We start from the raw sequence: 72089 nt of genomic DNA on the forward strand, positions 1-72089 counted from the left end.
GCATGGTTTTTAAAAAAACTCTCCTGGGAATTTTGTCCTTCAAAATTAGACCAATTAAATCAGATTGCTGCAAGCATCTATTCGGATGAAGGAGATCTCTGTGAATAACCCTGTGCCTATTCATCTTAATTTGTTCTTGTCCTTGCCAAGTGAAGGTGTACTTTGTTCTTCAGAGATGGCAATCTAGGTTTTCCAAGTAGTCAAAGTTACTTGCTGATTCCTTGCATTTTACTAGGAACCTCGGATGGTAATTTACTATTAAGAGACCAACTAATGGCTTCAAAGATTCCCAAGACTATAATGTATGGTGCATTGTTTATATCTAATGATAGCCTTAACCCCCCTGTAACCTCTCGAAATGGAGTTACTCAAGAAGCCAGTACAAATGTGGTGACCAGAAGAGTGCTAAATAAAAAGCTGCTCTCAACTTTTTATTGGTCAGTCTACTGACATTTGATTTATCTTATTGTATCTGAGTAATCACTTTTTAAATTAAAATTAATCAAACATACCCTTGAGATGCTCTTTTCTGACCTGGCCTAGGCTAACTAAAGAGTAAATTTAAAAGGGGGTCTGGTATTTTGAAATGTTTAATTTTAGGGCACATGGGTACTTTGCTTTTTGGAGAGAATGGGGCCCTCATGGTAGACTCTTTCTGTTTTGTTTTGACAGATGTGTTCTTTGTCTGTCTCTTGCACTAACATATGACTCCCATGAAAAGGAAGTTGGTCTCTTTCACCACTGTCTCCTAACTCTGCTGAGGCATAGTGTAGTCTGCCAGTTAGCAGATGTCATCTAAGAATTTGCTGAAGAAGTGGGCTCTGTCTTACACAGAAGGCAATGTGTAAGTGTTGCCTGTGTTCTGATGGAGAAGTCTAGCTGGCGTCTTGGTTGGGGGTCTGCATGTGTTACTATGGTAGAGACCAGGTAGGATGATCACACGTTCACAGTCAGGGCAGATGCCTGTCTAGGGCTGTCTGAATTAGGAGCTTGGAACCCCAGCTTTGCCACACAGTGTAGCTTCAATAACTAGCCTGGGTCTCCACACATTGCGCCTGTGCAGGCATTTCAAAAAAAACTGCTTAGGGGATGGCTTTCAAAAAGCCTGGCCTTCTCTGCCGGCTGCCATCAGATTTGCATGTGTGTGAATAGGACCACAGTGATGTTTAACAGCACTACACACTAGGATTACACTTGTATTTTCCGCTCTGAATATGTATGACCTGCCTCCCTGACTTAATTACAAGTTTCTGAAGGCAGGCTCCCAGTGCATTTGGGACTATTATTTGCCTGGTGAAGGAATGAAAATGGCTCCCAGGAGACTAAACACGTGGAAATAAAGGGGAGCCAAAGCAGATTAAATACTTTCTGCCTTTTTCTATGCTCTTGAAGCTCCTAAAAATGATTTATTAAAAATTTGATGGTTCATGCATAATGATTTTTTTTAACCATATAAACCAGGCACACTAATAATCACAATACCCAGAAACTGAAGCAGGAGGATCATGAGTTCAAGGCCAGGGCAAGCTGCACAGTGAATTTCAGGCTGGCTTGAGCAACATAGTAAGACTCTGTCTCAAAGCACTTAAAAAAAAAAAAAAAAGAGGGAACAAAAGGAGTGAAGGAGCAAGAAGGGAAGGAGGAGTGAGTAGTGAGCAGCTCTTAAGTCACTGAATCCATTCCTTATAAGCAGTATTCAGGTTGTGGGACATTTGCTACTCCCCTGTGGCACAAAGCCATGTGTAGAGCGAGATCGTCACCATTGCTTTACAGCATGACGAAAATAGAGCGCTCTGCACAGAGGACTCACCAGAGAAGTCATCATTTCCATTTGGAAATGCCCAGTGGTCATCTCCTCAAGATTCCCAGAAGGGGAGATGAGCCCTCGGGGTGAATGATGGTGACACTTGGCTGAAGCCTGTGCCTCCCTGTGTCCTGCAGCACCCTCGCTGCTGATGTCTGCAGACTGTCAGTCCTGCCCACCTCCTTCTCTTCAGACAAGCATCATCCTCACCCAGGAAGTACTTCTTACTGGTTAGCTACAGAGCAGAATGAATTCGTCAGTAAAACATTAGAAAGCTTGCGTAAGTTAGATAATGTCTGCCAGCCACAGACACCACCAAAGTATCCAAAAACTGTAATAGACACCGTTCTTCCGGTTTGTCACCACCTCCTATCACGGTGCAGTTTGATGTTTTATAAGTTCAAATCTATCTAAGCAAAGAAAGAGGTTTAGTTCCAGGTAAGCTTTGTAGAAGAATCAGGCCTGGTAGGGTAGGCCTATAATCCCAGCTTCATAGAAGGCTGAGGCAGGAGGATCTCAAGTTCAAGGCCGGGTGAGCTACTTAGAGAGCCTTCAGAACAAAGACTCAGAGGACATCTGTGGGTACATTTCCGCACATGGCTTGCGGTTGGGTGGCAGAATCAGAGGATCAAAAGAATAGAGAGCCGATGCTCTGAAGACGTAGTAGGAAGCTTTCCCATTTGTCTTAAAGACGTCTCAGAGGTGGATGTTGTGCTGCCGTGCCTGCCTGGCCTCTTCTGAAAGTTCAGCACTGTTCCATCTTCTCCATCTTGTTACCCTTGGGAAACATAATGCTGCCGTATACTTACATATAGGAGACCCAAACACATCTCCAGAGAGAGGGGTGGGCGGAAGAGGGAGAGGGAGAGGGATGGGTGTGATACTCGAATGTGTGTGTGTGTGTGTGTGTGTGTGTGTGTGTGTGTGTGTGTTAGGATGCAGTGTGAGGTGGGGGAGTGTTCTTGCAGGCAGATGAAGCCTTCCTGTGAGGTCAAAGGTGAGTGTGAGAGTTAGTCTTTCTGAAGCATTGGGCCTGAACCAGAGCCACCCGGAGCCATCTTACAGGCCTTGCCTGGGCTCTTCGAACCATCCACACACCCCCCCCCCGCCCCCCAGACTGCAGTAGATAATCCTTCAGAGGTACAGGAGCTATTGTCACCTGACTTCCAAACAGTGGCAGCATCTCTCATTTGCAAGGTGCTTCGTCTGTTTCCCATCTAGTCCTCGCTCCACCGCATCAAAGCTGCTACTTTTACCTTCCCCAGAAAAATGCACCAGCTCAGTTAATCATGTTTCATACAACGTCTTGATCACAACCACCTTTGTAGAAACCTCAGCTCCATGTCCACTAATAACGGAGTTCTAAATCCAGGTACTGGCGAGTCAGTAGATGAGAAGTCTTCAGTGAAGACCTGCTTCAGGTTGGTAGGAGTTGAAGCTTGATCTGAAGCTGGGCCTGCTTGCTTCTCTGGATGATTTGACATTAGTGTCTAACACTACAGTTGAACAATAGTCACCAGAATGCTAATGACTTATCCCCTCTTCTTAGGCTGTCCTTATTTTATAGCTGGAGAGTTTAATTATAGATGCTAAGTGTCTAACTCAATTTCACCATTGCCACATCATTGCTCTTCATTTGTGTATGTATGTTCATATGTGTGTGTCCATATGTGTGTATAAGGGTGCATACTAGTGCATGTGTGTGGAGGTCAAATGCCAATGTTAGGTATTTTCCTTTATCACATTTTACTTTTTTTTTTTTAAATGGGATCTCTCACTCCCAAGAGTGGGAGTAGGGGCTATCTCTGATCCTTCTTGCCTGAGCTTGGGACCTTTTTCTCCTTGCTGGGTTGCCATGTCCAGCTTCAATACGAAGGTTGGCATCTAGTCTTATTGTTTATTGTTAGGCCATGTTCAGTGGATATCCCTGTGAGGCTGGTTCTTTGTCCTCCTCATTCTCTTCCTCCTCCTTTTCTTTTTGAAGGGAAACAAAGGAAGAGGAGGAAGAGGAGGAGATCTGGGGGAGGGGGAGGTGGGAGGGAGGCTGGGAGAAGAGGAAATCGCAGTTGGGATGTCATAATATGAGAGAAGAACAAAAGAAAAAAATATGGACCATGAAAAAAGAAAGAAAGAAGAAATGGGATTCTTCACTGAACAGAGCTCACGAATTACCAAGCCCCAGAGATCTGCAGGTCTCTGCCTCCCCTGCACTGGGTCTAGGCTTCCTCTGTGTATTCTGGGATCAAATTCAGCTCCTTATGCTTTTGAGGCAAGCATTTTTGCCAACCGAGCTATCTCTGAGCCAGGTTTTTCTTTTGTTTTGTTTTTGTTTGATTCTTTATTAAGCTCCTTCCTCTTTACCTTGCCTGACTCAGCAGCACCTCTAAACTTAAGCAACTTTATAGGCTCAGTCCTCTGCCTCCCTGTCAACCTCTGTCTCCCTGTCACCCTCTGTCTCCTTCAGCTTTTGCTATGAATAGACTCTTGATAAGGGTCATTATACTGCTTGAGGCTACATATCTACATGTATTCGTGTAAGGATCAGGAAGCATCTTTATTTTCCATGTTCTAGGCGTCTAATTCTGTCTGGGTCTTGTGTGTATACCAGATAAGCACCACTGAACTACATCCCAGCCCTTAATTTTATTTTTTGTTTGTTTTGTTTTGTTTTGTTGTTTGTTTTTTTAAAGACAGTCTTAATATATAGCTCAGGCTGGATGCCCACCGCTGCTGGATTTCCCTGCCTCAAGCTTCTGAGTGCTGGAATTACAGGCATGCACCATCAGCAGCTAGAAACATGTTTCTTTTTTAGGGCCAGAAGGTAAATACTTCCATGTTTGTGGGACAAAAGATCTGTCACATTGGTAACTTCTCAGAGCTTCAGCAGTGGCACAGACGCAGCCTCAGATAATGCTAGGCTATGACCCTGCCTGTTCTCCAGTACAGGCTGATTTATAGACATTAGAAACTGAGTTTCATACTAAGAGTTATTATTTTTCTTTGATTCTTTCTCAGTCTTTTAACTAACAATCATTCTTAGCTCATAGACTACACAAAAACAGGCTAGGGACTGGTTTATTTGCTAATCCTGAGCAGAGATTAGTACCTTATAAACAAGCGATAGCTTTCATTTTTTTCTTCAGTTTCCTGGGAGCTAAAAGCTCTACCTCACACCCCAAATCCCAGTACCAATAAAAACACCTCATCTATGTAGATTTCATAGTCAATCTAGAAAAAACTGCTTCCTTCAAACTTGGCCATGGACTGCTTCAGCTAAGTGCACTCCGGTGTATACGAGAGTTAAGATTTTCATATCTTCTTTTGCTCTGCAATCTTTGGCTTCATAAAATTTTCACAGGAATGACCTATGAGATGTTTCTCTCCAGGTTAATACTGAGTGCCCTGGGCACTGAGTGCTGGACCCTCTGTGCTCCCCTTGGCTCTGGGACACGATTAGCTCTATCTTCTTCCCATCCCAGCTGATTTCCTTCAGACTCTACCTCCTGGTTGAGGCACTGGGTGTCTAGTTGCTTCTGTGAGTTGAATCTGTGATTCAGAATCAGGATAGAGGCTATGGACAACTTCCCTCTCCAGAGAAATCTGAAGCTGATGGGATGAATTGGGGGATAAGCTGACAGACAAGGGAGAAAGTGCTCAGGTCCTCCTAGACAGAGGCCTCCTCAGCACCATGGGCCTGAAAACACTGTGTACTAGGATGTGCAAAAAGGGTGCCCTGAAGAGGCAGGTGTTTGGGGCTTTCCCCTGAGCCTTTCTGGGGTTTCACTAAATTGACTGAGGCCCCCCACTGACTCTGGTTCATTCTGTCTTCAGGCATCCAGCTCCCTGATTCTTCCCAGTTCTGCCAACATGAGCATTTCTGGGGTTCCTGTCCCTAACGCCTGTCTCCACTCCCACTACAGTCATCCATTTGAAGTAGTGATCCTTTTTTCCAAGACCAAAGCTGGGTTCCTGGGGAGGAGACAAATGCAGATGAAGCCAGAAGGTGGCATGTTTCTGTACCAAATCAGTAATATGCATCTATGATACATGTGCAAATGCATTACATGATTAAGACTCTACACATTTCTTTTTGTTTAAATGTGTGAAAAAGCAGGTTCACAAAATGCAGGTTAGTGTGCAGATTTGGATAGGCCTGCTAAGGGCACAGTCCTTCAGGGCGCACTATAGGCTCTGGAATCGTATCCTGTCCTTTCATAGTCTCTCATGAGGGATAAGTCCTGTAAGTAGAAGACGTCTTTGGGAATGAGGTCTAATGGTATTTTTGCATGAAAATGTCATAAAGAAACCCATTACTTTTATGCTAAGGAGACACTAATAAAGAACATTCTCTCCTTGAAGGCGTGTTCACCAACATCATGATGACAGGGCAGGGTGAACTGAGCGCCCAAGGACAGAGGGAAGGCCAAGCTTCAAGTGTGAACTTAACACGAGCCTTGTTTCTTTTACAGTGAGGATAAAGGGAAGTGAAGACAAGATGTCTACCATTTATTTTCTCTTAGTAAGACTGTTCACCTGCAAAAATTCTATCAGAAGCCGGGTGTGTCCCCTGCTTTATCAGTAGAACTGCTGAAGGGGGAGTGACTTAGGTAAGCAAACAGAATTCATGATAATACAGGGAAGTCGATGTCCTGGGAAGGATTTTATATTCCACCAGGAATTATTTTAATTATTCTTCTTTGAAAACTGAACTTCTTCCCAGACATTAAAAAAAAAAAAAAAAAAACCGATGTCAAAAGAGCCTCTGCTATTCCGCTGGAGGCAGCTGCAGATGTTGGAGAAAAAGAATTAAGGAATCCAGACTCCTCTACAAGTTCAAGTGCCACTGAGGGCACGTTTGATCTCCTTCTCTTTCCTGTTTTCTTTGTGAGTTTAAAGGGACAGCTCAAGTTTCCCTTTGTGCTTAGAGGTGCGGGGACTATCGATGGAAGGAGTCCCATCCTGTGAATGTACCATAACCTTCTCAGGCCTGAGTAAGTGTGTGCGCGCTTCCTGCTCCATCGTAACCAGTGTTTGGTGAGTTGGCTCCCAGAAGCCCAGTGCTCTGCAGTGGACTGGGGTAAGGAAGGAAAGTGGCTGGTGCCTGTGTTTATATAATTTTGAATTTCTGTCAGGCTTGCTCTATAGTCCCTGAACTTTTCCCTGAATAGTTATATGGTTTGTCTTGGTGCTTGTAAATATTAAATAATTGGTTCTTCAAAGAAAAGAGTATTGGCTTATGACATTTACTGATTTTTTTTGGTAGTACAAACACAGTCCTTAGTATCTATAAATTCCATTTCCCCATATTTAACCAATTCCAGACAACAAAACACCTGGAGAAAATAACTGTACTTGTGGTTCAAAGAGAGATTTTTATTGTCAATATCTTTTTTATTTATTCTTTGAATGCTTCATATGATATATTTTGATCACACACATCTCCTTTCCCAACTCTTTGCAGAGACTCTTCCACAACTCTATCACTCAACCCCATATTCTATCTCACTTAAAACACACACACACACACACACACACACACACACACACACACACACACACACACACACACACAGAGAGAGAGAGAGAGAGACAGACAGACAGACAGGCAGACAGACAGACAGACAGACAGAGACAGAGAGACAGAGTCCAATTTGTGCTGAGCATGGCGGATGCCCTGCAGCCGTGTGGTTGATACCCTTTGATCATTTGGTCCATTGAGGAAAACAGACTCTCCTTCTCCAGCAGCCATCAGCTGTCAATAACTCTGTGACTAGGGGTGGGACTTCATGCTCACCTTCCCTCCTCCGTGCTGGTATTTTGTCTGGATACTGCAGATCTTGTGCACGCTGCTGTCACAGTCTCTGAGTTCTTATGTGTGTCTGCCCTGCTGTATCCAGAAACATGGCCTCCATGAGGTCAGCACCTCTGGCTCTTACAAGCGTTCCGTCTCCCTCTTCCACGCAGATCCCCGATATGATACAGGGATTCCCATTAAGGGAGGAGAATTTCAAAGTCTCTTTCTCTGCATATACTGACGAGGGGCAAGTCACTATGTTACTTCCCATCTATCTCCTGCAAGAAGCTTCTGTAATGAGGGTGGGCAGTGTCCTGATCCATGGGTCATTGGGAGCCATTTTACTACAGTGTCCATGTAGCAGAATAATAGTGGTAGGTTCTTCCCCAGGGCCCATGGCACTCTCAGTGTCTTAGTTAGGGTTTTACTACTGTGAGCAGACACCATTACCAAGGCAACTCCTATAAGGAACAACATTAGTTGGGCTGGCTTATACAGGTTCAGAGTTTCAGTTCATTGTCATCAAGGTGGGAACATGGTAGTATCTAGGCAGGAATGGTGCAGGAGGAGCTGAGAGTTCTACATCTTTATTTGAAGGCAGCTAGCAGAATATGACTTTCAGGAAACTAGGATGAGTGTCTTAAAGACCACACCTCAACAGTGACACACTTATTCCAACAAGGACACACTTACTCTAACAGGACCATATCTTTTAGCAGTGCCACTCCCTGGGCCAAGCATATACAAACCACCACAGTCAGTGTGGTCAAGAATCTGGCACTACATAGGCCATGGGCCCTAGAGAGAATTTGAAGTGTGACAGGAGATATGTGTAAGTTATATGTAAACACTATACCATTTTATATAAGGGACTTATCATCTATAGAGTTGGGTGTTTGTGGTGTGTGTGTGTGTGTGTGTGTGTCTCTGTGTGTGTGTCTGTGTGTGTGTGTCTGTGTGTGTGTGTCTGTGCATGGGTGCTCAGGAATCAATATTCCATAAATACTGAAGGGCAGTATTTATTGTTGTGGGATATTTGATCAGACTGTGAACCCTGAGATTATGTTAGTCACTGGGAAAAAAAAAAAAAAAAAAAAAAAAACTGTTTTTAGTTGTGATGTGGCTCAGCCTCAGCACACTTAATCCAAGAGGTTTCTGCTTGAATATTGCAAACAGGATTAAATAATGTTAACTATAGGTCAAGATGTGGAGCAAGCAACCAGTTGATAGGAAATGAACATATGATTATTAAGAAAAGCCCATAGAGAGTAAGAAGGAATCAGGAAGCCTGATAGAGAGACACAGGATATAAAAGGGAGAGGCATTAAGTTGGAAGGAGGTTGGTTGTGAGAGGGGGGAGGGGGTGTGGGGGAGTTTGGGGGGGCTTCCTGGTGACAGCAGGAAGCTGAGGAGGAAGGTCAGCTTGGTGCTTTCCCTGCCTCTGAGCCAGCAGGCTTTCACCCCAGCCTTCACTGGTAAAATTGAATGACTGAAATTTTGTTTAAAAGCAACATGGAATGGACTAAATTTTTTTATGGCTAACTTTGAGCCAGCACCCTGGGATGACTACATGGAAAACCGACCCCTGTTTGTAGAGACGCCTCAGGGCTTGACGTACAATTTTCTTCTTGTTTGTTTGTTTTACGATGTTGTGAAAACACCATTATTCAATAGAAATCAAACTTCAAATTTTGATCCCTTCCTGGGACAGGAGAAATTAATTATACAAGTAATTCTCTGGGCAGCAATAGTGGGTCCCAGTCAGACGGACAGTCACAAAGGGAATAGTGCACCATGGCTGAACTGTTGTCTTCAGTAGGGTAGGTGTAAGGAATGCGTTTTCAACCTACTGTGGGTTGACCAGAACAATCCCACCCGAAGTCCAGGAGATCTGACTGTGTTCCTTCTGCTATGAGAGGCCCAGCCAGAAGGCTGACTGAACCCCAGCTCTCCTGCTAAACCCTGGAGACCGTGCTTTCTGTGGAGAGGTTCAGCCTCTCTCTGCGGCTGTGTTAGTCTTCCCGGGCTGTTCCACAGGTTCAGTTGTCCACTCTGTTTACAACTGCTTCAGGGCGCTCAGTTCTTCCTATACTTTGTGTTCTATTCGGTGTCTTTACCTGTTCTCCTCTTTATTGTTAATTTCAGAGTCAGAGTCACATCTTCCCCAAAACACAGACAGACAGCTCAGACCAGAAGAGGACTTGCTTTTTCACTGGAAATCCTTTGAGGGTCAAAAGTAACAATGTATTTTATGGTTTTGTTTTTGTTACAAAAGTTTAATATGCTCTTTATGTTACATTAGTAAGTATAACTTAAAAAGAAGAAAAAAAACCCCATAAACCAAAGTATTTAGTCATAAGACAGAGAGACACGTGCACACACACACACACACACACACACACACACACACACACACTCACTCACTTTCTGGCTCTGTATAGTTGGAACTTGTTTCTCCTTGAGAATCTCATGCTTTACTGCTGAAAGCCTTGAGGGCTGAGGCTGTGGGACTGGCCTTTGCCCAGCTGTGACCCAGCTAGCACTTCAAGCTTTCTCCCCCTCATTTGGAGGGGTGCCTTGAAACTATTCAACTGTCTGTAGGCAAACTGCTGCCCAGAATGGAGGGAAAACCCTACCAAATCCAAGCACTTGAAATCCAGCCATCTGAGGCTCATATAAGTCCAAATTCCAAGGCAAAGAGAAGCATCTTCCGTTGACACTGAGTGTGGTTTATAGACCAATTTTTCTATATCATCATCATCATCATCATCATCATTATCGTCATCATCATTATCAACAAGAACAACAAAAATAAATGTTCTTTTGAATGTGGATTTCTTTTTTTTTTTTTTTGATTGTTTGTTTAGAGTTTTTTGCTTGCTTGCTTTTTTTTTGTTCTGTTTTGTTTGTTTGTTTTATTGAGACAGGGTTTCTCTGTGTGACAGTCTTAGCTGTCCTAGAACTCTCTTTGTAAACCGGGGTGGCCTTGAATGTACAAACATCCAATTGCATCTGAATCTTGAGTGCTGGGATTAAAGGCATGTGCCACCACTGCAGGGCTTGGTGAACTGAAGAGAAGTTACCAGCTGTCCAAAAATAAGTGATCTCTCCTCCCTAACCAAGCGTACACATCTTCTTCTTGCCTTGCTTATGGCAAATATGAGAAATAGCACATCAAAGTAGACATCAAAGGCCTGTTTCTGAGATGTTTGGGGACAATCCAGCCAGAACTCATCCTGATTTCAGAGTGATCCCTTGGTATCTGCAGGGGATTAGTTCTCTCTCTGTGGATGCTCAAGTTCCTTTAATCAAATGGCATGTCATTTGCATGTGACTCATCCACACCCTCCTCTATACCCTAAGTCCTCTCCAGATTACTGGTACCCAAAACAGTGTACTTGCTATTTAAATGATGCCCTGGGCCTGGGGATCTAGCTCAGTGGTGTACTATCTAACATGAACAAGTTTGAGAATTGGATTCACAGCACTTGGTGTAAAACAGAAGCCCTTTTTATTCAGAGGGGGAAAAAAAACTGAGGTCACAGTGATATTTCTAATATAAACATGACACCTTGGGACTTTTACTCAATTACTTTGATTTTTACATGTATTGCAATTGCCTCCCTATTACTAACACAGATGTTTTAAGCATCTTTTATCTTTGGAACAACAGCCAGGTTTCAGCAGATACTTAAAGAAGTCTGAAGAGTAAAAGCAGAAACAAAAGAACAAAGGAAAACATTATTACATAAAAAAAACACCATAATTAACAGCCCTGGATTCTTAAGAGATGATGCTGTCTCTATAGGACTCCTGCAAAGATATCTTACCCTGAGTTCTAGTCAGGTTTCTGTGCTGGGATAAACATGGCCAAAAGCATCTTGTGGGGGGAGGTGGTTCAATTCATCTTACAGCTTACAGTTTAGCATGAAGCAAATCAGGGCAGGAACCGAAGGCAGGGCAGAAGCAGAGGCCATGGAGGAGTGTTGCTTACTGGCTTGCTCCTCAGAATGTTCTCAACCTGCTTCTTACATAACCCAGAATCATCTGCTGGTGGGGTGTCACCACTTACAATGGACCCCCCCCAACAACTATTAATCAAAAGAAAAAAAAATGTTTCACAGACTCTCCTACTGTTTAATCTTAAAGAGAAAAATTCTCTATCGAGGTCCCTTCTTCCCAAACGACCCTAATTTGTGTCAAATTGACAAAAACAAAACCAGGCGGCACAAAACCAAACCTAACCGACATGCCTGTGTTCAGAACTCTCATTGCAGGTGACACAGATTCTGGAATTTTAAAACTACAAAAGTGTGACCTGCAAAAATTAGCAAATACTTAATACTCTACCAGCAAACAGGCAAACCAAGCTTTTAAATGTTGAGAAAGTCCTTGTTTCTCATCAAATGTATATGTTTCCCAACTGTGTCTATTTTGAAAGCAAAACTAAAAAAAATCTATAAACAACAACTTAGGAACAAAGAATACACCCTGACCAGAGACTGTGGTCTCTAAGTCCATTTCTCAAATAAAAGGAATGAGGGTTCTTTGCAAAAATACCACAAGAACACAACAAACCAGTCTGAAATTCGGGAGATTCAGATGGACTTTGACCGGATTCCTTCTTCCAGTGAAGAGCCTGGTAAAAGGTCAAAAGCTAATGTCTATACATGGACCTCACATGAATCTTAAACAACCCTCTTCTAAAGGGTGCATGTTAGACAAGAAGAGGAAGTGGAGGTTTGGGGGGATGGTCAGCCTGACATTCTGGGTTCCATCCCCATGACCCCATGACCCCATGACCCCATGACTTCATGACCTCATAACCCCATGACCCCATGATCCCATGACTTCATGACCCCATAACCCCATGACTCCAGAAGATATAGTTTAAAAGAGAGTGGGATGCTGGTTATTTTATGACACACATACAAAAAAATCATTATTGTTACAGATGTAGCAATATTGCTATGTTAAAAAATTTTTTATGTGCTATCAGTGAATTTCAAATCACTCACAGATGACCTTTGTAACATTTGGGACCCACTTAGTATACTCAGAGAAACACTGGACAGGGGCAGAACAAATTTGGCAGAACGCTTGTAGAAGAAATGAGTTAGGCCCTGCCAGCTCATTATGATATCTCCTCATGTCTCCGTGCTAATCTTTGTAAACTTAGACTGTCAAAATTTAAAGGTCTACTGGAAAAGAAAAGAAGACTGACTTATAAATACTAAAGAAGACCCAAACAGAATGAGGAGCTTTTAGTGTAAGAATGATTTAAAAACAATAAACCAAATTAATTAGAGATGTACAGTAGTACATCAAAAGAGATGCAGCTCAAATCCCATGATGCTCCAGGGTCCAGGAACGAGCAAAGAGCGCTTAAAACCTCCCCAGGACATAGATGGGTCCTTCAGTGAGCTGCAGCTCCTGTTGAGGTCAGAGGTTGGCGTTCCCAGGCTGCTGCTTGAAGGCGCATGCGTCAGCTGCTTGTGCAGCCTCTTCATTCACACAGCGATTTGGACACGGACTCAACAGTGGAGACATTCTCCGCGTATTTCAGCAAATGCTGCTGCTCATGATAGTCATGGGACTGGGGCAGCTGCTGGTAACTGTCACTAAGGATCCTAGGAATGGCTCCTACCAGAAGCTCGAGTGGCTTTGGATTTATTCTTCTGCCGTGTCGCGGGAGGGTCTCTTCCTTTAGCCTGTCTGCCCTGCAGCTCCTAAATCATTTGCCCCACCCTAGCCCAGGATTCCACTCTATTTAGAGAGCTCCCGGTGTTTCCTGGTAGCTGGTGATTAATTTTTCTCCCTTGAATTTTCTTTGTGGCTAGATCTCTGTCTCCTATAACCCCCCCCCCCCATTCCCGCTCCAGGAGGACAAAAGGTGCTCATTAGTTTTCTGGCTGGAGCCTGAGCTGGACCATTCATTGCACCCCACACAGGCCAAGACCCCAGGGCTCCTCCAGCTCCCTTACATTTCCCTAAGTATTCTGAGATTAAATGCTAAAGGCAGGATACTTTTTGTTTTCTGGCTGAAGTAATATTTTATGGGATTTGTCTGTTGTCTGAGATTTCTGGTCATAGTCATGAAATCTGGCCTCCGTCCCTGATCAAACCCTTGTGTTTATGGTATGACCTAAGTCACCTGCTCATTTTCAGAACTGGAACAAGTTCTAAGTCAGGAATTCCATCTTCTCAATCCTGTCCCCAAACCACAGCCAGGTCAAGGGGACTTTGGGTTGTATCTTCTTTCACCAGACGGAATCCCATCATTTTGGAGAATTAGAAGGGTGAGGTGCGTTAAGCCTTCCAGAGTCATGCGTGGTAAACATAAGGCCTTCGGAATCACAGAACCACAGGTGAGAAACCAAAGCCCAAGGAGTCAGTTGTCAGAGCAAAGACAGTGAGCCCACGTTCCCCAAACAACTCAGTAACTGTCAGCCTGTGGGGAGGGGGTGTCTGTCTTACTGTTCTGCTCCCCACTCTCCTCACCTCATTCCCGAAAGTTGACTTGTCACAGCTTCTGCTGTAGCATGGCACTGACCCTGTGCAGGTTCCTCCCAGGTTAGAACTGCTCTTCTGTCTTTAGTGTTGTCTGTGGAACACACTCCACTCACAAGCTCTGCGCAGTCCAAAGATAAAGCGGCTACTGGAGTCTTTTCCCACATGGTGTCCGCTGTCTGGAAGACTTACATACACCAGGTCCTCCTGCCATTTAGAGACAGCTAGCCCCCCCCCCCTGCAGCTGCCATCCCTCCTCCCTAAGTGAAAATGGCCCTCCTCCCCCCCATCTCCCAGCACTGGGTGTGTGGACTTCCATTTGCCTGGTGTGATACTGTAGTTAATTACAGACATTTCGCCTCTCCCTGCTTCACTGTAAATCCCTTTAAGCTGGAGACTGGATTGTAGCCAGGATCTTATTTATAGCTCTAGCAGTTACTCACTGAGACAATGTTAAAAGAAAAAAAAAAGTTCTGTTGAAGCAGGCTGAACTTTACTATTTTTGGAAACGCGGCAGCATCCGCATTTACACAGACAATTCTAAAGAGGTGAAATCTGGCATTTTCTGTCTCTCCTTTGATAATCTTAGGTACACTCAAGGATATTTTTATCCCTGCCCTACGCCATAGATGAAAACAGGGAGGGCCCTCTTTATTCCATGCAAAGCTCCGATAAACACTTTCCTAAGTAGCTTGTGCGGAGGAAACACTTCACTAGGTTTCGGGAGAAGCAGAGACCAATGAAACCGGGGAGGGAAACCATGACATAGCCGTGGTGGGGTAGATTCCACAGTTACAGATGCAAGCCAGCCCCGCCCCCATCAAATGTGAAGCACCTTCCAAGTAACAGTTAACAAGCATCCCTGCCTGCTAGTAAGGAAAATTCTGAAAGGTTAGCCAGACCTACGAGGGACAGTACTGAGTTCTGTCACTGTGTCCCTGGAACCCTGCATTTACACCTATTTATTTATCTTCCCCCAGCAGTGAAACAGACTGGCTATTGAGGTGCGTTCCTCCACAGACACCACCCATCCAGTTACAGGGTGTGGATCAGACGAGCAAACATGTGGTCTGCGTTAAAGCCGTTCTCAGTCTCTGGACTGGTAGCATCTGGGGTTGACGGTTGAGAAGACTCATTCTCAGACCCCACCCCAAAGCGACTAATTCAGAAACTGGTCTGGGGAGCTCCTTAGTTCTGCTCATACACAAAGTGGAGCTGGTCCTGGGTTAGCTGAGTGGGGGAATCTCTTCCCACCCTCCCAGCTCAGTGTCCCAAATAAAAGAACCCTGCTTGCCAAAGGCAATGCGGGCCTCTGAGCCTTCTCTGCTGTCTCTGCCTAACTCCGAGGCTCCCAGGACACAATCCTTGGGAAAATCTGTTAGAAACCACAAGGGTTTAAATACCAATGGGTATAAATGCTGTTAAAGAGATGAGCCAAAGGAAAACACAGGACGGAAGGCAGAGACTCTGCTGACAGATCTTATAAACTACTCGTAAGCCCTAAAGAGTCCTAAAGAGTCTTGAGCTGCATACATGTCTTTCTGTTATTTTGTCCTGTGTGTTCACTTCTGCCTAAAACCAAGGTGAAACCAGGTCTTCAGAAGGCCGTTCTTGGTGGCGGTTATGGTCCTTTGCTGGCAGAAGAAGTCCTCTGGCTCCCTCTAGCGGAGAAACTGGATAACGTTCCTTTTAGGTCTCAAGTCCAGAGCTGCCTTTCCCGCGAGTGGCAGGAAAATTTCATGGCTAAATTTATACAACTGGCACACAAACCAATAACTTATGAATAAGGAAGTTTATTTAAACGTCGTTCTTTTATACACATATGAAATTTATCATTTGGTAAAGATGAAAACAAATTTGCGAAGCAGTGGTTTCTACACAAAGAAATACCGGCTAGTGATCTGCAGGATGTAGACCTTCTTCAACTTTTTCAGAGTTGATCGATATTTTTTAACCTTAGAATCGTCAATTCTGAGAATAGTGCTTCACTTACATATAACACAAATATGTTTAGGGCCATTTTGGAAATTATGTCCTAAACCCAAGCCTAAATCCAAAGAGAGAGAGAGAAAGAGGCGGGGGGGGGGGGGGGGGGGAGGAGGGAGGGAGGGAGGGAGGGAGGGAGAGAGAGAGGGAGGGTAGGAAGGGAGGGGAGGGCAGGGGAGGGCAGGAGAGGAGAGCTGTAAATAAGACAGAAAACAGGACCCCATGTCATGTATAAGTCTAAAAATAGTTCACTTTTAGGGGCTCAGAAAAGGCTCAAGGATCCCGGGAATCTACATTTTGAAGACATATTTCTAGGCAGCCGTTCTGCTCAGTGGCCACACAGTAATTTCCTCTAAAACTTCTGAGAGACAGATGTACAACCAACACAGGTCATCAAGAGCTGGAACCGGCTGGGCTACCGCCTGTGTGCTGTCCTCCTCCCCCTAGCGGAGGATCGCGGATAGTACAGCCAGTAAGAACAGGGCTCCTCATGGTTAGGTTGTGGTTTCCTTGTGGATGGCGCGACCTGTTATTTTACAGCCACATTTCCCGCATTTGCTTGTGTTGGATCTTTCTGTGACTAAAATACTGGAGAAAAACGTTTTTCACTTGTTTTCGTCTGCCTCCGCTGCTTCCTGAGGACTCCGCACAGTGCTCCCTTCTCCTCGTCCTCCTCTTCCTCCTTTTTTATTTATTGGATATTTTCTTTACTTACATTTCAAATGTTATCCCCTTTCCCGATTTCCCCTCCAGAATCCGCCTATCCTATCCCCCACCCCCTGCCTCTATGAGAGTGCTCACCCACCCACTCCCTCCCACCTCCCCGCCCTGGCGGTCCCCTACACTGAGGCATTGAGCCTTCATGGATAAGGCTGTCCTCTGCTACAAATGCGGCTGGAGCCATAGGTCTCTCCATGTGTACTCTTGGTTGGTAGTTTAGTCTCTGGGAGCTCTGGGGGGTGGGGGTTGGGTCTGGTTGGTTGATATTGTTCTTCCTATGTGGTTGCAAACCCCTTCAGCTCCTTCAGTCCTTTCTCTAACTCCTCCATTGGAGACCCTGTTCTTAGTCCAATGGTTGGCTGAGAACTTCCGCCTCTGTATTTGTCACGCTCTGGCAGAGCTTCTCAGGAGACAGCTGTATCAGGCTCCTGTCAGCAAGCACTTCTTGCACTATTGTCTGGGTTTGGTGACTTCGTATGGGATGAATTCCCAGGTGGGGCAGTCTCTGGGTGGCCTTTCCTTCAGTCTCTGCTCCATGCTTTGTCACCATATTTCCTTTAGACTGGAGCAATTCTGGGTTAAAAATTTGGAGATGAGTGGGTGGCCCCATCCCCCAACCCTTGCCTAACCTCTGGATATGGCCTCTATAGGTTCTTCTTCCCCTTTGTTCGGCAGTTTAGCTAATCTCATCCCTGTTGGGTCCTGGGAGGCTCTTGGACTTGTTGGTGGCTACCCCCAGTTCCCCATCCCCCACTGCGACACACCTCTGTTCGATTTCCTGACCCTCTGTATATCCTCCCCCTCTCCACCCATACCCGATCTTGCCTCCTTTTATCTCAAAGTGGAGAGGAAGCTGGAAGTAGACAATCCAAGTAAGCAAAAAGGAGCCCCGTTAAAAGTTGGAGACATCTGGAGTCTGTTGGGGTCCAGGCTCATCATGTTGGGATCCAGAGGTACAGATGGCATTGTCAGACCTCTAGCTTAGGCTCCATGCCTTATATAAGCTCTGTATAGTGGCGCAGCCTCTTATCCCACAAGCTTAGAGATCAGAGGCAAACAGAAACCAGCGCCTGTGGTTTATCAGCGAGGGATGAGGTCAGAACTCTGTGCAGGGGATGGTGCAAAGCCATTTTCTACAGCAGGGATGGGTGACTGTTTAACAGGAGTAGAGCACAGGCAATGAGTAGAACCAAGAGCTGCACACTACAGTGATTCAGGACAATTGTCTGCTGTTTTCAAGGGCATTCCCCAAATGCTCTTCTTTCTTATCCCTAAGACACCCCTAATCAATTCTTTGATGCTTTATTTATATATACATATATGTGTGCATGTACATAGTTATATTTACATACTATGATAATAATCACTAGTGAGTTTCCCTTACTATGTTCCCATACTGTGCTAAGTACTCTACATAATCTAATTTTTCCCCCACTGTCAGTCCATTTCGTTTATATACATGTAGTACTAGGAATCGGATGAAGGGTTTCTTACATGTATTAAATCCATGTTCTTTTTTTTTGTAATATTTTATTTTTTTAAGAGTTTAGTTGATTTTAATAGTTATGGGCCTCCAGATATAAAATGCAAATATATACAAAATGCAAATATATGAACAAGCTGATATGATTTCTAGTTGCTCTGTTTTTTTTAATTGTACCTTAACAACTGAACATTTATTATTTATTTATTTATTTATTTTTGTCAGTACTTGTTTTTTTTTAAAGGTTTAATAGTGTGCATTAAGATCTTACTAGTTACAATGAGCACAAAGTACATATAAAACAGCACGTAGCCTGGAATTAGTCAAAGTTTTCTTGGTGTGTAAAGATTAAGCATAATGGTTTTTCATTTTATTTTTTCTTCTTGAACTGTGAGTTGTTTCTGGGGTGTTCAGAGCTTTCTGGGGTCAGTATCCAATTATCAGTGACTGTATACTATGTCTGTTCTTTTGTGACTGGGTTACCTCACTCAGGATGATATTCTCTAGAGATGCAGCCATTTTCTTAAGAATTTCATAAAGTCATTGTTTCTGATAGCTGAGTAGTACTCCATTGTGTAAATGTACCACAATTTTTGTATCCATTCATCTACTGAAGGACATCTGGGTTCTTTCCAGCTTCTGGCTATTATAAATAGAGCTGCTATGAACATTGTGGTGCATGTATCTTTGTTCTATGTTGTAGCTTCTCTGGGGTATATTCCCAGAAGTGGAATAACTGGGTCTTCAGGTAGTACTGTGTCCAATTTTCTGAGGAATCGCCAGACTGATTTCTAGAGTGGTTGTACCAGTTTACAATCCACCAACAGTGAAGAAGTGTTCCTCTTTCTCTGCATCCTCGCCAGCATCTGCTGTCATCTGAATTTTTTATCTTAGCCATTCTGACTGGTGTGAGGTAGAATCTTAGGGTTGTTTTGATTTGCATTTCCCTGATGGCTAAGGATGTTGAGCACTTCCTTAGATGCTTCTCAGCCATTTGATATTCCTCAATTGAGAACTTGTTTAGCTCTGTACCCCATTTTTTAATAGGGTTGTTTGATTCTCTGGTGTCTAGCTTCTTGAGTAAATCCATGTTCTAATACTGAACTCCAAATTCCTTAGTTGTCTTTCCTTCCTTCTCTTTCTTTTTTTCTTTCTTTTCTTTCTTTCTTTTCTTTCTTTCTTTCTCTGTCTTTCTTTCTTTCTTTCTTTCTTTCTTTCTTCTTTCTTTCTGTTTTTTTCTCCACTTGGGATAAAATTTATCTGTTTATTTTATTTTTTATTTCTTGGCATACAGTTTGAGAATCCACAGTCCATCATGAACAGTGAATGCATGACGGACTGAGGGGCTGGGTGTGTTGTGGTGGGAACTCAGGGCTGTTGTTCACATGCTGGTGGCTGAGTATGAAGAGGAGTACTTGGACTAGAAGCAGAACTGGGCTATGGTCCTCAAGGCCAACTCTCCACTCTGGGAACTCAGTTTCTCCAGCTTGATCATTACCTTCTAAAGTCTATAATCCTGATCAGTACCTCCAGCTGGGGACCAAGGGTTCAAACACATGAACCCATGGGAGATTTGCCACATATAAACTATAACATTCTGTTCCTGACCCCCATTGACTCACTGCTACCTCATAATGCACAATGCATTGAGCGGAACTTACAGATCTGTGTAGTCTTTATATTATTCAAAAGTTCAAAGTCCAAAGTTTTTTCTGAGACTCAAGGCAAACACTTTTCTGTGACCAACTGTAAACAAAACAAAACAAAAACAATCAACCCCCAAAAGCAATGACCAGCAGACAACAGCATGGGTTGACACTCCCTTCTAAGGGGAAAGAATGGAGGCATAGAGAGGAAAGACTAGATCAAAGCAGGACTGAAACCCTAGAGGGAGAAAATAACCATCAAACCCAGAATTCCTGTGCCCAGCATCTCTGGGTTGTGCTTCTATCACCTAGACTTAAATGAGTTGAGTATTGATGCCCATCCAGAGCTGCTGCCTGGGGCACATGTAGTTTTTCTTTTGGGCCAACTTTACTACAGGCTTGTACTTTCCTCAGCAGAGTCTCATGTCTTTGGTATTTACAGTGCCTGAGAGTCTCCACTTAGGCATAGTCTTCATGTGTAGTGGCATTGAAAGACCAGGATAAATCCTGACCCCCTAACAGGTAAAGTAGAAGACCCTGAGCAGGTAGAGTAGAGCCAAAAACGTAGGATAGCAGGCTCAGTGACTCTGTTTCAGGAACTGGCTGACCATAAAGAATTTATGGCCTTAAGGTCAGGGTGACTCTGTTTCAGAAACTGACTGACCATAAAAACATAAAAGTTAAATGACACATCATAAACATTCTTGAGAAACCGGATGTTCCCCTCACGATTCTTCACTGGTAATTTTCACCTTAAAGGCAATCTTGAGAAACCAGGTATTTCCCTTATGATTCTTCACTGGTATTTTTGGTATTCTCCAATGAGGTACTACCCCCTCCCCGGGTTGTGGTTTGTTTCCTTTAAAACCCCATCTCCCAGCTACTTGGGGTCAGACTCCTCTACCCCTGCGTGGGATATGTGTCTCGACCCCAGTGCACTGGTCCATTAAAAAACCTCATGTAACTGCAGCAAGGATGGTCTCTTGTGAGTTCTTGGGGGGGGGGGGTCATGTTATCCTGAGACTTGACTGAGGGTCTCCCCTCAGCGGAGGTCTTTCAGCTTCTGAAGCTCTCCCTTGTCGCGCCCAACCTTGTCCCGCAAGGAAAAGACGCAACACGGCCAGGTTCTTCTCTCAGCGGTTTATTCAGGATTCCTTTCTTGATGCTTTTTTGTGGAGGGGGGGAACCCCGTGCCCGGGAGGCTCTCTCCTTTTATTCTCCCTGCCCGTCCATCAGCTGAAGTGTCTTAACATAATTGGTTAGTAACGTGGCATGATACAGGCGCATGCACTCTTGGGCTGTTTACTAGTTAGAGAGGGTGGAAGCGGGCGCCATCTTAGGGTGCGGCCCTTTGTCTCCAAATCCAATACGGCTCCCTACACTCCCTCACAGTGCCCGGTTTTCTAGAACCTCAGTAAAAACCCTGAGATCCCATAATGATTGCATTCTACACTCCTACAAAGTTTGTATGGCCTGAGTGGCAATGCCAATTTCAGCTTCGAGCTCAAGATGTAGCCTGGCTCCACTTCTTTGCTTCTTACAGGAACACGTCTGGGTTTCTGGCTAGACATGGGAAAACTGATCCCTCAGCATTTCTGTTTGAGCAGGATGCTGGGAAAGACCTGCTGGTCCAGGCATTGGCTCAAACGGCATCATTTCCCACATCTTTCTGCTCTACAATTTCACCTTTAATTCTCACTATAAACCTCATTAAATGTGGTGAGTACTGATCATTTCATGCAGTCATGGACTTTCTTCTGCCATGTTAATCCATTCTTTATTTTTAAATTTAGTTGCAGTCAAAATTTCAAGTCAAAACAAGAATGCAGCCATTTTTTTCTTTCATTTTCTACTTTTTATTGAAAATGTCTTTATTTTAATACAATACATTCTGATTATGATTTCCTTCCCCCCCAACTCTTCTAAGATCCTCTCTCCCCTCCTTCCATCTGAATTCACATCTTTCGATTTCTCCTAGAAAACAAATAGCATTTAGAGAATAATGATAAACCAGCCTGGCTTCATTTTAGGAGTGAGAGTCAACTTAAAAAAAAGTTCATTTCTGTTTATGATTAAATATGTCTGTCAAGGATTGGGCTATAGCAAACAGATAACCTGAACTCAAATGGTTCTTTACTACCTGTTCCAGGAATGGCAAACATGCCTTTGTTTCTGAAGATAATTATGACCACCTGCTGTTATGACCACCTGCTGTCATGACCACCTGCTGTTATTACCACCTGCTGTCATGACCACCTGCTGTCATGACCACCTGCTGTCATGACCACCTGCTGTTATTACCACCTGCTCTCATGACCACCTGCTGTTATGACCACTTTGTTGTGATGAGCACTGTGCAACCCTGTCTTAGTCTCTAGAGGTTGCTATGATCAGCTTGTTATGCTTATGTTCTGCTTCAGTGACCCCACTCACTTGCCTGCCAAACCCCCCATCTGGAAATTCCCTGCTCCTCAACCATAAGAACCCTGATTTCACCCATGTCTAATGCTGATCTCTTGATCCCCAACTTTAGGGAGATACAGCCTGTGGGTATGAATAAAGAAATCATGGTTTAATTAATTGTTTAAATAATTTAACCAGGATTTGGTGGGTGGTCTTTATTCTTGCATCTGGGGGAATAACAAATAATAATGAAAAAATAAAATAAGATAGAACAAAACCAAACAAAGCAGACTAGGAGAAAAACCAATAAACATAGGAAAAGGAGCCAAGGGGGGGGGGAAGCATGAGAAACACATAAGATGTAGAGACACACATGTTCGCACAGGAATCTCATTAAAATACAAAACCAGAAGCCACAACCCATAAGCAAAAACAAAACAAAGCAAAGCAAAGCAAAGCAAAACAAAACAAAACAAAAAACCTGTAAAAATTTTCTTTTAATGTACTGATAAAATTCAGCACAAAGGATGCTTGCAGCTAAACATCAGACTTAACACAGGTTCCTCAATGAAAGAGCTGGAGAAAGAACTTAAAGAGCTGAAGGGTTTGCACCTTCTTGGGAAGAACAACACCATCAACAGCCAAGGCACTGAGGTGGAGAGAGTGATTGGGAGAGGGAGCACCTTCATGGAAGCAAGTTGAGGGGAGTGGGGGGGAAGGATATAACATTTGAGATGTAAATACAGACAATATCCAATAAAATTGAAACAAAAAAAAAAAAAGGGACATAAACTCTACAATTGATAATGACCTTGTACTTGGGAAATTATATTGCCAAGCACTAGGGAGTTTTCATTGCAAAAAAATGGGATTCTGAGGGATTTCATGAAAACACATGTGTGAATATACTGAAACAATGTCCACTCTCAAGGCATGCACAGTAAGAAACTAAATCACACTTGCATAAAATGAAAGGGGGAGGAGAACGATTTTGGCCTCTGGGAAACATGGAAACCTGCTGCAGTGAACTGTCTTTTACATGAATGGGAGCTAGGAGTAGATTTACTGTGGAGAAGAATCTCCCGCATTCAAAGGTCCTAAAGCTTTAGGTCCTAACAATGATCTACCCATGCTGAGACTCTAACAAATAATCCCCTTCCAATTCGCTTGGCATGTAATGAAGCATAGAGATATTTCTATCTTTGGAGGAAGAAGGTACTAAGGGGTATCCCCTGGGTCCAAAGAGCAACTCTAAGAAAGGGTACCTCAAAAACAGGTCAGTTTGGGCAAGCTGGTTAGCATGTAAGCCATGGCAGTTCCTAGTGACATCATCAGTAGTCAATTCCCTGGACAATCTCTTGTCTCCAGGAGAACCCTAGAATCTTCTGTGATGTCACCAGTGTTGTGGTGATACCAACTGCATGTTGGGTATTCTTTCAGAGCTTATTGGGTTCACAAACAGGCATGTTGTCCATATTGGGCAGGCCCTTTCGGAGGTCGAATAGAATACTTCCAGAGACCAGACCTAGGCAGAAGGAGGCCCGCCTTCCTTCATGTTCTAAACCAGGAAGATTGAAATTATTCTTTGGAAGGCACAGTGAGTCCGGGACAGGGGGTGGATAGCTTCCTGAAGGAGGCGGGCTTGAGCTGGCCCTTCCAGGAGTAGGACTTATGATCTGGAGCCTTGACATTCCTACATGGTAGACCATGAGTCAAGAATTTCTGATGATTAGTTTTGCAGAGAGCCAGGAACTGACAAGCCTGCAGTTGCTTTATTGAGAGATCTTGATTACCTGCTGAGTAGTAAAGGATTCTGGAGGAAGCTCAGTGAGAATAACATAGTATTGCTCTCAGGATAGAGTGTTGAAGTACTTCCACCTCAACAGATTTCTGTAGTTGACTTGAGTATGTGATGCCAAGAAAAGAGGGGAATATTCCTCTAGTCATGTATCAAGGACTCAGACACTTTGGTGTTGAACATATATGATGTGGCATGCCTCATAGTCTGGGGTAAAGGTAGTACTGTGTGAGCTCCCACCCTGCATTTTAAGAAGCCTGCAGAGATGTTGGCTTGTATGAGATGCTAGGTTTTGGTGTTTATGGCCAATCTTTTTTTGCGATAAGCACTATGAACTCCAGGATTTACCTCTACCTATCAGATATGAGCTGACAGTGCCCTCCAATTCTTCTTGGCTGGGCCAGCTTATGCATTTCAGGGCCAGGAGGATTGCACTAGGGAATGAGGCATATGTTTAGTGATGGTGGTTGGGAACAGGGACATGGCTGAGAAGCCCAGCTCGAAGTTAGCATTTCTGTTCTTTCAGGGATTCACTGTGACTCTCGAATTCCCTCTCTCAGACTTCTGTTTGGGACTAAGCATGGTCTCTTCTTTCCCTGTCCTATTATCTCTACAAGTTTACTTGTGTTTATCTACCAACAGCATCCTTTGGGAAGGTATCATCCCAACCTCCCACCGCCACTGAGGAGGAGCAGATGAGGAAGAGGTTGGAGAAGCAGAAAATTGATCTGCAGAAGATCACAAATGAGGGGGACGAACTTCAGGGAATTCTGGACAATTACACCAGCAAGGATTTGAGCGACAGGTAGTCATTATGCCTAGTTCGGTGATGACTCTCTTGGGTCTTCTCTGTTAACCTACAGATCTCCTCACATCACAGAAGGCTACAACTCCAGGCTGGACCCATGCCCAAACTCATTTTTTTCTGACTGCATTTTAAACACAGAATTGAAGTGCATTAGGAGGGACATGGGTAACAGGGCATTTTGATTCCTCCAAGAGTCAATCAGAGCCTGTGGCATGAATCAGTCTGGGGATATGGGCTGTAGTATGTGAGCTCTCCCTATGTAGTTAAGGAGCCTGGTTAGGTGTTGGTGTGTGGGAGACTCTAGGTGCTTCTGTTTATTTTGTAACGGATCTAGAGGTGCTTTGGATCTAATTGGTCTGTCAACAGCTGGAGGAGGCTGATCTCACTGTTCTCTCTTCCTGTGTTACTGGATTGACTGCAGGAAAGCAATGTTTTTCTCAAATTTTGCTTATTATTCTCGGAGATAAAGCCAAATCATTGCATTTTATTTATTTATTTGGCATTCTGATGGTTTCCCTTTGTTAGAGTTTGTGTTTGTGTGTCTCTCTCTCTCTCTCTGTGTGTGTGTGTGTGTGTGTGTGTGTGTGTGTGTGTGTCTGTTCCTCTTAACACCTGCAGGGTCTATAGAATGTGGTGGTTCCTGTAGATTTGCCTGAGTCAGTTTCCAGGTAGTAATAGTAACGAAGAGTCCAGGAAGCCTTACTTTGAGCATCCTAGCAAGTGGCCTGTGTGCTTAACTTGAAGGCACCTTAACTTGGAAAATACTGGTGTTTGTCATACAACCTTTTCCGTGCAAATACTGATTATTTCCTTTGGGAAATTATGCAGCAATGGAATCAAGAACTGACAAATCCTTGTCTAAGAAGAGAAGAGTTGTCACAGGTTTAAGTTGAATTCAGGCCTGGGGCACAAACTCCTGGAAAGGTCTTGGAGAGGTACACATTTCCTACAAGTACCCCACCCCACCCCCTGGAGCTAAATTGGGTTACCTTCCTACTTTTGGTTCCCTGGTTTTACTTGCCCCAGGCCAATAAAATAAGTTTAATAAGCACCAAGATGACCCAGTTCCAAGGAGCAAGGATGTGCAATTAACGGGTTGGGACAGTTCAGAATTCAGCTTGAATTCATGTGATTCTTGAACCCTTAGTCAAAAGGGGTATTTGCCTGTTTGACATGCCCTACCCCAGGATCCACTTTGAGTCCCATATGCTGAAGCTACAGCATCATGAGGTGATGACTGACCTTCAGCAAATGCCCCGGAAGGTCAGTGAGGCCTTGTCCAGGTTGCAGGAGCTGAGTGAAGAAACTCAGTCATATTGTCTTTCCCAACTCAGGATGCTCTAGATAGAAAAGGTCTGTACCACAATGGAAATAACACCCAAGCTTGAGCCTCTGGGGCTCTGGAAGTAGATTTGTAGGAATGGCTTCCATGAGACACATAGAATGTATGAGTACTTGTTGGGTCTCCTCTCCACTCCACGAGAAGGTTTGTTCTCAACCTCCATGTGGTTTTGCAATTCCATGGACATATAAGCACACACGGGACCCATGTCCTCTTGGTTTTCAGAAGTACCTTGTGTCTTGCGGATGGGGCTGTTCTCTGGATTTGACCTTACTCTATGTGATACTCCATGGGTGATCTGAACTGTAGTCTGGGACTGGTCTGTGGATCAGGGCCATTGAGGTGTGGATGGTACTTGAGGAGTGGGAGGAAGATGGATGCTGGCTTCGAGTCACTGTTTTTTTTGTTTGTGGTCCAGCATCAGGAATTGCCACCTCCTGAGAGAGTCAGTTCACATGAAGAGCAAAGCAAGGCTATTGTGGGATGAGAACTGAATGCTGGTAGCAGAGGAGGGTGTAATGCCACAGTGCTGCAACAATACAAAGTGGCTGTGTGGTAAGGCCAGCATGAACATATATGACCTATGTGCCTAGCAGCACCAGGTAGGACGAATGAAGCGTCAGGGCAGGTTGTACTCACATCTAGCTATAAACCCAGCCATAAACCCTATAAACATCCTCTACCTTACCCAGGCACTACCTATACCTCATCCAGATCATTTGTGTGATCATTTACAATTCTCTCTGTGGTGTGAGCCTCTTGCAAGCAACTGAATGACTGGCAGGCATTCCCTCCTGCTCAACTACAGGCTGCAGTTCATTAAGATAGGTTGAACACACATTCCGCACCTGTATGACATTATGCTCGAGAAGTTCTCTATGGGTGTCTCCTTTGTATTGGCACAGAGCTTTGAGTGATGAAGTCAGAGCTTTAGCTCCTTTGCCCTGTAGTGGTCATGTACGGTCATAGATGGAAAACTACTTGCAAGCACTAGATCACAGAAAAATTGCTCAACGAGTCATTGTCCTTGTATTCTTTTGGGAAGGGGGCCTGTGTCCTTTATGTCCCCCTTTCCCTACATTGCAAGATGGTCTCTTCACCCTCCCTAGATCTAGTTCATACTGATAGAGCTTGAGTAGGAGCTTGTCAGTCCTGTTTTATGTCAGTGTTGCTAGACTTCTATCCTGGAGCTTACATTCTGGAGCCAGCTGACTGGACAAACAGGGATGTGTGAAAGGTGTCTCTCAGGCTGAGGATTGGTGTAAGAGATGTGGGGCTGCAAGAGAAAAAATCTCTCTCTCTCTCTGTTTCTCTGTCTGTCTGTCTGTCTGTCTGTCTCTGTCTCTGTCTCTCTCTCTCTCTCTCTCTCTCTGTGTGTGTGTGTGTGTGTGTGTGTGTGTACGTCTTGGCTGAAATGATGCAGCATCTTTCCAAGGTCTCTGAACTACTGGCACAGCAAGGCAGAGCCATGCAGTTTTCCTGTACTGTACAACTGTCTGTTTTGGCCGTTTGATATTCTTCATTGCTCTATGCCTCAGACAGGAGCACCTCAGAGGACTGTTCTGGTCCAGTTTAAAAGACTTTCTGTCCATGAAATAATACATGTTGTCCATAGAGTTTCTGGCGATTGTATACATCTTCCTTCCTTCTGAGCTCTGGGTTATAACCTGAGCCTAATATCCCTTAAGTCTCTTAAGAAATAGTTCTAGGGTACCCGTAAACATAGCAGGGGTGTCTATTTTCTTCTTCATGAATATGACCTTTAGAGTTTAAGACTTACCCTTGGGAAGATTTGCATATAGCACAGAATTGTAGATCACATTATCTCTTCCGTGAGCATGGATCACTTGTGAGATTCTTCTCTGGGGATTCGAAGTTGTAGGGGTTCACAAGTAGAACACAGGCACGTTTATGCATTCTAGAAATAACAATAGACTTCATTTAAATAGTGGTCAGGCTTCCAAGAAGGCCTCTGCATGATTTTTATTGTTGCTCACATCTATCATGAACTGAGATTCAGACATTGCTACCCAGTAATTTTTCATTAAAATATATATGGACTATTTTTTTAATTCCTGCACAGTGTGTCAGTCACAGTTCAGTTTCAAGAAGGTATTTATATCTGATAAGAAAATCCAGGTCCAAGAGCTCTCTGGCCCTTCTCCTTTTGGGATCCAGGGAATAACCTCAGCTGTAAGGTCATACTGGATTATCCTGCTGAATAAAGCTGGTGTTTGCTGGATAGCTGGCATGTCAGGTACTTACCAGGCCTTTGTCCCTTCTTCCCTTAGGTCTGAAATACACCAACAGAAGCTCAAACAGGGCACAGACAGGGTCAAGATTTCCCTCAGAAACAACAATTCACCAGGAACAATAAGTGTACCAAGGAAGTGAACCATTATTGCATCTCATTCCTATAACCCCTATAACCATGGCAACCTTCGGCTGCATTTTCTGACTTTTCTATGTATGACATGGCCTTTATTTTGTTTAGCATCTAGTCCAGCTAGAGTGTACCTTTGAACGGCTTCAGAGAAGTTCTGAGCGACATCAATATCTGCTGGGCAATCAGGAGGATTCTGAGGATGAAAATCCTTGCTCGTCCTGACGTGTCATCAACAATAATTTCATGGAGATCTGTCAAGGGAATTTGCTAGCCTCTGAGTTAAATCCTGTAACATGTCTCCTGTTCAGCATTGGGAGGATTTATCCATCAACCACCCCAACATGACAAATGTCTACATTTATCTTGAAAAATTTATTGCCATCAGTTCAAGGGCAGCCACAGGCTGTAGGTCTGTGTACCTAAATCTCCATCAAGAGAAGGCTGCTTAGCTTAATTAGAGTTTTTGTTTAGAGATTTGGTTGGTTTGGGTGTTTTGTTTTCTTTGTTTCAATTTGAAGTTTTGTTATTTATTTGTTATCTTTTTCCCCCATTGATTTGATATTTTGCTAAGGGCTGTAATAATGACTGCCTATTTTATAAAATGAATTTTTTTGTAATTTCCATTTTTTATTAAAAATACCATTTAAGTACATAGTCAAATTCTCTTACTAATATTATGTTTTGACAGTTTATGATTACTTGCTAACAAAATTTATATTTGAGTTTTCCAGAAAGATTATATTTTTACATATACATGAAAATATTTCATGAGCCTTTTCTCAGGCTGCTGGGAAGATGGTGGACATTCAGACGGAGCGTGCTTACCAAAAGCAGCCTACAATCTTTCAAAACAAGAAGCGTGTCTTGCTAGGAGAAACCGGCAAGGAAAAACATCCTTGGTACTACAAAAACATCGGTCTTGGCTTCAAGATGCCCAAGGAGGCCGTCGAGGGCACCTACATAGACAAGAAATGCCCCTTCACCAGTAATGTTTCCATCAGAGGGCACATCCTGTCTGGTGTCGTGACAAAGATGAAGATGCAGAGGACCATTGTCATCCGCCGGGACTATCTCCATTACATCCGGAAATACAACTGCTTTGAGAAGCATCACAAGAACATGTCTGTGCACCTGTCCCCCTGTTTCAGGCATGTCCAGACTGGTGACATTGTTACTGTTGGAGAGTGCAGGCCTCTGAGCAAGACTGTTCGATTCAATGTGCTCAAGGTCACCAAGGCTGCAGGCACCAAGAAGCAGTTTCAGAAGTTCTAAGGGGACTCGGACCAATGCCTTAGAACAAATGAAGATATTTTCCAATTTACAAAAAAAAGAAAAAAAAAAAAAAAAAGAAAAAGAAAATATTTCATGAAGCCTCATTCTTTCCAATATATTGTTTTCTTAAGTATAAACCATATTTATGGTCCATTTAAGATACAGCTTTGTATTTTATATACTAATATTGTATGTTATTCAACAGATTATAACTCATCTTTTATTACATTATATATAGGTACATATATATACATATATATACACACATATAAATGTGTACCTAAAATCCTGCTACAAAATAAAAAAATTCATGTTATTCCAACATTCAGTCACTGTGTATTCTGTGCATATTTCATCTTATATCAAAATTAAATTGACAGCGACTGAAGAACAGTCAAATTAAGATGATATCCAGAAATATGACCTATGAGAGTTACACTACATATGTAATAATAATGTGATTTATTCTTATTTCATAGAAGTATAAACATTAAATTTATATTATTAACTCTGTTTAGAGAGTATTGACTAAAATAGAAATAAGCCTGTGATCACATTTTGAATATGGAAAAAGAATGATTACCAAAATATTTTGATGCTATTGAATAAAAGTTTGTGTTAGTGATTATGTTTTGTATAAAAAAAAAACAGTTTTTGTACATTTAATCCATAACTTATACTCCTTAATTTGGACAGATTGAAATTATTCTCTTATGATATAACAATATTATTATTGATTATCTTTGTATTTTCAGAATGAGACATGATTTTTCAGGAGAATAATATTGTAATATCTAAATCAAAGGACATTTCATTAATATGTAAAGATTTTATGATTTTAGGTATACATCATATATTTCTGTTTCTGAATAACTTAAAAATAAAGGATGAAATAACTTTGTGTTTTCATTAATTACATATAAAGATATTTTTTATTAATTATTTTATTTTTTTACCTCCCAAATGTTGCCTTCCTCCAAGTCCTAATGTCCTTATTCCCCTTCAGTTCACTTTGAGGGTGTGGTGCCCACTCTCACCTCCCCCTACCCTGCATCTTCCTTTTCTGGAGTATCAAGTCTCTACAGGACTACATGCATCCTTTTGCAGAAAAGGCTACCTATGTGATAGGGGCATGAGGATGCAGGAATGGTATTAAATATGAAATCCATCAGTTTATTCCATGACATTAACAAATTCAAAGAAAAATTAAAATAATCTTTTTGTTAGATGCTAAAAAAGCCTTAGACAAATAATTATTTGAATATAAATGTAGTCTCTAACTCTCACTTCTAAGAACCTTTTTTATTCAGGTGTGGTGACATTGTTCTGTAACCCCAGAACTATCAGTCAGAAATGGCTCTCTGGAAGTGGCATGGGGCTTAGGATTCATGAGTTTCCAGCCACCCAGAGCTACACAGGCTGGAATATTTTTGCTGTGCATAGTGTGTCCAGCTTTGTGGATACCAGGAATTTAGGTTTGAACCAAAGAACTTCCAAGAAGAATCCCAAGACTGCTTAGTCATCAGAGTGAAGAACTAAGACTCTGAGATTAGACTATAGGCAGCTAAATCAAAGCCAGTGTTGTAGCTAAGAGGAGACATTTCCAGTTGTCTAATGAAGGGCTAAAGGACTTCTGCCAGTAGGCACCAATTTCTGTTTCTCTGTCGGTCCAGCTTTCTTTTTTTTTTTTTAAACAATTTTATTTTTCAAAACAAAGATAGATGTAAAGATTTTAAACATTTTTTGCTTAAAATTATACATTTTTTGTCAGTACTGTTTTTCAGACATTAAAATAAATTTTACATAAAACCATGTGAATATGTTTTTTAGTCGGTACTTGATTTTTTTCAAGGGCTTGACAGTATGCATTGAAAACGTACTAGTTGCAATAAGCGTAAAGTACATGCAAAACAAAACGCAACATGGAAATAGTCAAAGTCTTCTTGTTTTGTGAATATATGTATAGTTTTTGTTTTCTTTATTTCTTGGACTTCATACAGTCTGTGAGTTGTTTCTGGGGGAGTGCAAGCCTCTGGGGTTAGCATCCCACTATCAGTGACTGCATATTATGTCTGTTCTTTTGTGACTGGGTTATCTCACTCAGGATGATCTTCTCTAGATGCAGCCATTTTCTTAAGAATTTGGTTAAGTCATTGTTTCTGGTGGCTGAGTAGTATTCCATTGTGTATATGTACCACAATTTTTGTATCCATTCGTCTTCTGAAGGACATCTGGGTTCTTTCCAGCTTCTGGCTATTATAAATAGAGCCGCTATGAACATTGTGGTGCATATATCTTTGTTGTGTATTAAAGTGTTCGGTCCAGCTTTCTTTCTCCAGGTGTTCCATTCAAGGCAAGCATACCACACATCTTGACCTAATCTCCAGCTCCATGTCTGCTCTGCCTGTACCAACCAAGTGCACCTGCCAACTGCTTCTTGACAGCCAGGCCAAAGTGCTAACAAGGCTCAGTAATCAGTGGGAATCCACAGCCTAAAGATGGGAACAATAATATTGACTCAGTACCATTATCCAAAGACAAGTTCTGAATTCATCCTGAACCTTAGAGCTTAGGCTACCTCTAGATGAAACTTAAAATCATTTTCTCCAAGGTCACTCCCAGCACAAAGCAAAGGCTGTCTTGAATCATATAAGGAGACACAGTTTAGGAAGATTGGCTAAGACCTATTCAGGTCTCAGAATATATGAAAAATTTAATTTCTCAATATAAAAATAAAACTGAATATTAACACAATTACATATACTTTTACAGATATATATTTATTCATGCATGTGAGTGCTTTGGTGTGTGTGTGTGTGTGTTAGAGTTTTTGTAGATTCTACCAATCTGAAGGGTTGACTTGTTGTAGAGGGTTTGATCACTAGAACCAAATACACTGTTAAAACACTGACACATTTTGACCTACCTGCCAAAAATGATATTGGGGCATATAATAGCATGAGATGTAGACTGACCATAGAAACAAGATGGACAAGGCAGTCGTATGGTTTTTGAGTTTATTTTGGAAATTCCAGATTCCTAACTCTCATAGTCACTTATCAATATCCTCTCAAAAACGAGGCCTAGGAAATATAAAAGACTAGGATGTCATTCTGCAGTCAGGATGTACTGGTGACCTGACAGCAAACAGGTGATTTCCTTTACTTATTATTTTTCTTATTTGAAAATGAATAATAGGATTGTTTGTATGTAGGTGGACAGAATAAAAGTATTGACTAATAAGACTTATAGGACCTTATAGTGCATGGGCTGAAGATTGTAGGTACCAAACTAGCTGCTGGATGTGAGGAATAAAAATCAAACTCCAAAAACACAAGCAAAGATGAGAACATCAATTTTTGTTTGTTGCGAATAAGTCATGTGCCACATCTGACCAGATTTGTCAGAAAATTCTAATTAAGAAACCCCCAAACACTCAGCCACCAGAAACAATGACTTAACCAAATTCTTAAGAAAATGGCTGCATCTAGAGAATATCATCCTGAGTGAGATAACCCAGTCACAAAAGAACAGACATAATATGCAGTCACTGATATTGGGATGCTAACCCCAGAGGCTTGCACTCCCCCAGAAACAACTCACAGACTGTATGAAGTCCAAGAAATAAAGAAAACAAAAAAAAATATATATATATATTTACAAAACAAGAAGACTGACTATTTCCATGTTGCGTTTTGTTTTGCATGTACTTTACGCTCATGGTAACTATTAGGTTTTCAATGCATACTGTCAAGCCCTTGAAAAAATCAAGTACTGACTAAAAAATATATTCACATAGTTTTATGTAAAAATTATTTTAATATCTGAAAAAACAGTACTGACAAAATGTATAATTTTAAGCAAAAAATGTTTAAAATCTGTACATATATCTTTGTTTTGTAAAATACAGTCGTTTAAAAAAAAGAAAAAGGTCCTTTTGCACACACACACACACACAAAAAAAAAAAAAAAAAAAAAAAGAAAATGGTTGCAACTAGAGAATATCATCCTGAGTGAGATAACCCAGTCACAAAAGAACAGACATAATATGTAGTCACTGACAGTGGGATGCTAACCCCAGAGGCTCGGACTGCCCCAGAAACAACTCACAGGTCCCGTGAAGTTCAAGAAAAAAACAAAACAAAACAAAACAAAACAAAAAAATGTCATGCTCAATCCTTCCACACCAAGAAAACGTTGACTAATTCCGGGTTACACCCTGTTTTACATGTACTTTTTGCTCATTGTAACTAGTAAGACCTTAATGCAGAGTATCAAACCTTAAAAAAAAAAGAAAAAAAAGCCAAGCACTGACACAATTGTATTTGTATACATTTATGCAAAAATGTTAAAAAATTTTTTTCTTTTATCTTTGTTTTTTAAAATAAAGTTTAAAAAAAGATAAATGTACAAATTTTAAGCATTTTTGCATAAAAGTATACGAATAAATTTTTTAAGGTTGTAATTAAGTATACATATATGCACCTTAGTCTTATTCTGATTCATTTTAAAGGCATTAGGGCTAAGAACTACTTAATGCAACTTGGAGTGGCCTGTGTTTGATGTTAGATGGCCACCTGAGGGAGATCTTTTATCTCCCTAGGGTGTCAGTAGTAGAGCATAAAGTGTTTCAGAAATTTTGCCTCCTTCCCCTTACTAACATTTCTTTACCAACAGGAAGGGCCACAAGGTGACAAGGAACCACAAAAGCCAACTCCAGCCCAGCAGACAGCTCCATCATTGTTGGCAGAATCAGTTTTAGGGCTAAAGAGATGGCTCAGAGGTTAAGAGCATTGAGTGCTCTTCCAGAGGTCCTGAGTTCAATTCCCAGCAATCACGTACACAATAGCTGACCTGACTTGAGGGACTCTCAAGAGAAAGAACAGACCTGGTTTATGGACAGAAGCAGTTTCATTCATGAGGGTCAGAGGAGAGCAGGGGCAGCAATGACTAAGAAATGGAGGTAATCTTGATGCAGTCTCTTCCTCCAGGCACTTCAGCTCAAAGGGCCAAACTGATAAATTACATTAACACAGGCCCTCATCACGGGGAAAAGACTGGCTGTTAACATCTGCAGGAACGGTCTGCTATGCATTTACAACTGCTCATGTGCATGGAGCTGATTTCCAGGAACAAGGGATGCTAACAGCAGAAGGAAAACCTGTCAAAGATAAACATAAAATTCTACAGGGCACCGAAAAGGAATCAGAGCTAACAGCCTGGTTGACAAGGGTTCTGAGGAGGTAGCCTTAAAGGAAAAAGCCATCTCTAGATTGACCACTGTTCTACCTGAACCACCCAGAGCAACTGATTTGTGCAGAAGAAATTAAATGGGTTGATGGTGATCGACTGAAGGTAAGCTAATATTACCCACCTCTTTAGTGAGAATTGTTCTCAGAAATATCTACAGAGTCACTCACATGGTAGTAAACTGAATGACAGACACAGACAATCTGAGGTGACTTTCAAAAATATACTGAACATTCTCTTTTCTTTCAGTTTTTAAAGTTATCATATTTACTGGATATTCTTTGTATTTACATTTCAAATATCATCCCCTTCACCTTACTACCATCCCCCCTTCCCCTCCCCTTGCTTCCATGAAGATGCTCCCACTCCCAACCACCCACTCCCACCTCAGCGCCTTGGCATTCCCCTACACTGGGAAAATGAGCCTTTCCTGGACCAAAGGCCTTTCCTCCCATTGATGCCAGACACTTTCATCCTCTGTTACACATGAACACAAGAACAAGGAGGGAATGAGAAACCCCGATTTGGAACTTCCCACCCAGGCCTTAGGAAGGGTCCTTGAGTCTCTCTTCCTGCCCAGCCAATTATCCAGCCACCTGGAGATAAGGAAGGTCGCTGGGCCCCGTTCCTGTCCAGCCAATTAATGTAAATGTCACCAGAACCACCAATCATTACATGCCTAGTTGCTGTTGCTATAATCTGCTCTCAAGAAATTGTATAAAAAGCTTTTGGGGTACATATACACAATGGAATACTACTCAGCCACCAGAAACAATGACTTAACCAAATTCTTAAGAAAATGGCTGCATCTAGAGAATATCATCCTGAGTGAGATAACCCAGTCACAAAAGAACAGACATAATATGCAGTCACTGATAGTGGGATGCTAACCCCAGAGGCTTGCACTCCCCCAGAAACAACTCACAGACTGTATGAAGTCCAAGAAATAAAGAAAACAAAACAAAACAAAAAAAATTTACAAAACAAGAAAACTTTAACTATTTCCATGTTACATTTTGTTTTACATGTACTTTAGCTCATTGTAACTATTAAGTTTTCAAGGCATACAACCAAATCTTGAAAAAAATCAAGTACTGACTAAAAAATATATTCATATAGTTTTATATAAAAATTATGTTAAAATCTGAAAAAAAGTACTGACAAAAATGTATAATTTTAAGCAAAAAATGTTTAAAATCTGTACATTTATCTTTGTTTTGTAAAATAAAGTTGTTTAAAAAAAAAAAAAAAGCTTTTGCATCGAACTCCGTTCTCGAGACTCATTCGGGAGCAGGAGGTGTCTCCCAGTAGCGAAGGCTCACGTTGAATCTTACAGTCCTCTCACCTGGCCTTAGATTAAGAAAGCTTTAAGACTGGCTGGCCCAACCTCAGGTTTCATAGTAACTGGCCTTGAACTTCTACTTCTCCTGCCTCCATCTCCCCAGTGCTGGGATGACAGGTTGTGTCTGCCATCACACCCAATTTTCTGTTAATAAATCTGGCTTTTCTTGTGTCCTTTTTGGAGACAGAGTCTCCTGCAGCCCAGGTTAATTAACCTCTCACTACACAGCCTAGGATTAGCCCGCAACTCCAAACCATGCCTTTACCTTCAGCCAGGAGCACAAGCCCAGTCAGATCTGAGCCGGCTGTGGCTGTGGAGTGCCTCTGAGAAACCCAGGCGTGAGCTGCAGTTTCAGGACTAAACTGAAGGCGTTTGGTGTCGCTAGTCCCGACTACCAGGGGCCTCGGAGCCAATCGGGATCGCACAGAGAGGAGCCGTCCAATCAGCAGCGGGCAGCCATTAGTCTGCCGGGCGCCGCCACTTTTGGAGCTTTCCTTGGTGGCTTCGCGTGCTCAGAGGCGGACGCCCAGCGCAGCGCAGGCAGAACTGGAGAGCGCAGCGCCGAGGGTGGGAGCGGAGAGCGGAGCCCGCATCTGAACCATTATGTGAAAGTGGATCATCATGTATACCTGTGTTCAGGGGTAAAATGGAAAGGACTACATAGGGCCTCTCACTGAGTTAATATGCTCTTTGGGTTGGTTTTGTTCTTTTTGATGTTTCAAATTTACACGTATTTGTCGGGGTGGGGCCCATGGGGAAGTAATCTGAGTCTGAGAGAGATAGCACAAGTCATAAGGCTTGTAAGCAAGCGCCTTTTCAGCAGAACCATCTCACCAGCCCCTTCTTTTCTTTTTCCTTTACTACTTTTTCTAAAGATGCATTTCCCATGAGCATATTCAAAACCTGGTGGGACCATGTGTTCCTAGGATGAGAGAAAAGCTCATCCTTTCCTTAGCTTTTGTCCCAAACAGAAAAGTCACATCATCTTGAAAAGATTTCCCTTCAGCTACTGTAGGTTTCGCCTTTTCCTGATATGCCGTAAACAAAAGGGTGAGAGGCCCGCTGTAACCCCAACTGACCAGTACTATTCCATAGCGTGTGTCTGGACCCTGTAGCCGCTGTCCTACTTATGGACAGAAACAGGGACCCAGCTCCCGGAACAGAAGTGATGCCTTGAGAGCAATCGAAGTATAAATAATACAGGGCACGTGGGCACAAAAACCACAACTCTCGCTCCCCTCAAAAAGGAATACAGGCATAGTTTATTGATTGGCCATGGCTGGGACCCCCAAAGCCCCCTGTATGTCCCACTGTGATAATAGTTACATGAGTGGTGGGGGAGGCCTTTAATCCCAGCACTCAGGAAACAGAACTCAGATATCTGAGTTTGAGGCCAGCCTCGTCTGCAGAGTGAGTTTCAGAACAGCCAGGGCTACACAGAGAAACTCCACCTTGAAAATCCCCCCCCTCTCTCTCCCTCCCTCCCTCCCTCCTCCTCCTCCCTCCCTCCCTCCCTCCCTCCCTCCCTCCCTCCCTCCCTCCCTCTCTCTCTCTCTCTCTCTCTCTCTCTCTCTCTCTCTCTCTCTCACACACACACACACACACACACACACAAGGAACAAAGAGGGGAAGTGTTTTGTCACATGGGAAGTCAATGCTGGAGATTTCTGAGGGTGTGTACTACATTCTCAGATATTCTGGGTTTGATGGAAGCCCATTGTTGACTAAGAATTATAGGACTCTTAATAATTTTAAGGAGCCAAAATATAGCCCTCAAGAATTTAAACTCTCCATAATCTTTTGAGTGGACCCATGGAGGTGCATGGGAACGGAATCTAGAAAAGTAACATGCTGAGCCGTCGTCTCTCCAGCCTCACTATGTGGCTCTGGAACTCTGTAGAGCAGACAGACTGGCCTGAGACCTCAGAGATCCTCCTTCCTCTGACTCCCAGGTGCCAGCGTTAAAGGTGTGATCACCTCTCTCCAAGATCTTCAGGATAAGCAGTCGTTTTGGTCTCAGAACCGTTAACATAGGTTCCTGTTCTTCTTCTTCTCTCTCTCCCCCCTCTCTCTGTCTCTTCTTCTTCTTCTTCTTCTTCTTCTTCTTCTTCTTCTTCTTCTTCTTCTTCTTCTTCTTCTTCTTCTTCTTCTTCTTCTTCTCTCTTTCTCTCTCTCTCTCTCTCTGTGTGTGTGTGTGCGCGTGTGTGTATTATATACAAGTGTATTGCCTTAGAAGGCCAGAAAGGGATGCTGGATACCTTGGAGGTGGAATTATTAGAGATTGTGACATGCCCCGTCTGAACACTACACATTGGCTTGCATTCTCTGGAAAAACAAGTGCTCCCAGGAGCAGAGCCATCCCCGCCCACTGTTACCCACCCCACACCCGTGTTGTTGAGCTAGTCCTGTTTAGAAACATGTCTGTAAGGGTTTGTTGCAATTTCATGAAAAACTAAGTGCCTTATCATTGTTCCAGCTCTTGTAGTTTTCCCCAGGTTTCCGCATACTTAGTCTGCAGTGATTTCGGTAGCCCACCCTCCTTTCAGTTAGAGCTAGAAGTACATATATCTCCTTACATTTTTTTTGTAGTGAAAGGGGTTTATTTCAGCCCAATTCCAATGTCCAGTTCATGGTAAGAAAGTCACAGCTGCAGGATCATGAAGGAGCTGGTCACCTTTGAAATGATTGGCTTTTACTTATGTGTCTGTGTGTACCATGTGTGCACAGGTGACCTTGGAGGGCAGAAGAGGACATTGGATGCCCCAGAATGGAGTTATGAGTGGCTATAAACTGCCTGAAGTGGATGCTGGAGCCTGAACTTAGGTCCTCTGCAAGAACAGTAAGTCTTCTTTCTCAAGAGCCACCTCTTCTGCCCCATTTAATCTCAAGTATTTATATAATCTTGAGATCAAGTGGTAGACCAGGAGATGAAGGCTGTTTGTATAACACTGAACTGACATTTGAATATACTGATAAGTTAAAGCATACTTGGGAATATGTATACACTGTAGAATAACATATTAATTCACATGCATAATTTCCCATGCTGGCAATACTTACAACTTAATCTCATATTGGTTGTATAGTGTTTAATGCATTGTAATTTATTAATAAGTGCATTTGTTTGGGGGAGTTATGCTATGCTTTTTTGTGTGGAGGTCAAGAGAACAGTTTATGGGAGTCATTTCTCCTTCTCCCATGTGGCTTCTAGGGACTGAGCTTAGGTCACCAGGCTTGGCTGCAGTCACCTGTCCCACTGAGCCACCTCAGATACCATTAGAGGTTGAACACTGTGAAGCTCGGGACAGTCTTGGGAATTTGTATTGACTTCTTCAGCACCCTATACAATAGCACTGTATTAAGTCAAGTGCTGCAGACCCCGTGTTGAGGTTAAGATCCATGTGGATATCCAGGCAGACGAAGGTGTTTGTTGCCAAGCCTTAGCATCTCAGTTTGATCCCTGAGACCCCCACAGTAGAAGGACAAAACTTTCCTGTGGATTGTCCTCTTGCAATCACTCATGCTTACTTACAAGGCCAAGGTCACTCAATATGGTCTTGAGGAATTAAGCCAGGCTGGTTGGAGGAAGCCATAGCAAGATTCAGGCAATGGAAATTTTATTGAGAGCCCTCACACTTTTTATACCTTGACTTCCAAGGGAACATACAGAGAAACACAAACTGGCCAGAATGTTTCACTGCCTGAGGGATACCATATGTGTATATTTCTTCTCTCTCTCTCTTTCTCTCTTTCTCTCTCTCTCATACACACACACACACACACACACACACACACACACACACACACACACACAAGAAGAGAGAGAGAGAGAGAGAGAGAGAGAGAGAGAGAGAGAGAGAGAGAGAGAGGGAGATTCGGTTATCTCATTTAGGATGATATTTTCCAGTTTTATCCATTTGCCTAAGAATTTCATGAAGTTATTGTTTTTAACAGCTGAGTAGTACTCCATTGTCTAAATGTACCACATTTTCTGTATCCATTTCTCTGTTGAAGGACATCTGGGTTCTTTCCAGCTTCTGGCTATTATAAACAAGGCTTCTATGAACATAGTGGAGCATGTGTCCTTGTTATATGTAGGAAAATCTTCTGGGTATGTGGCCAGGAGTAGTATACCTGGGTCCTCAGGTAGTACTATGTCCTGTTTTCTGAGGAACAGCCAGACTGATTTCCAGAGTGGTTGTGCCATCTTGCAATTCCACCAGCAATAGAGGAGTGTTTTTCTTTTTTCACATCCTCTCCAGCATCTGCTGTCACCTGAGTTTTTGATCTTAGCCATTCAGACTGGTGTGAGGTGGAATCTCAGGGTTGTTTTTATTTGCATTTCCCTGATGACTAGGAATGTTGAATGTTTCTTTAGGTGCTTCTCAGTCATTTGATATTCCTCAGTTGAGAATTCTTTCTTTAGCTAAGAGGAATGGTAAATACGTTCAACAAAATCGTAGAAGAAAACTTCAATAACAATTGAAGAAAATAAAATTATAAAACTTAGATGTGAGCGGAAGAAGAGTCAGTCTCCCTAGCTGATGCTCAGTCTCCCTAGCTGATGCTCAGTCTCCCTAGCTGATGCTCAGTCTCCCTAGCTGATGCTCAGTCTCCCTAGCTGATGCTCAGTCTCCCTAGCTGATGCTCAGTCTCCCTAGCTGATGCTCAGTCTCCCTAGCTGATGCTCAGTCTCCCTAGCTGATGCTCAGTCTCCCTAGCTGATGCTCAGTCTCCCTAGCTGATGCTCAGTCTCCCTAGCTGATGCTCAGTAGGGAGATATGGACAGCCATAGACGGGTTACTATAGTGCCTCTTGCAGTTGTCCATCCTCTGTCCACTTCTCTCCTTCGGAAGCTTGGCCAAATTTTATTTTTGTATCTTTCATATTCAACAACCATGGTGAACAACCTTGAATCTTAAGCCTTCTGCCTTCAGTGTAACAGCTATGCTGATGTTCAGGGTCCACAGAGTTTGCTCATGAGTGAGCTTATGGCTATATGTTTTTAAAAACTTTGACTGCCTTTGAGAGTCCACGTTTTTTGACCATATAAAATTATATTTACAATTTTATTGTAATTTTATTTTCACATTCAACACACATTCAATGTGTTCAATCATGCCATTTAAAGCACTGCATACTCAGACAATAACACACTTCCTCTGCCAAGTATCCCTTTTGTACCCCAGTTCTCCCATAGTTAGCACATATTTATTTGTTGAAATATGGAATACATATACAAACATACATACATAAAATGGTAAAGACCATTTAGTGGGTAATTTTAATCCACGTAGACTGGATTATGAGTCATAAGCAGACATTATCACTACATAGGAATTTTTTGGAACATTGTGTTTTAAATACTTTACTGTAATAGAAATCTAAAAAGGAAGTCCAGAATGGAGACTGTCAGATCCTCTGTCTACAAGAAACATGTGAATACTTTGGATTCCAATAACTCTGTCAGTTACTGAGATTCGTCTGATTGAAAGAGGTCTGACAAGAGCTGCCTGCTGTGTCTCAGTTGAGAAGCTGAAGTAATTTATGGGTCAGGGACACACAGTGAGATGAAGCCGTTGGGTGGTAATGGTTTTAACCAGGATCCAAACAGAAAGACAGCTGAAAACACCACTAGCAATTACAGAGAATCCCAACAAGTCCAATAGCTCTCTCCATTTCCTGAGGCAATTGAACCAATGTGTTCTTTACTGTGGAACTCGGTCCCAATGCAACAGAACGTATTGACAATTACACTGCTCCTCATGATTCTTAAGGAAGACACGAAGAAAAATGATCTTCTCTGTAATATCTACCAAATGAATTGAGTGTGAGATGAAGGCGATCCTCTTTAGTTCTTCACAGTAACCTAGAAATGGTACAATTATGAGAAATTAAATGTTCACTAGCATGTGAGTGATTATATAACATAACAAATATCACTTAAATAACACAAAGCCACGTCCCATATCAGAATATGCATATATTTATACAAATGTAATCATCTTGGGAAATTATCTTGGAACTTCATAGAATTTTCTTCCCTAGAAAATATGCAGTATGCCTGGGTATCTTCAGCACTGGTAAACGTGAGGAAAGGTGGGGGATGATGGAACACAGCTTTAATTGAAGCAATCTGGAGGCAGGCACAGGTGAGTTTCATCCTGAGTCTGAGATAAGACTGCTCTAGATAATGGATTACAAGACAGTGAGGACTTCTTGCTACATAGAGAGATGGCATCTAAAACAAAACATAGTTTATGCAGCTGGGTTAGCTAAGTATCATTTTTTTCATATTCAGCAAGTTTTCCCTTTGACTAGGAATCTGATCTAGTAGAAAAATATTCTGTTCATTGTTTTTGCCACTGAAAGATAAAATCGAACTCAATATGATATTTATTTCCCTAGCATGATCTCTGAATAATGAATCTTAATTTCAAGGAACTTGTATAAAAATGTCTCATTATAATGCTTCCTTATCTTCCAAAATAATGGTTTTCTAAAACAATTTATTCATTATTCTAAAATTTTATTCATTACATAAATAATCTTTGCTAAGGGAAATATAATAATTTGGAAATAGGAATTGGGTGAACCATAATGTTAAAAGCCCATATTTCATGATTATAAGTAATCACACAGGAAAAAATAGTCTTTTTTTTCTTTTTATTTAAATATTTTCTTGTTTGTGTCCTAGATATTTCTTGTCATCTTGTTAGATAGACATAATTAAAATAATTGATTTGTTGAAAAGACCTAGCAGTGCAATGTTTAACAGTCCATATCTGAAAGGTCAGACAGCAATTACTGTAATTTCGCATGCAGTGAAAAGAAAACGCTGGCCCCTTCACTTCGAGAAAGAACAGTTATGATAATCAGAACTCTCATGGGGTTTTCTTTTCAACCGATACATGCTCTAGTAAATGACTTCCAAGACTGAAAGTGCATTCTGCTCGAACCTGCAATTATGGTCATAAAGCACACAGTTCTTTCAGAGCACTGTGTTTTTACTTGAAAAGATTGATTTTGGTTGTCCATAAGTCCTGTGTTTTCTGACACTGTGTTTTGAATGTTTCCAAAGTTCAGCCCTTTTTGTTACTTTTGCACTCAGTGGGCTGTCTCTTTCCTGAAATATAAATACATTTCTCATTTAGGTAGTCTAGGTGTCAGCAATAAAATCTAACACAATTAAATTTGTGTTGCAACCATGAAGCTGTCTTTAAACACCGTCTATGGAAAAACATTCACTTTGAAACAATGTCTCAATTCTACATAAATATATTCTTCTATAAAATACACTTTTCTTTTTATTTGATAAATAATTTATCAGTGAAATAATATATGAAGCAAAATTTTAATTTTTAAAGATTTTGATGAAGGATGTAAATTTTTAAAATTTAGAGTACACAGACATAAAAGTTTTGGACATAATTTCATTTGGAACTGAACATCATACCCCACCACTATACTTACTTAACAGATGCGGTTAGAAATGGTCAAGCACCAGAGTTGGAAAGGAAAATGAATCTATGGAGTAAGACAGTAAATATAGAGAAAGTATGGACTAAAAAGTTATTAAATTATAATAAAATGACTTATGTACTCTGCTATTGTCTTTTTTTACAGCCCAGTCAATATCCCCTTGGTCCACCCTTTGACGGTTTCTCATCCCTTTCCTCTTCCCAAGTCTCCAAGAGGATGTTCCTACTTTCTCCCAACCCACAAGACCTCCCAACTAACCGGGGCCTAAAGTCTCTCAAAGGTTAGACGCTTCTTCTATCACTGAGGCCAGACCAGGCAGTCGTCTGCTATTTATGTGTTGGGGCCTTATATCACCTAGTGTTTGCTGCCTGGTTAGTGGCTCATTTTCAGAGAGATCTCAGGTTTCATGTTAGTTGAGATAGTTGGTCTTTCTGTGGGGTCACATTCATCCTCAACTTCTAGCCTTTCTCAATTTCAACCACAGGGGTCCCCGGCTTCTGTTCACTGAATGGGTGTAAGGATGTACATCTGGCTCTTTCAGATGTTTGTATTGCCTCTTAGAGGGCTGCAATGCTAGGTAGGCTCCTGTCTGTGAGCAGACCATGTAAGCACACCATAGCATTACTAATAACGTCAGGTCTTGGAGCCTTTCCTTGAATCCCAATTTAGGCTGTCACTGGAACTCATTTCCCTCAGTTTCCTCTCCATCTTTGTCCCTGCAGTTCTTTTAGAGAGGGACAATATTGGGTCAGAGGTTTTGACTGTGGGATGGCAACCTCATCCCTCCACATGATGCCCTGTCTTTCTCTCTCTTTTTTTAATTGAACAACTTCATTTTTTTAAAAAGATAAATGTACAGATTTTAAAAGCATTTTTGCATAAAAGTATATGAATACATTTTTGTCAGTACTTGATTTTTTTAAGGATTTGATAGTATGCCTTAAAATCTTACTAGTTACAATAAGCATAAAGTACATGTAAAACAAGATGTAACCTGGAAATAGTCAAAGTTTTCTTGGTGCGTAAAGATTAAGCATAATGGTTTCTTTCTTTCTTTCTTTCTTTCTTTCTTTCTTTCTTTCTTTCTTTCTTTCTTTCTTTCTTTCTTTCTTTCTTTCTTTTTGGCCTTTATTTTTCTTGAACTTCATATAGTCTGTGAGTTGTTTCTGGGGTGTTCAGAGCTTTCTGGGGTTAGTATCCAATTATCAATGACTACATATTATGTCTGTTCTTTTGTGACTGGGTTATCTCACTCAGGATGATATTCTCTAGATGCATCCATTTTCTTTTTTTTTCTTTTTTCTTTTGAACAACTTTATTTTTAAAAAGATAAAAGAACAAATTTTAAGCATTTTTGCATAAATGTATATGAATACATTTTTGTCAGTGCTTGGCTTTTTTTTCCCCAAAGGTTTGATAGTGTGCATTAAGGTCTTACTAGTTACAATGAGCAAAAAGTACATGTAAAACAGGATGTAACTGGAATTAGTCAAAGTTTTCTTGGTGTATAAGGATTGAGCATAACTTTGTGACTGGGTTACCTCACTCAGGATGATATTCTCTAGAGATGCATCCATTTTCTTAAGAAGTTCATAAAGTCATTGTTTCTGATGGCTGAGTAGTACTCCATTGTGTAAATGTACCACATTTTTTGTATCTATTCATCTACTGAAGGACATCTGGGTTCTTTCCAGCTTCTGACTATTATAAGTAGGGCTGCTATGAACACTGTAGTGCACGTGTCTTTGTTGTATGTTGGAGCGTCTCTGGGTTAAATGCCTAGAAGTGGAATATCTGGGTCTTCAGGTAGGACTATGTCCAGTTTTCTGAGGAATCGCCAGACTGATTTCCAGAGTGGTTGTATTAGTTTACAACCCCACCAACAGTGGAGAAGTGTTTGGTAACAATTGAAGGACTCTTTGGTAACAATTGAAGTCCTGGATTCACATTTAGATTCATATGGAGAACTTCCATAAAGACTATACTTGAGACTCATTGACTAGGAAATTGGTTGAATTTATATAGACTTGGTTATCCATTTGTGTATTATCATTATAATATAAGAAGTTAGATGAGCTTTGCTCTAAAATATTAACAGTATTTCTAGGTACCTGAATTGGTTAATTTTTATATTCTGGTTACAAAATATAAAAATACAAAAAAGCAAATTAAGGAAGGGAGAGTTTTGATGTTTATTGTTTTCTGGCATAATCTATCACACTGGGGCAGGTGAGATGGCATTAAATGGTCACATTGCATGTGACACTAGGTACAATGGCATGGGACATCCGGTTACACTGTGGCTGCAATATAGACATAGATGAATGCTCATGTGATGGTTAGAAAAAAAATGCCTGGTCCCCTATATGGGGACAGATGTTTGGGTCCCAGTTTGTGGCACCATTTGTTTAGGTTTGGGAGGTATAATCCTGCTCAAAGAAGTCTGTCACAAAAAGGGTGGTAGCGATATCTTAACAACTAATGCCATATTTACCTGATTCCCAATTTCAGTTCTTTTTACCCACATTCAGCTGCTACCCCTGTTTACTGACTTCTACCTGCTGACTCTGCCCTTCTACCATGAGCTTTCAATCTCTGCACCCATAAACTCAAATAATCTCTTTCCTTTATGAGTTACCTTGATCATCAATTTTTATCATAGAGATTTTTGCTGTCTGTTTTCTTTTCAATTGGATTAGAATAGCAGCCCATATCCAGGATCAATTTCTCAACTTTTTAAAATCTCTTTTTAAACCTCCTCAAAGATTCACCAAGAAGTTTTTACTTGAGATGACGCTAATCCCATCAAATTGAAATCAACATAAACATCACAACTGCTAAAAATAGCCATATTGTGCGCATGGTTGAATATACATGTATCTTGGTGGTTCAGTTCAAACTAAGAGTTTTTTCCATCTATTTTTATTTATTGAAAACATATTTTCTCTTTCTTCTCTCCTTGTACAAAGCTCAAGTATAAATGGATCAAAGATCTCCACATTAAACCAGATACACTGAAACTATTAGATGAGAAAGTAGGGAAAACCTTAGAACACATAGGCACAGGAGAACATTTTCTGAACAAAACACCAATGGCTCAAGCTCTAAGGTCAAAGATTAACAAATGGGACTTAATGAGATTGCAAAGTTTCTGTAAGGCTAAAGACATTGTCAAGAAAACAAAACGGCAGCCAACAGAATGGGAAAAGATCTTTACCAACTCCACATCAGATAGAGGCCTAATATCCAAGGTATACCAATAACTCAAAAAGCTAGACATCAGAGAATCAAACAACCCTATTAAAAAATGGGGTACAGAGCTAAACAAAACGTTCTCAATTGAGGAATATGGAATGGCTGAGAAACATCTAAGGAAATGCTCGACATCCTTAGCCATCAGGGAAATGCAAATCAAAACAACCCTGAGATTCCACCTCACACCAGTCAAATTGTCCAAGATCCAAAACTCAGATGACAGCAGATGCTGGCAAAGTTGTGGAGCAAGAGGAACACTTCTCCACTGTTGGTGGGGTTGTATACTGATACAACCACTCTGGAAATCAGTCTGGCGATTCCTCAGAAAATTGGATATAGTACTACCTGAAGATCCAGCTATTTCACTTCTGGGTATATAACCCAGAGACACTCCAATATATAACAAAGATATATGCACCACAATGTTCATAGCAGCTCTATTTATAATAGCCAGAAGCTGGAAAGAACCCAGATGTCCTTCAGAAGATGAATGGATACAAAAATTGTGGTACATTTACACAATGGAGTACTACTCAGCCATCAGAAACAATGACTTAACCAAATTCTTAAGAAAATGGTTGCATCTAGAGAATATCATTCTGAGTGAGATAACCCAGTCGCAAAAGAACAGACATAATATGCAGTCACTGATAGCGGGATGCTAACCCCAGAGGCTTGCACTGCCCCAGAAACAACTCACAGACTGTGTGAAGTTCAAGAAAAAAAGAAAAGAAAAGAAAACAACAACAACAACAAAAGCTATTATGCTCATTCCTTACATACCAAGAAAACATTGACTAATTCCAGGTTACATCCTGTTTTACATGTACTTTTTGCTCATTGTAACTAGTAAGACCTTAATGCAGAGTATCAAACTTTAAAAAAAAGAAAAAAAAAAAAGCCAAGCACTGACACAATTGTATTTGTATACATTTATGCAAAAATCTTAAAAATTTTTTCTTTTATCTTTGTTTTTTAAAATAAAGTTAAAAATAAAATAAAATAAAATAAAGAAAATAAAAAAGAAAACATATTTTCTTATACAAATATATTGTAATTACAGTTTTTTCGTTTCAAACCTTTCCAAGATATTCTCCACTTCCCTCCAATCTAAATCCAAACCATTTTTGGTTCTCTTTAGAAAATATAGAGGCACCAAAACAATAATAATAATAAAATAAAATAGGATAAAACAAGCAAAAATCAGAATAGGACAAATCAAACAAAAAGAAGAAACAGAGTCTAAGGAAAAACATAAGAAACCCATATAGATTCAGGGAGACAGACGTTCATATGTATAGACAGCCAATAAAAACATAAATTCTGAAGTCATAATATATATGCAAAAACATGGAAGGTTAAAATAAAAGTCAGGACAAAGTACCTCTAAAAGTGTCATTGACTTATTGTGTGCTGGTCCCATATTCTTAGCCATGGAGACTGCCCTAAAGAGTGGTTTGTATACACAGTGAGACTCTGGAAAAAATTAATTTTCCACTTGCAAGTAGCTATCAATTAGAGATAACTTCTGGGTTAAGGATAAGTGTTTGCATCTCCTCTCAGCACTGGGGCATCATCTGGCACAAACCCTGTTCATTCTGCCATGAACATCATCAGCCTTATGTATCTAAAAGGCCTTGTTTCCTCAGTGGTTTTCATCTTCTCTGGCTCTTATTTTCTTTCCACTTCCTCTTCCTCAAAGGTCTCTGAGCCCTAGGGGCCTCTGATTTAGAACTGACTATTCTGAGTTATCATACTCTTTGTAAACTGCCAGATTGTGGGGTCTCTGATTTGTCCCCATCTACTACAAAAGGAAGCTTCTCTAATAACAGCTGAGTGACAGTGATCGATGAGAAACAATGTTAGGAATCTTCTCTATGGTCATATTCCTTCAGGAGACATGTTGTGTTTAGTTTTTCCCTAGTTTCATGGCATAATTAGTCTCAGGTTCTTTGCCACCTGAATAGTGTCTAAGACAGGTTTTCTCTTACAAAGTGGGCCTTACATCCAAGTAGATATTGGTTGATTATTCTCACAGGCTTTGTCACACTTTCAATGGAACTGGAATATTATAGATCAAACAGTTTATACCTGTTTAGAGTTTATGTTTTTCTTTGATAATGTGCGCAGAACCTTCCAGTATCATGAACATTAGTCCACTGAGGTCAACTCTCTAGGTAGGCACCAGCATGACTTATCTATGTCTAGGGACTTGTATCTAGTGCCATTTGGAACTCCTTGTTTGTCATTCTGACATTACATAATTTAGAAAGACTATATCTTAGTTCTAAATAGGTGTTTGTTTTTAAAGACTTATCAAAAATATCTGAAAATCCTGAAGTTTTTGATTTGAAACTTGATGATCATTCTTATACTTATAATTCTATTAAGTAAATACCTGTCTTTGAAATTTAGTTTCAATATTTAGAAAGTACCTTTATGGAAACACTTTCTAGCTTGGCAGATCTGCACATAATGTCCTTGAAAGCATTAGGTGAGTTCAGTTACTTCCTGAAGTTTTAAACATCTGTCTACACATTAGCAACCTGATATTAGAATACAAAGAAGCCATGATCAATAAAGTAGTAATAGTAAGGGTATAGCGGTTTCAAAGTTTAGTTTGCAGTTAATTACTTTTTTTCTATATCAATATGTTAAGTAAATAAAAATTGATACAGTTTCCTTGTTTTTCTCTCTAATGTGCCTGTATAGAAACAGGAAAGGAGTTGGAGAGAGATCACATGGCTGAAAGTAAAAGGCACACATGCTAATAAGTAGAACATAAATATATAGCAGATAAGGAACTAGATTTTATTTTATTAGACATTACCCCTTCTTATTTTATCAGTCCTGGTCATTTTTAAATTATTTTTAAATTATAATTTTTATACATTTAAAATCACATTTTGTAATTTTAATATAAATTAAAATAAAATTTATATATTTCTAGGCAAATTTTGATCTACATTTTGGCTAATTTATTTAACTCTAAATATTCTCTTATGTAGAGTGTTTTGATATTAAACACAAACATGCAATTCACACAGAAAGTATTTTTCCCTTATATGTTGAATGATGTTTGAAAACTAGATATTTGCCCTACATATTTGGACAGAATGTTGCCAGTACCTCCTACATTTGCAAGCCTAACTGGGCTAAGAGGAAAAATATTTTATATGATGTAGAAAATAGGAATAGAAACATTTCTAAATATTTTGTTATTTGTGTTGCCTAAAACATAAGCTTTTTCAGAGATACTCCTCTGTGGTGAATTCAAGAGTGACATCTGTTTGACCTTACACCTTGAAGAATTAGTACATTTCCCCCCCAGGGAGATTGTGATTTTCATGATAAGAGAAGAGACAGCTTACTTCTATGAATGTACCACTTGCCATTTTTGTTCATCAAAATTGACACAAAAAATGTTGATTCTAATTGGTAATTTAAAGAAGCAATAAAACTATTGATTTTAAGCATGATTTATGTTACATGAACATATAGCAACAAACCATATATTTATGTTATTTTATATTTTTATATATTCTTACACATTTATATAAGCCTCTCCCTCCCTCTCTCCCTCCCTCTCTCCCTCCCTCCCTCCCTCCCTCCCTCCCTCCCTCCCTCCCTCTCTCTCTGTCTCTCTCTCTTTGTGTGCATGTGTATTAAAGAACAAAGCATCACTGGAATCATATGCACGCTTTATGATTCTGTAGCTTACAGTTTTATTGGTTTAAAGAATAGGTTCAGTTTACACACCTTGTTATTTTTATTTATTTTTTTAAAAAAGATTTTCAGTTTATGTACTGCTAACTTCCTCAATCCAGGTCACCCTATTCCACAATTAAAAAAAATTTTTTTTGGCTATTCTATGCATTTAAATTTCGAATGTTATACCCTTTCCCCCCTCCTCTCCCTCCTTCACCTCAACTTGCTTCCATGAAGGTGCTCCCTCTCCCAGTCACCCTCTCCACCTCAGTGCCTTGGCTGATGCTGATGTTGTTCTTCCCATGAGGGTACAAATCTTTCAGCTATGTCAGTCCTTTCTCTACAGAGACGGCCTTATCTGGAGAACCACTGCATATGCAGCCACCAAATCCAAGTACTATTGCTGATGCCAAGAAGTGTTTACTGGCAGGAACCAGACATAGATGTCTCCTCAGAGGTCCCAGAGTCATATAAATACAATTCTTTTAAAAAAAGATTTATTTTTTGTATAAAAGTATGCTGTAGCTGTCTGCAGACACACTAGAAGAGGACATCAGATCCCATTACAGATGGTTGTGAGCCACCATGTGGGTGCTGGAAATTGAACTGAGAACCTCTGGATGAGCAGTCAGTGCTCTTAACCACCGAGCCATCTCTCCAGCCCCTGTCCCACAATTCTTTTCCCATCCTTTCTCCCCTTCTCCTCTGAGTGGGTGGAGCCCATGAGTACCTCCTACCCCTGTAACTTCAAGTCTCTGAGAGGCTAGATGCTTCTTCTCACACTGAGACCAGACAAGGCAGCTCAGCTTGAAGCACATATCCCACACAGAGGCAACAGCTTTTGGGATATTCATTGCCCCGGTTGTTCAGGACCCACATGAAAGTTCAGGTTTCATATCTGCTAAATATGTGCAGGGAGGCTTAGGTCCAGCCTGTGCATGTTCTTCCATTGCTGGTTTAATCTCTGAGAGTCCCAAGGACCCAGGTTTATGTATAATAATGAGGTAAAATTATAATTTTGTTTATGAGGTATTTCCATTGGTGTGTTGAAAACCTATATTCCCAAGAATGTTTTTATTGAAAGAGAGGCATTCCTGTTTCTTCTTCATCACTGTGTTGATGCACAGCATGTCTTTATAAACCGTGGTCATTACTCCATTCTGCCTCAACTAGGTCAGGTCCACAAATTGTGACAAAGGAGACTCCCAGATTTTTTTTTTCCTGTTGAACTCACTGACTGTCCAAGTCCTGTTTGAACCCGCACACTTGTCCTGAGGTGAAGTTACCTAAAGTTAGCTTCTGCGTGATAGTATCTTTTCTTTGAAGTTCTGGTTGGGCTGTATGGAGACTGGGCCAAAGAGAAGCAGACATTCTGATCTGTAAGTGAAAGGACAGAAGCTTAGTGATTGCATGCAGGATGGAGTGCATAATCGGCACATTGACCACACTTTGTACGATTCCAAAATTTTACAAGAAAAACTTTTCAATTCTGTCAAATGAAAATCATTATGTTAAAATGCAACAGCACCTGTGATTTATGAGTTCATTTAGTCCAGGTTTAACCAAATTCTACTTGGTGGCATACATCTTTTATTTTGAGGGTAGTAGTCTCTCATAAAAGAGCATTACCATAGAAATGACTATAGGAACTGAACCCAGGGTTCTATAAAACAAACAACTATTGCATCAATTTACCCGAAAGCATTATGTCTTACATATTATTTTAATTAGGCTTATCTCTGAGCCTTTGGGGGCAGAACCAGTCTCCTGACCTCATGTCCACATTAGCAAGGTCATCTCTGTTGCATCGCCCGGTGAAGGGCAGGGCCTGCACTCCCATGTGATGCAGGCGAAGAACTGGACCAGCTCTCTTGTTCTCTTGTCTCCATGGCTGGCTAACCCATAATGCTATCAACGATGGCCAACTTTACTACATTTTTTTTGCTTTATGTTTTCTATTTATAAATTAATTTTAGATCATTTGACAATATTCTTGTAGAAAAGCCATCAGTAACTTGTTTATTAGTCTTTTTTTATTACCTGCAATGTTTCTGTCTTACATTTGAACATGCTTTGATAGGTTTTTGTTTGTTTTTTTTTTTAGTAAATATTTAATTTATGCCAATCAGCTGTAACAAACACATAACACAGTAATTAAAAAAGTGTTAGAGTAGTGACCATAGACTTCGGGAATTAGTTTTACCTTTTTCTCAGTTATGTGGTTTGATATAACATCATAAATCTGAGAGAAATAAAAATGTACTTATAACTAAAGTAACAAGAAATTGTATAAAGAATATCTTAAAAATTCAAATTATTACAAATTTATTTAGAAAAGTTTAAAATTAAAGGTTGAAAATACTGTGCTATTTTAATTCAATCAATTTTGAATTTTAAATACAACTTTAGGATATAAAGAAAATATGACACTAATCATTTTTCCTATGTATAAAACATAAAGGTAAATCCTAAATATTTGTTCATCTTTAAAGGGAGTTCCATTATGTTTCATTGGCCATAGGAGAACAAATGTCTTGTCTACTAATGGAACAGCTTGAATTTTTTATATATAATTTCTGTAATATTTTCTAATTAGTATAGAAATTTCAGATAGGATAAATATATAGGAAATTAAGAACCACTAGTAATTTCTTCTGACAAATTAGTTCTTTTGACATTATCTACAAATGTCATCACAGGAGGAGATCATTAAAAATATGATTAGAGAATAATTATTTTGATTTAAGATCATTTTAAACCACTAGTCAAATATTTTAAAACTGTACATTAATCAGAATTCTTTCTAAAATAAATGTATGCTATTTCCAGAAATGTAAGCTTATTTCTAAAATGATTAAACAAATTTTATCTAAGCACAGAAAAGCACGAATATATGCTCAGAGAACTAGAGGATCATAACATCCCTCTGATTTAAAGATATAAATATAATTTATGATCTTTTCACTTATAGTATAAAGTCTCTCAAGCAATATATTTCTTAATACAATTATTTTATAAAGTTTCTATAAATATGATTTCTAGGCATTATCTAGATAGTATTATAAAATATAGTTTTATATTAGCAGATGCATAAAATTAAAATTATATATTCAGATTAGACATATTACTTAATAGTTAAGACGGCTTGTTTCAGGGCAGGAGAGATGAGTAAGTGATTGAGAGAAATCACTGCTCTACCAGAGGTCCTGAGTTCAATTACCACATGGCAGCTCACAACCCTCTGTAATGGTATCCCTCTTCTGGTGTGTCTGAAGACAGCTACACTGTAAGCACACACATGCCACAAATAATAAAATAATAATTTATAATAGAAGGCTTGATCCTTTTGCAGAGGACCCGTTTTTTTAGTCCAAGAACTCACATCAACTAAGTCACAACTGTCTAATGGAATTCAAAATACTCTTATGGCTACTGTGGTTACTTTCATGAATGTGGCACACATAGGTGCTCTCTAATACAGGTATATACTCATAAAACAACAAACAAATAAATAAATAAAACAATTAGCTTAAAAAGCTTTTCTTGATAATTAAGAAATATCTTTCTATTTTGTTTTTAATTGAACTAAAGTATAAAAATGTTCTTAAGAGTAATTTTGAAATGTATTTTGTTATGTGGAGCAGCGTAAATCATTGAACTTTAGTTAAAATCTAGTAAATAACGTTCAGGTTTCTGTAATTATATTTTAAAGATTCATATACTTCTTGGAGAGATAAAACATAAATGACATCTTGTCAAGTTCACTAGGCTGATACAGTTCAAACATGCATGTGTCTATTACCCAATTGCCTGAAAATATATAAACCAAATACTGATAAGGTGACAAAGAAAACTGTCACATCCTTTGTGGATTAGGGTACTGGAACCTCATAATGTATTTCCATTTATCTTAAAGTAATAGAATTTTAGCCAGACCTAGGTTGTAGTCTCTTTGCAGGGCTCTGAAACCTTGCGACTAAGTTCTCAGTAATGGAATGTGAGAATTGATTTGCACCGCATCAAGGAAAAAAATAAAATTTCTATCAGATCCTTTTTGATTTCTTTGAAAAATAAAAAGTGGAAATTGTACAGTTTCCAATAATTTTTGGTTATAAAAATTGTGGTCTAATCCATTCCTCAGGAAGACTTTGTAAGAATGTTGCTTAGTACCTACCACTGGCTTTTGTGTCCTTTATTTGATAGGTTCTTCTGTGAGTCTACAATACTTAACATTTTTTTTTTTGTAATTTATTTTCATTTAAAAATTTTAACTCTTCCTAAATGGAATAATAAAATGTTGTTGGAAGTCTGATGCCAATCTGATTTTCTTGTTCTTGGAAGAAACTTAGAAAGGTTCACTCGGATTACATCAAACTATTGGGGTCATGTAGGTGATTTTTTAATTTATACACGTTGTCTCCAAATGTTAATTTTCTTCAGTAAAATTGTGTATACCTATCCTTTTCAAAGCATTTTATGACCCATTACTTTGATGTTCTATTCTTAAGTACTAATATCATATTTAGCACCAGCTTCATAGACATAAGCTTGTTTTACTTACTTATTTACTACTGAAATAAAGTTCTCTGACCAAATTACATTAAGAGTAAAGGAGTTTATTTCAGTTCACAGTTGAAGGGGACAGCCTATCATAGTGGGACCATTGAGGCAGAAGAAGATCCCAATGGCCGCTGACATAATATAAGAAGTAGAGCATGAGGAATGCCAAAGCTTACTCTGTGTTCTCACTTTGATAAAGCTCAGAATCTAAGCCCAGAAAATAGTGCCGTTCATATTATATGAATATTTGTACTTCAGTGAGACTAATCAAGGTTATTCATTACTGGCACGTTCAGAGGGCCAGGTTCTGGGAGATTCTAAACTGGACAAACTGGAAGTTGAAATTGAGATTTGCTGTAAATTGTACAATGCTTCAAGATTTTATGAGGTGTAAGTGACGCTGGCGAGAGCTTTGGTAATGCAGTTGTCTTTGAGCTATTTATGTTCATGTAAGTAATTCTCCACCCATATTGTCATGAATAAGCATAAGAAAATTCATTGGTCCACCAAGTTCAACTTTAGTAGTATGTGTACTTTGATCTATTGCTAGTTTCATATCTGAGGGAGTAGACATTTTTTCTCATCTTGCTAGTAATAATTTCACTAATAAATGACACAAGAGAGAATGTTCATAACCCACTGTTTGCGGCATCCTTGCTACCTTGGGATGGATTTCGAATGACTGCTTCTCTATCCCTTGTTGTTCTGAAGCATTGCCTTACCACCCTGAACCCAACCACCCAGTTTATCAATCTAGTGGTTGTCTTCTGCTGTACAGTTGGCAGAGGATTGAAAGTGATCTGAGGAAGTTGGTGGCAGACACATATATTGCCCGATGGAGGATATAGAACTAGAACCTATGCCTATAATTGACTAAAAACAGTAGATTATTTTGGATAGGTGGATGATTGTGCTAGGAAACACTTGCTGTTATTTATCTCATGTTTCCAAAGAAAGATTGCATATTCCTGGATTAAGTACTAGATTATAATTCAAAGTGGTGAGAAGAAAGCTTAGATGAGTGTTTTAGCCCAACAGACAGTTTATTGGTTCATAGACAGCAAATATTAATGGGTCATGTGTTTTAAAGCACATGACAAAGTTTCTAGGGCCCTTGGAATTCTTCAATAGTCTCATCAGGATTCAACAGGTTAAGAAAATTCCTCATTATTTTGTTATGTTTGATTGTATTCTATTGAAGGCCTTCACTTTTCTGAAAGAAGATAGAGGGAGATTGGGTAGCACAGAGAGGAATAGAGAAGGAACAGGGAGGAGTAAAAGGAAAAGGCCAGATTTGCACAGTCCTCAGACATCAACATGGACATAAAACCCTGGGCTTAGATGGTAACAGAACCTTGCTGCTGCAGGACATAGATTCAGAAATGGCTCCTGGTAGCGGCAGAAATCTTTACAGGCACAGAAATGATGCAAAGACAGCTACAGAACTAAAACTCATTCCTGCTTGGGTGGCAACTCAATTATGCTGAAAACTTTGAGCAAACGGAACAACTTGCAGGCACCTGTACAGCTTGGAAAATATCTTTTCAAATTGTTCATGTTGTGTATATTACTGAGTAAAATTGGGAAATTTAAAATAACAAGATGTAGTCATGTCAATTGTACATATGTATGCTTATTATCAAAGAAAAATTTTGATTACCATTTATGTACATAAATTTAAGTATTTCAGTATTTAAGTATATAAAAATTAAGTATTTCAAATTTGAAATATTAAAAACAATTTAATGCCTTGAAGGGAACTGCAGACTTTGGACCTCCATTCAAGACTTTTCTCCATCCTTTCTGGGCTAGTATACCAGTAGCATATATACACATACATGTGCATACACATGTACACACACATGTGCACACAGACACATACACACACACACTCAGCAGCAACCTGGAACCACAATGTCTATTGCTCTGATGCTCTGGAAGGAAACATAGATGGTGGACCCCACCATGAACTACTCACACTCCACTCTGAACTGCTCCTCATTGTTTTCCCGGCCAGTGGGTGTATCCAGACTATGCTGGAGGAGAGGCAGAACTTGTCACCACAACTCTAAATATAAGTTTTTAGCAACCAGGCTAAAGCATTGTTAGCAACCAGGCTCTAATGCTTATATTTTAAGTTTAACTTGTTAACAACTTGCTCCTTTAGGAAAATGATAATTTAGATGTAATTTATAGCAGTATATTATTTATATGCTGTATGTTGTAATGGTACTGAAAGTCGGTCTTGAGGAAAAAGAAATGTTTGAAAATGTACACCAGGTTAAATGAGAAAAATATAGTGTCCGTCCTATATTTCTGCCCAGGAAATAGGTGGATATCTTTAGAATATGGTGTGAAAACCCATACAAAACTATTCTGTGAACAGAGGAGACTAATAGGAATCAAAAGGTAATGGTAGCTGAGTGTGGTACCCAAAGATTATAAAATGTAATAGAAATGTCCTACTAAAAGCCTGTATAATATACTTTTAAAGGTAACAGGGAAATTGATGGCTTTGTGTTGTGGTAAATATTAAAAAGTGGAAACCTTTTATTTCGTGCTAGTACTGGCCCTGGGCTCTTTCTCTACTATGAGGTCTCCACACTGCCCTCTCTCAGCCTATTTTAGTCTGGAACTTTAGCTACCAGTTCCCACTCGGAGCCCAGGGTCACCATGCTGAAACTGCTCACCCTGGCTGCTCTTCTACCAGCCAAGGACTTAGTTCACAGTCTCCACAGCCCAGTAAAAACAAGACTCACAACCATCAACTTATCAAATGTGTTTATATGTTAAATTCTCAATCCACAAACCCTCTACACAATAAGCTTACAACCAACAAACAAAGATGTAAACTACCCATCTATATGAGATAAATTTGACACATAAAAACCCTTAGAAATATTTGTAACAACTTTATTTATGAAGAGATGCACCAAGAGAAGCATATACGCCAGTTTCCATCTCCTTCCTCTATCCATCTCAGCCTACTGCTTCCTATTTCGGTCCTCCAGCCTCTTTCCACACCTACCTTGCCACTGTCCAATCACGTATCGCCTTAACATAAACCAAAGCTTTGTATGTAAGAGTTCTACCTACTTTCCAGAGGACTGGCATTTAGTTCCCATTACACAACTGTTTATTAGTCTAGCTTTAGGGGACAGATTTTTCTTTTTCTTTTTTAGTCCTCTGTGTACAGTCACAGATTTTCTGCACACAGTCATATAAACCAACAGACACATAAAAGTTTTAAATGAAACAAAATAAAATAAAAATATTAAAAACTCACATAAAAGAAAATGGACATGCTGTAACCATTTAAAAGATCATTTTCTTAGAGAAAAGTAAAACCTTGCAGTTGTTTGTTTCATACAGGGTATAGGATATTCTTGAACATGTATGTTAATTAAAATGATTATAATATTCTCTCTATATATATTAGTTAATATTACTTCAGCAATTATTCCTTAATCAGCTTTTCCCCAACTAATCACACAGTGCCCATTTAATATTTCAAAGTCTTAGGCCTTAGCTGGGCAGACTCTCAACTAGCTCATATAAATTAACCATATTGACTAACTCCATCCATGCAGATAGCTAGCTTCCAGGTCTATAATCATGTCTGTCTACTCCCATGTCTCCTGAAGAATGGGCCTTTTTTCTACCCAGAGTCCCTTTTTCCCCTCCCAGGAATTCCCACCTTCCACACTTCCTACCCACCTAATTGGCTCTCAGAATTTTACTAAAGGCAAAAAGAGAATGCCTTACATGGGTGAGGAAGAAAGAAACACAGTTATACACACCATACCCCAACAGATGTATTTATAAATATTTAGTTGCTTGGGTTTGTTGTGGCCAAATTGCAGGTATCCCTATACCATCAAGAAACCAATTCAATACATAAGGGTCTTTATTATTAGCTCAGGAGCAAGACCTTTCACTGTCCCCATTGCAACCAGTCAGAGTTAGGGTCCTGAGTTTAGGAACCCAAGGTATTTTTTTTTTTTTTTTGTAGTTACAGCAAGCCTAGGAAATTTCTCTATGAGTCAGTAAATTATTATTTTTAAAAATGTATTTCTGGCATAATATGCAGGACCTGAATATGGGGAAAATCATCTGCTAAACAGGATGGTCAGAGTCTGTTTTCTTCAGGATGTCTTAGGTTTTCTCCACGTAGTACGATCCTGCTGTGGTATCCTGGCTGAGGCTGTCCAGGAGAGGGTATCATAGGATGATTGCTCAGGTGAACTTTGTGATTTTGTTCCTTGAACTGGAGTTTAGCCCCTGCTCTCACACAAAATGGGGTTGCTTCAAAAACAGTTGGTTGTGTTTTCCAGGTTTGATTCCCAGCAAGAAGACTTCTGAGAAGAAACAGGCAAATAAAACATGCAAGTAGGTAGGGAAAACTTCAAAAAATTAGATAATTGTAATATCCAATATAAATGAAGAGATGCTCAAAATGGTTAGAGACTGAGATTGCTTCTAGAAGTGGTTGTCAAGTGTCTGGATACAGAAAGTTTCCCAATAGTTAGAAATGTTTTGAAAAGAAGGAGGCTTAAATTTTAGTAATATCAGAATTTCTTCTGCACGACTTAGCCCTTTCTATAAAGAATTTTAAAAAATTTAAAAACTTACCCCAGAGACACTTTAATACACAACAAAGATATATGCACCACAATGTTCATAGCAGCTCTATTTATAATAGCCAGAAGCTGGAAGGAACCCAGATGTCCTTCAGAAGATAATTGGATACAAAAATTGTGGTACATATACACAATGGAATACTACTCAGCCACTAGAAACAATGACTTAACCAAATTCTTAAGAAAATGGCTGCATCATCCTGAGTGAGATAACCCAGTCACAAAAGAACAGACATAATATGCAGTCACTGATAGTGGGATGCTAACCCCAGAGGCTTGCACTCCCCCAGAAACAACTCACAGACTGTATGAAGTCCAAGAAATAAAGAAAACAAAAAAATATACATATATTTACAAAACAAGAAGACTTTGACTATTTCCATGTTGCGTTTTGTTTTGCATGTACTTTACGCTTATTGTAACTATTAGGGTTTCAATGCATACTGTCAAGCCCTTGAAAAAAATCAAGTACTGACTAAAAAAATATATTCACATGGTTTTATGTAAAAATTATTTTAATGTCTGAAAAAACAGTACTGACAAAAATGTATAATTTTAAGCAAAAAATGTTTAAAATCTGTACATTTATCTTTGTTTTGTAAAATAAAATTGTTTTAAAAAAAATTTAAAAACTGAGATAAAATGAAACAAATTTCAAAACCAATTTGAACTAACCAGAATGTAAATTTTGAAATTTATTCTGTGAAAGTTGTACTTCGATGGTACAACTTCTATTTTTCTACCTGTATTCCTTATTGAGAATCAGAGACTTTCATCATTTAAAGTGTACCTTGTTATCTCTATCGTCTTCAGAATATTTTCCACTTCATTCAAAAATAAAAGGCAGGCAGGCAGTCTAATTTAAAAGACTCTTTTACTAGTATTTAGCATAATTCTCCTTCTTTGTAGGTGATTACATAGAATATTACCTGTTGAGCGATTCTAAGACTGTATTCACATCTCTTGTTTTCCGGAGGGTCTGCAATTGCCTGTGTGTGTTCTCTATTCAGTTATCTTATATCTGCCATCAGCGTTCTCATCTTCCACCAGGATGTCTCTGTGTACCTATGGTGAGGTTTTAGAGTTTCACTCGTGTCTTAGTCTTTTCCCTTTCATGTTTTAATTGACCAAGGATCAAAGGATCAAAATGAACTAAATAGGTCTTTCAAATGAAGGATTTCTAAAAGCCTTTGAACTACTGAACTCTAAAGGAAAGGTGTATGTCAATAAACCAGCAAACATATTTGAACAGTAGGGTTTTTGTTTTTGTTTTTCAGAGCGTGGTAACAGTATCTGGCTCATATGAGTGTTCCCGAAATTGTACTCTGAAAAGCAGATGTATGTGCTTCCTAGAATAAATTTCTCCTAAAATTGTGCTTCCACATATTTGAAAACAAGTAAATGCCTGGGGAGCAGAGGAAGCCTTGCATTAGTGTGTAAGAGATTGAAGGCCCAAGGACAAGTATTTTGATGACTGAGGTGGTGGGGGGAGGGCTTTGTTCATGACAAATGTTTCAGAGTCACAGGAAGTTGGGAAAGCCTTTGCCATATAGGGGTCAAACTTAGATTTTGCAAAGCCTTCTTCTGGTATTTGAAAACAAGTGGTCATTGTGTGTACAGACTAGCAACTACATCTTTCTTCTAGATGTTTACAGCATATTAGTTTGTTGCCTTTTCCCAAAGGCAAGATCGTTTCCCAAGGCTATCTATCTTCTCTCTTCGGTACTGTACCTAGTAAACACACTGGGGTTCCAGATTGCTGTGGTAATTCATGCTACTCTACCAGAGTACACAGACCAATTTACCCCAGCTGTTTTGTCTGTGTGTGTTTGTGTCTGTTCTTCCTTCATTCTGTCTGTTCCCTTAATCATGTTTTGAGAATCAAACATCAAACAGTACTGTGCATGGCACAAAATGTTGTTGGAAATATGTGTCTTGAATTAGGCATGCTGGTGCAGGCTTATAACCCCGGCACTCTGTAGGTTAGAGTCAGAGATGAAGGACTACAAGGAGATTTGAGTCCCCATGTAACAGTTTGCTATTTCTTGCTGCCATGTGGCTGTTTAAAGGTAATTTAGTAAAATATTTTGTGTGTGTGTGTGTGTGTGTGTGTATGTGTGTGTGTGTGTGTGTGTGAGAGAGAGAGAGAGAGAGAGAGAGAGAGAGAGAGAGAGAGAGAGAGAGAGAGAGAGAGAGAGAGAGAGAGAGGAGAGAGAGATTTGAGGGACTGTAGAATCATCTCTTGGAATTTGTTTTATTTCTTTTACATCATTATATTTTCTTAATGGTTGACTCACTGTTGTGGGGGTCTATTTATATGAAACATAATTCTATCATAATTCAAAAACCAGATCAATGCTCATGACCAAAAATATAATTGTAATTATACTAATCAATCAGAGATATACAACAAACTCTGGATCTGAACTACAATACACCTGATGCATAGAATATTTATTCTATGATTGTATAGAATATTTAAAGGATAAAATCATAAAGCAGGGTAGGCTGAAGCATTTTCTAAACAAAATTAGACATAAGGTTTTATGCAAGCCAGTGAGGTTAGGAGTAGATTCCTGGGTCTGAGGACATGAACTTAGTTTGACCCTGTCAACAAGATAAAAAAGTTGTCCTTGAGATGTCTGGACAAAGACAAATATTACCTTACACACCATCCCAAAAATGTCTGCACTCAGACAACTGTTTCCTTATAACAGAATCTGTTCAGCTATTAGAAGTCCCCAGTGTGCCTAGGACTTCAAATTTAGTTTCTCCTTAGGATTGAATACAGTGTGAAGATGAAATAATATTTCAAATATATTTCTATTTCTTTTGGTTATTTTTAATAGTAATAATTTGCCCAAATTCCATAATTCTCTTTAATAAAATTTATGACATTTCTAAAACTAACAAAAATTAATTTTTATTTTGAAATAGCAGGGCTTTATTGTTATTGTTGACAGGTAGACATTATAATTTTTCTCAAATTTGATGGCTCAGCAGCTAAGACATTATTATGCTTTCCTAGAAGAAGATTAGCATTCATTCCAGTCACCCAGGTTATATCATTCACAATTGTCTGTAAGCCAGGTCTCAGAACTCAAAGGCCTCTTCTGACATCTAAACTTACCTGTAGAAATAAACACACACACACACACACACACACACACACACACACACACACACACACAACTAAAGATAATGGTGACTCAAGAATAACTGATTGGGATGAAGATGCCTCTCCTTGTCTCAGGAGAAGACATTCAACTCATATAATCCTTGAACTCAGATGTACAAATTATTTAATAAATCTCAGTTGTGTTAAATATATCAAGTTGCCAGAAAATGGAAAATAAAACAAAATCAATGATTTCCTCTGCTGCTTTTACTTTACGTTTACTTTTCTTAAGGACTACAGTTTAGTTTATTCGGTTGCTCAGAATTTCTTAAGTAAAAACTTTCTTAGCAGAGTCAGATTCTTGTCTGAAAAAGAAGGAAAATATACTAATGATTTGAAGTGTTTTGCAAAGTGGCTTTTGAGATGTGGTTTCTTGTCTTCTGATATGTCTGAGTGTTCAACCACTACCACGAGGGTATCAATCTTTTCTACAATGATATTTTAAAATCACATTTTATAGCAGCTTATCTAAGTATTCTTTTTGGTTTAGGTTTTGGGACTACGCAGAATTTTTTCCCCCAGTAAATAATGTTTTTTAGTTATCCTTCACTCTACAAATATTTGTCTCCTAAACAGTTTCAACTTTAATTTTCTCAAGATCCATTATTTCTTTTGAATGTTGAGCAATTAGTTATCTACCCCGATCTTTCTCACATTTAGTGCTGACTTCTAGAACCCACCTTTGAAGGAGGAGGCACCTGGTGTACATAAATTTTAAAAAAGATTACTTTAATTAACTTGGCTTTAATCAATTTGTATCCATGGTTTTCCATTTGCCATATTTGGGATTGAGAGTGAGTTCTGTTAACTTGTTTCACCAAGTCGTTTAAATTGTATCCCCACCTGTTTAGCATTTTTTTTTTTTTTTGTTTTATCATTATGTTTAAGGGTCTACTATTTTCTGCTGGATTAGGAAGAATCCACAAAAAAAGGGCTGCAATATTCTTGCCATGAAGTATTTAGTTTAGCAAGAGAAGCAGAATTCACTCATATAAGAGCAAGCAGAAAAACTTAGGGGTTTAATAATTCTCTTTTATCTTAAGCATTCTGAAGTTTCTCATTATACTTCAGAAAGAGTAATAAAAGCCAAAATCACTGTGATGTGTAATTATAAAATGTATACATTTAACTGTGAGTACAAATCTCTTCATACTGTGACATTTTATAAAGAGGCAATTTAAGGAAAATACCTGAAATTTTATCCTCAAGCAACACATTATAGCACTGCACTCCCTTTGTTTTTATTCTGTTTGTTTTGTTTTGTTTTTGTAGATCTATAAACTGAGAATTTGGTGACAAGGAGTGGCAGTTACTCTCACAGATGTATTTCACAGCAAACAATTCAGTTAAATATTTATGTTGAGATTTTGAATTAAATTTTACTCTGCATTCACTAGAATGGCCATGTACAAAGTAAAACAATTAATTCCCTACCACATCTTTGTATGTATACTTTTAAATTCACACTTAATCTGATAAATGAACATTCAGGAATAGAGGCAATACATCATGAATCACAGAAACATAATTATCTTCCAGACTCAATCTATGTGATAAATAAAATAGAGAACATAAGTGCACAGTATTTAATCAGTTTAAGCTGATGTTTCTTTGAAGTATCGTAGGAGTTTTAGAAAATTTAATTTTTGATATTTTAAGAGATTCAGAGATTACATATTTTACATCTGTAACTTTTCTGTAATATAATTTAATGGATTTGGTATAAAGAAAGAAGCATATTGAAGAATGGTGATACTAATTTAAAGTGCGTATTTTCCTGAAAATTAAAATTAGTTATAATTGTCAGACACCTAGGTTATACATACTTATATTTCTCATCAGCCTTATGTAATTCTTGAAATTTATAATTCAGTTCTTACTTTTATGTTTTTTTTATAAAAATTCTTCTATTCAGAAGACTGAGTATTAAGCAATATTTGTAAGGTAGAATAAGTTATTTCACAAGAAATGAAAGATAAAGTTTAACATTTATTTTCTTTAAAAGTTTAAAATTTAAGCTTAGTGTTTTTATTCATGTTCAAAATGATGACTATTTGAAATGTCAAGAAATGACAATTAAGTTAACGACCTCTAACAGGCTTTCAGGAATGAGGCTGGATACCTAATGTTTTACAGGGTCTTTGCTGTTTATTTGTTTCATAAGTAGTATCATAACTCTATACACCATCTATTCATTCAACAGTGTTTCTTAGTATATAACCAACACACTAGTAATTAGTCATAATAGTGTATCAATGACAAGTTCTCTGTCTATCAAGAGACACTGTACTAACTATGATGGTTGCCAAAGCAAGATTCTACCAGACTCATAGGCATTGTCCCTATTCTCAGGAATAGCCTTGTTTGAATAAGTTGCTGCAATAATTATTAGAAATGGAATGGCTAATGGCTTTTCTCTTTATCAACCCCCCCTTCTGCCTGCAGTCTCACTCTGTGGATGCTGCTCTAATTTGGAGCCTAGGAGTCGTGTGTACCAACTCTGTCACTTAGTCCACGAGCTACACTCTCCACAGAGTCCCTTCCCAGGGGGTTCACTCTGCCCACTCTGGTGCTTCTGCCCTGGTGTGTTTCTTTACCCAATCACCTGGCACAGACATGACTTTAAGACCTGATAGCTTTTCATACAGGTTTATATATCAAACTCTGAAGCCACAAACCCTCTACACCATAAGATTACATCAAATGGACAAAGATACAAACTGCCCTTCTATATGAAATACAAGACCTGTAGAATCCCTTAAAATATTCCTATGTACCTATTGCCAATTATGGCCAGCAAGATCCAGGTCTGCTTTCTCTGGCTCCATCTTGATTTTTTTTCTCCTCAATCCCTGTTCCTCTTCTGTTTTTCTACCTTTTCTCCGCCTCCCTCTCCACTGTCCAATAATATATTGATTTAACATAAATCTACAGCCCTTCTTGGAGGAAGTGTGTCATTGCTGCCTGCTCACCTGGGTATGGAACTTGCAGCTTCTTCTTTGGCACCATGTCACCTACAGATAGATTGCCATGCTTCCTACCCTGATAATAATTACCAAAACCACGGAACTGTAAGCCAGCCTCAATGAAATGTTTTTCTTTCTTAAGAGTTGCCATACTCTTTTTTTTTGTGTTTTTAAATTTTATTTCATTTTTACAATCAAGATTTTATTCCCGTCCTGCTCCACTATTCTATTGTTCCACATTTTACACTCCCCTACCCCCCATCTTTATGAGAATGTTCCTACCAGACCTCTAAACTCCCTGGGCCCCCCAGTCTTTTGAGGGTTAAGTGTATCTTCTATGACTGAAACCAGAATCAGGCATCTTCTGCTGTATATGTGTTGGGGCCTCATATCAGCTGGTGTATTATGCCTGGGTGGTGATCCAGTGTCTGAGAGATCTCAGGGGTCCAGGTTAATTGAGACTGCTGGTCCTCTTACAGCATGGCCCTCCTCAACTTCTCCCAGCTTTTTCCTAATTCAGCCACAGGAGTCAGCAGCTTCTGTTGGTAGGTTGGGTGCAAATATCTGCATCTGACTCAGCTGCTTGCTGGGTCTTTGGAACGGCAGTCCTGATAGGTCCATTTTGGTGAAATTTCCATAGCCTCAGTAATGGTGTCAAACCTTAGGGCCTCCTCTGAGCTGGACCCCCTTTTGGGCCTTTCCATGGACCTTCTTTTCTTCAGGCTCTTCTCCATTTCCACCCCTGCATCTTGTTTTGTTTTTTGTTTTGTTTTGTTTTTTGTTTTTTGTTTTTTTTTTTGTTTCAGACAGGAGCAATTACGGGTCAGCGTTTTTGACTGTTGGATAACAACCCCATCTCTAACCTGATGCCCTGTCTTTCTACTGGAGGTGGGCTCTGCAAGTTCCCTCTCCCCACTGTAGGGCATTACATATAGGGTCCACAACTTTTGAATTCTCAGTGTCTCTTACCTCCCTGGTCTCTGGTACATTCTGGAGGGTCCTCCCAACCTATCTCCTAAGGTCACCTGTTTCTATTCTTTCTGCTGGCCTTCAGGGCTTCACTCCTTTTTCCCAACCCAATACCAGATCATGTCTTCCCACTTCCCTTCCCAAGTCTCCCTCTCTCCCCCATTGTGGTTGCCTTCTTCTTCCTCCCAAGCAGGCCTGAGGCATCCTCATTTGAGCCCTTGTCACTTGAGGTTTTAATCTTAGCCATTCTGATTGGTGTAAGGTAGACTCTTAGGGTTTTTGATTTTCATCTATCTGATCACTAAGGACTTTAGCATTTCTTTAGGCTTCTCAGCCACAGAAGATTCCTCTGTTGTGAATTCTCAGTTTAGTTCTATACTCCATTTTTTTATTGGGTTGTTTGTTTGTTTGTTTGTTGGTTTGTTTGTTGGTGGTTACCTTCTTGAGTTCTTTATATATTTTGGTTATTAGCCTTCCATTGGATGTGGGGTTAGGGAAGATTTTTTTCCCAGTCTGTAGGTTGCTGATTTGTCTTGTTGACTATGCTCTTTGCCCTACAGAAGCTTTCCAGTTTTATGAGGTCCCAGTTACCTATTTTTTTGACTGCTCTTTCTGGGATTTTTATTTCTTTAAAATAACTCATACAGATGGTAACAGTCACAAACATGATTTTAACTAAAGTACTGCTAGCCTACCACATCAGTAGGACAGCACGATGCAGGCAGGGCTCTGCCAACCTCTGTCTCCCCCAGGACAGACCCTGATGGTCTTGAACACACTAAGCACTGTAGGTACCCCTCCCAGTCACTCGGATGCTGTCTTCACTTGGGGTTTGTGCCAAAATTAGGAAAAACAACCTTTGTTGTTTTTTAAATCTGCTCTAAAAATAAGACAAGCAGGTAGAAAAACAATGCCCTTTGTGGCATAAAGAGGATTCAGGGCTCGCAGAAGTGGAGAACGCTGTACTCATTGCGGGCCCCGTGGCCCTCTGTGCCTTTCAATGGGCAGCTTGCACTTGCTCAACAAGGGCCTGCCACTGGTTGAGACTTTGAACCCGATGCAGGTTTCAGTGCCTGCTGTGGAACAGAAACCTGAGAGCTTTGGTTGGAGACCATAAGACGTGGGATGAGGCTCCTTGACAGGAGGCAGTTCGGCCTGGGTTTTCTGAAGACAAAAAGCTTTGGACAGGCGAATTCATGGTAGTGGGAACCCCATCCCAACTAAGCAATGTCAGGTGTCCGACCTCTCATCATGAACCGGTTCATGCACCCCTGGCCCGTGGTGGAGCTGATGGATGGCCGGGACTGCCCTGTGGAGATGCCTATCCTGAAGGATGTGGCCACAGTAGCCTTCTGTGGTGCTTTGTCCACACAGTAGATCCATGAGAAGGTACTAAATGAGGCTGTGGGAATACTGATGTTTCACCCACTCCGTCGCACAGACCAGAGAAAATACGAAGTTTAAAGCTCTCAGAGTCATTGTCCGAATTGGCAGAGGGTTTGACAACATCGACATCAAACCAGCTGGGGATCTAGGCATCTCAGTGAGTAAGTAATGTACCAGCAGCATCCGTGGAAGAAACGGCAGACTCTACCCTGTGCCATATCCTGAACCTTGTACCGACGTACATTTTGGGAAGGCACTCGGGTTCAGAGTATAGAGCAGATCCAAGAGGTGGCTTCAGGAGCTATCAGGATCTGTGGGGAGACCTTGGGCATCATTGGACTAAGTCTTGTGGGCTAGGCGGTAGCACTTTGGGCAAAGGCTTTTGGCTTCAACATCTTCTTCTATACCGCATACCTATCTGATGGAATGGAACAGACCCTGAGGCTGCAGCGTGTGAGCACATTGCAGGACCTGTTCCTCCACATTTATCTCGCTACCCTGCATCGTGGTCTCATTGAGCACAACCACCACCTCATCAATGACTTTACTGTCAAGTAGGTGAGAGAAGGAGCTTCCTGGTGAACACAGCCCGTGGTGGTCTGGTGGATGAGAAGGCACTGGCCCAGGCCCCGAAGGAACGGCTGATCCGTGGCACAGCACTGGACGAAAATGAATCAGAGTCCTTCAGCTTTAGCCAGGGATCCTTAAAGGATGCACCCAACCTCATATACGTCCCCTCCCCACCCAGGCTTCATAGTACAGTGATCAGGCGTCCATTGAGATACGTGAGGAGGCAGCCCAGGAAAATCCAGAGCTATCACAGGCCGGATCCCAGACAGCTTAAAAACTGTGTCAACAAGGACCACTTGACAACCGCCACCCATTGGGCTAGCATGGACCCTGCTGTGGTGCACCCTGAGCTCAGTGGATCTGCCTACAGGGACCCTTCAGGTGTGGTGAGAGTGGCTTCCACTGGCATCCCAGTTGCTGTGGAAGGTATTGTTCCCAGCTCTATGTCCCTGTCCCATGGTCTACTCCTGTGGCTCACCTACCCCAAGCTTCTTCTCCTGGCCAGACTGTCAAGCCTGAGGCGGATAGAGACCATATGAGTGACCAGTTGTTGTCTGTGAGGAGCTCTCCAGAATTGGCACCTGGTAGAGGGTGCTGCACACCCTTGAACCTAAGTGTGTAGAGGTGGCATCTATCTAGCACTGCAGAGACAGGCCTGGGTGTTCACTAGGCGGGACAAGAGGAAGCAAGTCCCCAAGTTGATTGTAGTTGTCCCGTCCTGTGGGCTGGCTCACAGTCCTGTGTCCTTTGCGTTCTTCGTTTAAGCAAAAGAAGTTAGTAGCTAATTCTATCATGGATGTTCTTGTCTGTGTACAGGTTTTAGAACATTACAAAGGATTTGTTTGCTTAGCTGCCAACGAAAAGATAACCTAAGGGAGCATCCAGCAAGTCAGTTTGAGATTATATTTCCTTTTCTACTTTGGAACTTGTCCCGGAATGTGGCCATTGGCACACTTCTCAGGACAATGAATCCTTCCTGTTTTTCTTTTTGTGCCATTTATCTATTCTTGATCTTTGAGCATGAGCCATTGGAGTTCTGCTTAGGAAATTTCCCCCTGTGCCTATGAATTCAAGGCTCTTTCCCACTTTCTCTTCTATTAAATTCAGTGTCTATGGTTTTATGTTCAAGTCCTTGATCCACTTGGACTTAAGCTTTGTGTGGCATAACAAATACAGCTATATATTCATTTTTCTACATACAGGCAGCCAGTTAGACCAGCACCATTTAGTGAAGTTTTTCCCCCATTGTATATTTTTGGCTTCTTTGATCAAGTGTGTGTAAGTGTGTGGTTTTAATTTCTAGGTCTTCAATTCTGTCATTGTGCAACCCGTCTGTCTCTACCAACACCATGTAGTTTTTATCACTATTGCTCTGTAGTGGAGCTTGAGGTCAGGGATGGTGATTTCCACAGAAATTCTTTATTGTTAAGAATTGTTTTTGCTACTTGAGGTTTTGAACCTTTCCAGATGAATTTGAGAATTGCTTTTTCCATGTCTTTGAAGACTTGTCTTGGGAATTTGATGAGGATTGCACTGAATCTGTAGATCGCCTTTGGTAGGATGGTCATTTTTACTATGTTAATTCTACCAATCCATGATCATGGGAAGTCTCTTGAGTTTCTGAGATCTTCGTTGGTTTCTTTTTTGAAAGACTTGAAGTTATTGCCATACAGATATTTTTACTTGTTTGGTTAGTGTTACTCCAAAATATTTCATATTATTTGTGGCTTTTGTGAAGGGAGTTTTTTCCCCCTGTTTTCTTTCTGAGCCTGTTTATCATTTGTATAAAGGAAGGCTACTAATTTATTTGAGTTAATTTTATATCCAACCACTTTGCTGAAGTTGTTTATCATCTGGAGAAATTCTCTGGCAGAATTTTTTGGGTCACTTATGTATACTATCATATCATCTTCAAACAATGATACCTTTATTTCTTCTTTGCCAATTTGTATCCCTTTGATCTCTTTTTGTTGTCTTATAGAAACCCTAACTTAAGACACGGCCTCACCTGTGTATATGATTTTGCATCGTAAAATGTCAGCAAAGGGCCATGCTGCATATATATTCATATATTGTTTCTTCACATTATGAAGCTAAATCTAAAGGTGTCAGAAAGCATGAACACAACTTTCTACATAGTTTCTCTCTCTCTCTCTCTCTCTCTCTCTCTCTCTCTCTCTCTCACACACACACACACACACACACACACACATACACACACACTCTTAACAGCCAACCACGAGGGTCCCAGCCTCATTACCACCACTCTTTTATTTTTGTCAGATCAGTTACTGACAAATGATATTTCACTGTGAATTTTAAAAAGGTATATATAAATGGATCAACCTAGAGCACAATCATTTAAATGAAATAAATCAGTCTCTGAAAAGGGAGTATTATGTGCTTTTATTTTTGTCTGTCAGTTCTAAAATATAGGAAAATACAGGGGTCATAAATATTGATTAAGAAAAATGAGAATGAGAGAAGATAAAAATGATTAAGTTGATTAAATTATATGCATGTATAAAAGGAAAATGAGTCACAGTACTTTGTAGAATTATTTTTTCTTTAGATGTCATTGTATTTAAAATGTCAGTGTTGCAATCATCATCTTATTTTAAGTTCTATTTCTGTATTTTAAATACTGATAAAATTACCAATGCAATCTACTGTATAAAAGAAGTCTCCTGAAATTACACATGCAGTGTCTCCAATGTCATTTTCATTTCTTTTTTTCTTCACCTTTGGGGGGACATTATGTGCATATAACTCTCTCTGTGTGTGTGTGTGTGTGTGTGTATGAGAGAGAGAGAGAGAGAGAGAGAGAGAGA

At 40.2% G+C, this 72089-nt stretch overlaps 1 protein-coding gene and 1 pseudogene across 2 annotated transcripts; both read left to right on the forward strand.

Moving 5' to 3' along the window:
- Window positions 1–29475: 29475 nt before the first annotated feature.
- Window positions 29476–29952, forward strand: LOC308428144 (small ribosomal subunit protein uS17-like; the record flags this gene model as incomplete). Its single annotated transcript, XM_080926459.1, has 1 exon — window positions 29476–29952. One exon carries the CDS (start codon window positions 29476–29478, stop codon window positions 29950–29952), a length of 477 nt encoding a protein of 158 aa, XP_080782585.1.
- A 38577-nt stretch (window positions 29953–68529) lies between these two features.
- Window positions 68530–69880, forward strand: LOC308428327 (C-terminal-binding protein 1-like; annotated as a pseudogene). The gene has a single exon. The product of its transcript is annotated as a C-terminal-binding protein 1-like (transcript).
- Window positions 69881–72089: the final 2209 nt, after the last annotated feature.

The sequence above is a fragment of the Micromys minutus genome, assembly GCF_963924665.1.
Source record: "Micromys minutus genome assembly, chromosome: 12".
NCBI classification, from domain to species: Eukaryota; Metazoa; Chordata; class Mammalia; order Rodentia; family Muridae; genus Micromys; species Micromys minutus.